Source organism: Macaca fascicularis, chromosome 12 (assembly GCF_037993035.2).
Source record: "Macaca fascicularis isolate 582-1 chromosome 12, T2T-MFA8v1.1".
In the NCBI taxonomy this organism is placed as follows: Eukaryota; Metazoa; Chordata; class Mammalia; order Primates; family Cercopithecidae; genus Macaca; species Macaca fascicularis.
The window spans coordinates 120149775-120221863 of record NC_088386.1 but is presented as its reverse complement, the minus strand read 5'-3'; the positions used below and the strand labels follow the sequence as shown (position 1 = coordinate 120221863).

Genomic DNA, 72089 nt, shown 5'->3' with positions numbered 1-72089 from the left:
GTGAGTGATCTGCTCATAGACACTGTGTGTGTGCTTGTGTGTGTAGTGATAGAAGAATGCGATGGACACATGCTCATCATTGACCAGTATGATTGGGAAGGGCATCAAATATCACTTTAGTCTTTATTCCAGACTAAATATTCTGGAAATATACTTATTCCTTAGAGAATGAGTCTCCAGCAATCTCATTCTTCCAGTGGTTACCATCGTTAACAGTGCGATGTCTATTCTTCCTATTCATATATTAAAATAAATGCACATGTACCCACAAATAAATATTTCATACATCAATGGGATCATCCATAATCCTGTTCCATAGCTTGGTTATTCTGCTACCAATGTATTTTAAGTATCACCATTTAAAAAATAAATTTTGAAAATGAAATAGATGAATATTTCCTGAAAATTTTACTGAAGAGCATCAGATTCAATTACATCTCTAAAGAAGCACCAGGGAGAAGTTTAAAAGATACTAATGATTAAGTCTGGAACACTTCTTAGAATCAATGATTACATTTCACAAACTCATTTTTTTAAGTGAAAATCATGCTGGCACAGAATTAGATAATCTCAATGTGAAAACTGCAGCAGCCACCAGTTGACAACTGATGAAACCCGGATGCCACTTTGGAGTGTGTTAGCTATTTAACAGGGTTCGAATCAGATCAGAAATTATGAGAGTCAGATTAAGAACCGAAATTCTAACAAGTTCCACCATACATGCTTAACATTTTGCTCTCTCTACCCTTGACATCTATTTTTTAAAACTGGCTGTGATTATTAAAGTATTACATTCTGAACTATAGTGTTAACAAGTGATTATGTAAGAGCCATCAAGGTCAACGGCTGAAGCCACAGCAGTAGTAGGAATTAATGAACTAAGACCTCTAGTTTCTAGGTTCCAGCCAAGCTTTCTTTTTGATAAAACACTTTCTATTTTGAAAGAATTACAGACTCACAAGAAATTGCAAAAATATTACCAGGAGACACTGCGTACCCATCTCCCAGCTTCCTCCAGTGGTAACTAACGTCTTATATAACAGTAATACATTATTAAGCCTAGGAAATTGACATTAGAACAGTACAATGAACTAGACTACAGATATTACTTGGATGTCACCAGATTTTGAATACACTCTTTTTTTTTTACATGTTGTGTGCATAGTTCTATGATTTTACCCCACGTATAGATCTGTGTAACACCAGAGCTAACAGCCACAGAGCTGCTCTGTTACCACGAAGGAGTTCCTTAGCACTACTCTTTTATGCTCACATCCTTCCCTCCCTCTCTAAGTCCTGGCAACCACTGATCTGTTCTCCATTTCTGTAATTTTGTCATCTCTGTATTTTTGGCCTTATGACATTCCCTGCTACCTCACAATCAATGTTTCTGGTGCAGATCTTCTCTGAAATGTCCATCTGGTCCCCTTCAGTCTTCCGTCTTTTGAGGCCTGGAGTTCCTTGATTCAATCAGCCATAAAGGTCACAGATGATCAGTGGTTGATACTGCAGTGAAGAAAGCAAGGTCCGTAGAATCTAACGCCAATGACAATGAGAACGTGACTCAGCCTAATTTCACCAATGTATTTCTGGGGCTATTGTAGCAAAGTACCACACGTTGGGTGGCTTAAACAACAGAAATGTATTGTCTGATGGTTTAGGGGCTGGAAGTCTGAGGTCAGGGTGTTGGCAGGGCCATGCTTTCCCTGAAAGTGCCACGGAAGGATCGGTCTTATTCTTCCCTCTTACCTTCTGGTAGTCTCCTGACTCATGGCAGCACAGCCCATCTTTGTATGATGTTCTCCCTGTGTGCATGCCTACACGTCATGCTCTGTCAATACGTCTCTCTCTCTCTGCCTGTGTCCACATTTTCTCTCTTATAGGGACACCAGTCGTATCGGATTAGGGCCCTCTCTAATAACTTTATTTTAACTTAATTACCTTTGCAAAGATCCTATCTCCAAATAAGTTCACATTTTAAGGTACTAAGGGCTAGAACTCCAGTACACTATATTTTTGCGGGGGGATACAGTTTAACCCGGTGAACAAGTTCCCTGAAAAGAAATTTAGAAAAAAGAGATTTTATTCCAGTGAAAAGTTGCAAACTGCAGAGATGTAGCTTCACTATAAACTGGAAGTGCATTCCAGATAATAAGAAAAGGGTTTATCTTCTGTAGAGAGTGTGCCCACCTAGGTTCCCTCTCAGGTCCTCTTTTGTGAATGAAGGATTCAAACTTGCTTAGTTTCGATTGCTTGATCTTTGTTGAGTTCTATTGGTTATATAGGTCACAGCCTATTAGGTGGTTTAGGTGGCATAAATAGGAACAATGAACGTCCCAAAGTTAAGCTGACCTGCAGGTTTTCCAGAAACTCAGGGCATGTGTGTGACCTTAAGTCAGCAAATGGCCTAAACTGAACTATTGGAAACTACTGTCTACATGGTGAAATCCAAGAAAGATGGCTGGGTGCGGTGGCTCAGGCCTGTAACCCCAGCACTTTGGGAGGCCAAGGTGGGTGGATCACCTGAGGTCAGGAGTTCGAGACCAGCCTGGCCAACATGGTGAAACCCCATCTCTACTAAAAACACAAAACATCAGCTGAACGTGGTGGCGGATGCTTGTAATTCCAGCTACAGGGGAGGCTGAGGCAGAAGAATTGCTTGAACCCGGGAGGCAGAGGTTGCAGTGAGCTGAGATCATGCCACTGCACTCCAGCCTGGGCAACGAGAGTGAAACTTTGTCTCAAAAACAAACAAAAACAAAAGCAAACAAACAAAAAACCCAAGAAAGATCCTTTCTGTGGCTCACGTGGGCTCCGTCTAAGTTCTTGTCTCCCTTTACAAGAGACTCACTTCTTTCCCAGTTAACTTCAGAAATGACCTCATCATCCCAGTGAGTTACCCCCTCTTCTGAAGTGTTCCAAGAAAATGAACGTTCTTTAACTCTACAGTAAACATAATCTCTAGGCAACGGGGTTTCAATGCCAAAAATAAAAATGGAAGGCTTGGTTTTCTTATGGAGTGACTCAGCTTTTTGTTTGTGTAAGCTAATTTGTTCTGAACTAGAAGAACTGCTGAACTATATAGTTTACATAGCCTGATAGATTGCAGACTAATAATGAGAGGTACAACACATCTTTCCGGCCGTTATTTAGAGGCAGTAGGCAATGAAGGTTGGAGAAGTTCTAAAATGCTTTTTTCTCAAAACCAGTTTTGAACAGAGGGGATTGCTTGGTTTTTCTCTGTCTTCTAGTGTTCTTTATCTTTGCGCTTATTCCTTGTGGTAGATTTACAAAGCAAAATATTAAATAATGCCAAAAAATAAAAATTAAAAGTCTCAGTTAAAGAATTTTTAAAATCATGCTTTGAAAAGGCATAAAGCAGAGGTAGCAAATATAACTTAATGATAATAATTGTATCTATAATTTATTAAGTACTGATTGTGAGCCAGGCACTCTTCTAAGCATTTTATTTGCGTACACTTATTTTAGCATATAATTAAGGAATCTTAAAAGGAGATAGTAATTAAGAATTAACAGCATTCTGAGTTTTTAGGAAACATGGATTTTGTGTGGCAAAGTAGGTGGTTGAAATGATCACACAGATGTAAAAAAGAATCAGGGAGGAATAATGGCATAGAGAAAATTTAAAGAGTAATGTATTATGATCTCTTTAAGACCATAGTATCATAAAACGTCAACTTATATAACTTATTCAGTTAAAAAAATAAACTTCAGGAAAAATTCATGAATATTGATCAATGATAAATGGCACTCCAAACTTTTTTACACACTATACTGTTTGAGTGATAATGTATAAAAATGTTTTTAAATCCTAATATATCTTTTTAAGATTTAAGGGTGGTCATATGACATTTGTGGTTAAATGAGTTGGCTTAAATGAAGCATTTGGAAAACAGAAGCATTATACAAATGCTGAACAGAATTAGATTCATAAGATGTTTAGAAAACTTTAGAGTAGTGACCATAACTCCTTCCACAGTAACAACTTTTTGAAGAAATCTAGAGTGTATTCATTTAGAGCTGTTTTCTACATTTAGGTTTTGAAGCTCAAGTGACGTGAAGGTTCAATGTGTTTTCTTTCCTACAGGTTATATGCACCTCTTGAAATTAAGAAACAGATGAACCTACTTCCTAGAAAACGTGGCAGGTTTTTTTATTGGAAGTTGTCCCGTATAATAAGGATGACACATTCTCTAAGATAAGAAAATGAAGGCAGAAGGGGGAAAAAGAGATGGTGAAAAGTGGAGAAAGGAAAGCTCTACTAGGTGTATACTGTATGTCTAGATGCTGTAGATTTATTATGGACAAAGATACGTGGTGTAGCATTTCCTTATAATTAAATAATGTTCAAACTTCTAGTCTTTGAGTAGCACTTGTTCAGTGTAGAGCTCTTCCAAATTCAATGATGAAAAATGTCTGTTGCCCACAATTTCCTCTTCTTTCTCATCTTTTATCCTAAATATACTTAGGAGCTATTTCAGAATAATAGATTCACTGTAGGATGGAATTTAACTATTTCATTACAATCTTTTATCTAAAAAATTTTAAAAAGCTATTTCAATAAGTATGAGTATTTCAAACTCGACCTATTTCATTGTAACAATTATAAGTAAATAGAAAAAAATTGAATTATGTCTTACGTGGACTGAAGAGTAAGACATGGGGAATTTTAATAATTTGAACAATTCTGAGTTGCTGGAAATATAAAAGAAAGTTTTAATAGAAAGACAATACATTTTTAAAGCTCTTTTAATGTATTGGGTCATGGAATAAGAAAGGTTTTGAAGTGGAAAACTTGTAAACTTTGATACATCCAGAAAAAAACAGTAACTCTTTTGAGAGATTAAGGCAATGTTTTTGAAGAATATCAGAGATTCATGGGCATGTCACTGAGTCTGAGATTCCTAATGGAGGCCATGTCACCCGTCAGGTTATCCTGTCCTGCCTTAGCCTGGGAAGCTGCCAAAGAGAGGAAACAAGAACAAGGACAGCCGTCTAACAGAACAAGGCAATGAAAGTGTTTTGCAACTTATGTTGACTTAAAAAACATTTCTTTTTGTTTGGAACTAATTACGAACTCACAAGAAGCTGCCAAAAGTGTACAGAGAAGTCTCATGTCCCCTGCATCCAACTTCCCTCAATGTTAGCATCTTACATACATAGCACATTATCAGAACGAGGAAATTGACATTGACAGAATACAATGAACTAGACAGCAGATCCCACTCAGATTTTACTAGTTTTTATATACACTTTTTTTTTTTTGGATTGACATTTACAAGTTGAGAATATTTAACCCAAGTTCCCAAAGTCCTAGTTAGCATTGTCTCTAATACTTTCCCTCGCTCTATTCCTCCTCCTTCCTTGGTTCACTCACCTGCTTACTCTTTTCCTGCCTGGTTTCCATCCATTCCACAATGGTACTCATGTAGTATCGGGTGACGTGCTATGTGCTGGAAATATTAGTGAAGACAGTGGTGGTGGGGCCCTCACGCACCACCCAGCCATCTCTCCCACCTTCTCTGCCATCCTCATCAGACCCTTAACAAGCCACCTGATGAATCTTTCAGCCTACCATCTCCCCCAATCCACTCCTTCCTTTCACAGCTCTAGGGTAATCTTCCTCAGGCACAGTTCTTGTCACCGCTTCTCTTGATAAAGAGCTTTTAGAAATCTCTTATTCACCAACAGAATTAACTAGTATAACATATGTTTAGTAACCACTCTAGAAAGTCCTATCCTTCCAATGTCCATAACTCATGCTCTGGCCAAAGTCTTCTATTTGTGGTTCTGGAACTCCCCTGCATGTTTTTACCTCTTGTTGCTCTATTCTCTGGAATCTCTCCCATCTCCCCTCCAACAGATACATTAAGCACAGTTCACGTACCACCTCCTCCATGAAATCTCTTCTGATGGCTCCAAGTAGATGCAATTTTCCTTCCTTTAATTGCTACCCCCCCCCCCCCACCACCGGTATTTCATTGGCAGTGTTTATCTTCTCCATCTCATTTGGCGTCAGATGGGTCTATTTCCGCTACTAGATCGTGCCTGCCTCTGTAGAGGGCGGAACTCTGTATCATTCTCTTGTAGTTTTTCATTAACGTTTGGAGAAGGAACATGGGTTTGGAGTCAAGAGAGAGATTTGTCGTCTCCCTACTCCTGCAGGTCTCTTAAGGCTCATGTGCCTAAGTCTTGGACATTCAGTAAAATACTGCATGTGGAGTGCCTCCCATAGGGCCTGGCACAGGAAGCATGTATGAAAAAAAGTCTCCAAGCATGGGTGGAAAATGGTCTTTCCAAGAAAAGAGAAAACAGGTTTTGTAAATATGGCTATCTTCCAAGGAATTAGAGATTCCTGGACTAGTGAACACTTCAGAATATCTAAAATAAATGTTGAGTTCAGAACCATCTGAAAGCTAGAGTCATTCTGAGAAAGGAGCTGCCATTAACTCTTGACAACATGTGCTGGGAATAACACGGTCTGGCTGGGAGCAGAAACTCCCAACTCCTCTCCTCAAACACACTTTCCAGGGAGCTGAAAGGGTAGAATCATCCACATCCTTTTATTCCCCTCCCCCTTCCCCATACACCTGGATATTTTACCTGCATGTTACCAGATGACAGTTATACTTTCCTCCTAATTCTCTTTGGAAATCGTTGGTAGAGACAATTCTTGATTGTTTAACTCACAGAAAGCTTGGCTTATGATTTGCGTATGTGTTACCTAATTTGCATATCATTTATAAGTCTTTCTTTTATTAGCCTGAATGATTGAGTTGAATCTATATACATTTTTATCTCTCTAACAGTATGCAAGGCCCACATTTTATCAGATTTCAATGGATTCTTAGGGATATAGGCATTCCCCTGTGATTTAAACTGTGAAGATTAAATCACTTTCTTATTTAAAGGGTTAGAAGATTCACCGACTTTGTAACTAGCATGCCCGGTCTACAATTCAGCTGGCAGGAGCTCTCTGCAAAATGACAATCATTCCAAGACCTAGAAGCCAAATATTATGTGGGCAGCCTCCAGTGATCTGGAAAAAGAGTTTAGAGGTTACTTTTGAGACTGATAAAGTTGTTCTGCCAGAAGGCCAAGGTCATGTAATTTGATCTTTTGCAAACTTATGGGACCTGCACCAAAATAAGCTTGCAAGGTGAGGAACATTCAAGGACCTCCATCTGTCTCTTATTGTTAATGACTAATAATGATAATAGTGAAACAATGATATGAATAAGGACTATCACAGAGCAAGGGCTTATCTTCTCCCAGACCTTAGACTAAGTAGTTTATACTCTTTCTCCTAGAAATTCTCAACAGTATATCTATCTTAGTCACATTTTTAAGATGAGAAGCCCAGGCTTAAAGATTTTAAATCACTTGCCCCAAACCACAAGGTTACTAAGGGACTGGATCAGGATTTAAAACTGAGTTTCTTTGACTAAAAGCTGTGTCTTAACCACTGTGATCTCATATATTACATTTTCTGAACTACTTTAAAAAGAAGACTTTAAGTTTATTAAATTACTTCATCCCCTTTTCTTTCTTTTCTTTTCTTTCTTTCTGAATTAAATGTTCACACCATCGTGGGCAAAATATGGGATTTACTAACCATCCACCCTCTTTATCTTATTTACTCTTAATAACCATACTTGTAGGGCATTATTAGCTTCACATTTAAAGATCTGGAAACTGATGTTCAGAGAGGCCAACTCACCTGCCCGAAGTCACACAGCCCATATGAAGCAGAGCGCAGATGTGAGCCTGTTCTGAACATGACGGCACAAAAGTGTCTTCCGGGAAGAACGTTTAAAGGAAGCTTATGAGCTCATTAAAATTCATACCTTACTCTTCACACTCCAGATTCTTTTTCATAGCACCTGTTGGCTTGTTGATTTTAATGTATCATCCCCATTAATTTCTTGGGGTGTGCTTTGGAGTTAGGGAGCAGTAGCAAGAGGCATGGTCAAGGATAGATTTTTCTCATTGATGCCTATTTTTTTTTTAAGTTTCCAAGGTTGTTGTTATTTATAAGAGATCTTATTATACCTTTTGCTTCATGACTGAAATCTCGTAACATTCTTAGAAATATGTGGGTTGGTAACTACAAATTTAAAATCTTTACAGCATGGAAATTTCTTAGGTAAAAAATCTTTTATTCTGAGAAGAGATCAGAAATAGATTTGTGGGATTTTGATGTGCCCTACGGGAAGGCAGGTGGTTATATAGCTCTAGTTGAAAATTAATGTTTGTCCTTTGAAGAGCCAGGTAGGAGTGAAGAATGTGTATTAATTCCCTGATACCTAATATGATGTCATGTAACACCCAACACTTGACAAATTATGGATTTTTTTGAGGCTTTTTCCCTCACTCAAGCAAATACTCCTAATACGTGCCTTGTCATAATGAGGCCTCAGCTACGCTGAATCCCTTGAAATGCCACGATATAGGCCATGTGCTGGGAGGTGGTCCTGCCTTTCAATACCAGCTTCTAAAGTGGTTAAACTCCACCAGAATTTCTCAAAGTGTGGATCAAGGACAATTTGCATCAGCAATACGTGGGATGGGCCTGGCACAGTGGCTCATGCCTGTGATCCCAGCACTTCGGAAGGCAGAGGCGGGCGGATCACTTAAGGTCAAGAGTTTGAGACCAGTCTGGCCAACATGACAAAACTGTCTCTACTAAAAATACAAAAAAACCAACAAACTCCCTGGGCGTAGTGGTGTACGCCTGTAATCCCAGCTACACAGGAGGCTGAGGCAGGAGAATCATTCGAACCAAGGAGGCAGAGGTTGAAGTGAGTTGAGATCGCGCCACTGTACTCCAGCCTAGGCGACAGAGTGAGACTTGGTGTCAAAAAAAAAAAAAAAAAAAAACCCAAAAAACAAAAACAAAATTACTTGGGACTTATATTGAAAATGCAGTTCCTTTCCACCTCAGAATCTCTGACTGGGATCCAGGAATTGGGTTCCTCAGGCAATACTTCTGCAGAGTGGAGTTTAAGACCCTATCTTCTGTACTAACTACTCCTGTCTATCCTTATCTTGTCTTTAATCCCACAGTAAGAAAGTCTTATTGAATTTAAGAACACAGACTCATAAAAGATGAGTACATTTTCTTTCATCATGTTCTGTTTCTCCAGTAACACTTAATGTATTAGGAGTCAGCTGCAGATTCTCTCTGCAAAGTTACCATTAGGGATGCCCAAGTTCACAGATGACTCAACCAGTAGAATTTAAAAATATATAATTTAGCAAATGCATTTGACCTTCATCCACAGTAAAACTTTCAAAGATTTTAAGAAAACAGCAAATTTGAAATATTGGGTTTTTGACTCCTTTAAAAACATTTCTACAAAGGCCATTTATTCTTCTTATGCTAATGATCGACAAAAGTGTACACTTTAGGCAGTCAGATGAGACAGGAAAAATGTGAGGATTCTTGGTGTATGTGTGTGTGTCCTGCCTCTGTGGCTTCCGTCAGGAATATTGCATTGGATACAACTGGGCAGGAACCCAGTCTGCATTCCTCTGTCCAGGATAGTTTTTTTTTTCTACACAAAAGTAGTATAGGAAATTGGTTTAGGGTACTTTGTAATTTCTGAGACTCTTTCCCCTGGAGATAAGAGACGTTGATCTGAGTGCCTTTCTGCTGGATGAATTGAGATGATGGGGGTAGAGAGAATTATTAAGCCGGAAAGTAATACAGAGCCTTTCCCAGCCTCCCTGGGGGTCAGTTCTATTTTTCTGCGTTTGCTGGTGGAAGTAGGGTGGAGTGTGATTGGAAAGCCAAGCTGTACTCTGCAGTTTAGTCTGCAGTTAATATGAAGACTAGCAGCTGACTTCTCCCCAACGTGGGAAGGCTGAGCTTCAGTTGTCAGAGCCGGCCGGGCCCCACAAAGCCCTGATTTACGGCTAAGCTGAAGAGCCACTATGCTCCTCCCTCATTAAAACCACGTGGTCTATTTCTGTCATGAAGGTGTATTTTACTGTCAAGTCACTTCCTCTCTTTCCCTCCTCAAAAACCAAAACCGAACCAAATCCAAAACAAAAACCCCTCAAGAACTCTAGAAATAGATATATCAGTATGTCATAATGCTGTAACTTCCTTGCTAAAAGGGCTGTTCAGGGAAGGCACTGTCAGTTCCTAATGAGTATGTTGTTAGCGAATGTATTTTTCTTTCTAAGAATAACTCAGAAGGGACTTTTATGACTTTTAACATGTGAGGTAAGAAAAGTCACGGATTTCTGCCCAGATCCCTTTCCGGGTGCGTGATGGCTGCAGTTGGTGATTCCTTCATGAAAGGGTGACTTTACATCAATGACTTGGTCAGTAACAGAATGCCAGAATGTCCCTTTCTGTCCCATAATACAGCCCAAACATACCTGCAGAGCTGATCCTCATTGACTATTTTATTTCATTAACCTGCCCCCACCCTGTTCAAAAACTTATTATTACTATTCCTTATTATTTCATCTTCTCAAATTTACAACATTCTATCATCTAGCCACATTCTACCATCTAGCCACATTCTATAGTCAATGATTATTTCCACTTTTTTCGTGGATACTTATCTTGACTAAATAATAATGATAACAGTGATAGTAGGTATAGTAACAATGCTACTTTGTATTGAATGCATTTTGTTCTACACACTATTCTTTTTTTTTTTTTGAGAGAGTCTTCCTCTGTCTCCCAAGCTGGAGTGCAGTGGCGCAATCTCAGCTCACTGCAACCTCTACTTTCGGGCACAAGCGATTATCCTGCCTCAGCCTCCCAATTAGCTTGGACTATAGGCATGCACCACAATGCCCAGCTAATTTCTTTTGTATTTTTAGTAGAGATGGGGGTTTCACCCTGTTGGCCAGGCTGGTCTCGAACTTCTGACCTCGGATAAGCTGCCTGCCTTGGCCTCCCAAAGTGCTGGAATTACAGGCATAAGCCAACGTGCTTGGCCCCTGTTCTACACACTGTTCCGAGAGCCGCTCTTACTTAATCCTCACAACAAGCTGATGAGTTACTCTGATTGGCTTATTTTTATTTTTTATTTTTTGAGATGGAGTCTTGCTCTGTCACCCAGGCTGGAATGTAGTGGCGTGATCTGAGCTCACAGCAACCTCTGCCTCCCGGGTTCAAGTGATTCTCTTGCCTCAGCCTCTTGAGTAGCTGGGATTACAGGCGCGCACCACCACGCCCAGCTAATTTTTGTATTTTTAGTGGAGATGGAGTTTCGCCATGTTGTTCATGCTGGTGTGAAACTCCTGACCTCGTGATCTGCCCGCTTCAGCCTCCCAAAGTGCTGGGATTACAGGCGTGAGCCACCATGCCCGGCCAGCTTATTCTTAATGTCTCCATCGAACACATGATCAGACAGGCTCAGAGTGGTTATGTAACGAGCTCAGGGTCACACGGAGGCCTGCTTGATCATTCTCGTGGGCCCCACACATCCTTGCCACTACTTCTGCAAACACGGGGTTCCTCTGGCCTAAGATGCACTCTTTTTATCTCTATTTTCCTGAATCTTATACAATCTTCTAGACCTACCTCAATTCCTATCTCCTTCAAGAAGCCTTTCCTCATAATTCCTGTTCTCATTAACCTCCTCCCTCTCTTCAGAATTCCACTAGAAACTCATTACTCTTTTCATTTCATATGTGTTTTGTCTTCTTCAACCGTTGCTTCCCAAAGGGTCGATCTTTTGCACCTCCCAAGGGTTCTAGCACTGTGCCGACAGCATAGTAGATGTTCAGTTAAGGCTTTCTTACTTGTAAACCCTTCCAAATCAAACATCTAACTGAATGCCAAAAAACTATTGAACAAACTGATGCTTTCGTGAACTCTGTGCCATGTACAAGGGATATTAACTCACTCCAAATAGGCCTTGCAACCCACTTGGATGAGCTGATAGTTTTTATGTGTTGATCTCCAGGCAAGTCACCAAAGGATTTGCACTTTATAACAGCAATCAGTTTAGGCTTTTAAAATAAGTTTTTGAGATGAACTTCGTTAGAAATCAAAAGTCATCCTATGTATACTATTTTAACGGTAATTGGCATCTTGTTTCTTATAGAGAATACTGAGGTCTCAGGTCAACACTGATTTTTGTGCAGGAGTAACTAACACCTCACTGGGTTTGCCACATGAAAGATATGTAACAGTTATAAATAAAATACTCCAATAGGAAAATGTGTCTTGCCTTTCTGTAAATTACCATCAATTCATGGAATCCTCATTTGATCCTTCTGGGACCAGCAAAAATTGGGAGCAGGAAAAGTGCCGCTTGGCAAAACTTTGAATTTTTCTTTTGTGAAATGCGAATATAGGACATCAACGATATGCACTAAACACTCTGCAAATTGTGTGGCTGCATTAAGCATGATAAAGCACTATGAGAGGATCACTGGGTAAGGATTTTACACAAGAATGGAAAGGGAGAGTGAATGAGTTGAGGAGCTTGCCATGTACAAATTAAATCACTTTGATAAAAGGGACAGAAGTATCGAGTTCTCAGGGTTTCAAGAAGCAGAGTAAAGAAAGATGAGCCTTTAGTACTCTTAGTCATCAATCAAGCATTATTGAGGCTAAGAAAGCATCTCACCCTACTCAAATTCTGTATAGAGCAGTTCTCAAACCTGGCTGTACCCTAGAATGGCCTAGAGAGATCTAAAAAGTTTTAAAACCACACCACCACCACCACCACCTGAAGTCATCTTCAGGTAGGCTGAACTGGAATGTCTGAGAGTGGAACTTGGAGATCTGGAGTTTTGAAACTTTTTCCTGTGATTCTGCTACGTGGTAAATGTTGAAAGCCTCTTTTGTATAATTATCAGAATTCGGATGCCTTAGGAGGTTGATGCTTAAGGCTTCTTTCCTGCTAACTTCTGACATGTGCTATCACAATATAGCTTTGAGGATTTAGGATTAAGCCCAACTCTACTGGAAAAGCTCACTTAGCTTTTGGGCGTGAAGGAGCCCTCTATAGCCAAAATCTTAAAAGGGGTTTCTTATTAATAGGTTCTTGGAATATTCAATTCAAAGTAATTTTTGAAGGCAGTGAGAGTGTAGTATACCTCAAAAGAGATCTCAAAAGGGAGTCTGGAGTTGACAACCAGTGCCAGTGGAATAAGGGATTGGCGTTAATGTTAACAAATGGTTTAAGTTAAAAAAGTCTTATTGGAAGAGGTCAGGTTCAGGCCTTGCATTTCTGTTTGTCTTTCTGTATTCTGTAAGCTTATTGAGAGCAGGGATAGTGTTTAGTTTGTCATAAAATCTCGACAATGACCGGCATAGAATAGGCAGTAGATAAATGTTTGGTGAAGAGATTCAGGCCCTGAGAAAAGATGGAGGCTAAAACCTGGATTTCAGACCTCTTTGATGTGACCAGTCAGATACAGCACACGTTTCTACCATGGGAATTTGACAATTCCCAAGACAACAGACACCTGTTATAATGCAACGTATACTTTCATAGACTAGGAGCTACTGTGGTTATGGGTTTATGTGTAGTAAATGTGAGTGTCCCTATGGTCAGACTATAGAAGTTTTTGTTCACTAGCGCAGTGACTAAATGTTTTGATTGTACATTTCTATTATGTATTAAAAAGATGAATAGAGAGAAAAAGAATTAGGCCAGGAAAACAAAATTTTAGCTTCTTTAATTTATTTAGATCATATGAAATCTTCCAAATTGTCCAGCCTAGGCAAAAGGTAGACTTTTTTTTTTAGATCATTTCTCAATTCTGTGTGCTCTTAACACCATAATTCTATTCCCAATTATGTTTTTAACTTTTTGGGCCATTACCTTAACATCTATACAATGTCAGAGGGTTAAGGTGATCACTATTGCTTCTCTTAGCTCTACAGCTCACCTACGGCTCTATAATCTGACTTGCAGCTTCTCTACCAGAGAAGTAATTTTACTATTCAGGAGTAGTTTTGGCCAAAGGAAGTCCCCTAATGTTCCTATTCTAAATGTTCTTGTTATCTTCCACTAGCCTGCTTGAAATTCAATGTAACTAGCAACTTCAAGCTATTTATGATATGGCTTTGGGCAATAATCCTAAAAAGCAAAAATCCTAAATGCTGTAATCCTGAATGTTGAAATCCCCAAAGATCAAAATCCCTAAAGCCTAAAACCCTGAAAATCACAATCCCAAAAGATCAAAATCCTGAAAACATGATTAAAAAAATTTTTTTTTAAATTTAAAGATCTTATTTATATGTTTAAAAGAGAATTTATTTGAAAAACATAGAAAAGCATGACAGGACACTTCAAAGGCCACTTTCCACAGTAAAACAGGCAATAATAACACATAGTTTTACAAGTAGATAACTCAGGAATATCAAGATGTACAACCCAAGTCTTTTGATGAGATTGATTGAAAATCTTGATGGGTTACCACCACATATGCAGTTGCTCAAAGAACTGATATCTTGGAGAATTTTTACCTTTCCAAAATGAAGATGTATAAAAAAGAAACCTCCTCATTTATTGAGGAAGTTTCAATATTTTTAAGTACATGCACAAGACTTACATACCAAGTTAAAGTTGGATAACGCACATTCATGGAGTCAAATCTGCAAAATAAAAGTGCATAAAAAGAATTAGAGCTCTCTAAAAATTTTTACACAATTTATTTGGAAATGATGTGAAGATGAAACACCTAGCATAGTAAATTGTAAAAAGTAATGCTGACAATTTAAAACAGTGGGGAAAAGAGCTAAAAACAAACAAACCCCAAAATAGACAAACAGGAAAACTAAAATAAAAGTTTGACATATGAAAAAGTGTATTAAAGGGATAGATTATGGGCAATTGCATGGAGATAGCACAGAAGAGCTGGTCAACTTTTACCATCACTAACCACATTTTGAAGTCTTGCATCACAATGAATAGCTGCTTTTTGTCTTTTAGGACGTGACTTTTCTCAAAATACATTCACATTCATTTTCTAGGTGGCACTGCTCTTTTTGAAGTTCTTCTATGATTCAATATACATTGACATGAACATTTCCTGTTAAATTTTTCCATCTTCTGTGCCATATTTCTATGTTGTTTTGGGTACACGGGACTCCATTCTGCATGCACTCATACACAGACCACAAATTTGGCAGAAACAATCCTGGTGATGGAACCCAACACTGTTGTGTAAGTGTCTTCTTATCCTACCATGCTCATGATTATTTTGGAACCAGACAGTATCTTTGCTGGCTTCTTCAAGAAAATTTGGCTTTAATTCATTAAAAGCTCCTGAAGCTGATGAAATAATCTATACACCAAACACCTGTGACAAGAGTTTAGCTATGTAATAAGCCTGTACATGTACCCCTGAACCTAAAATAAAAGTTAAAAAAAAAAGTTCCTGGAATTATGTCAGCTGGAAGGAATGCCAATGCAGACAAATGACACATTTTTAAACTGAAATTTTCGTCATTGCCATATTACGTGGCCAATCCACTCCTCTGGATTTTTCCACTGAATGCATTGGGCTGAATGGAAAAACCCAACTTTATTGGTAACACCTTGAAATTCACTTTCAGAAGCCTTGAGCACACCTAATTTTAAATCTATCATTGTAGTTGGGAAATTCAAGTAGATGTTATGGATTTTAGACTTTAGGGATTTAGATTTTAGGAATCTCAACATTCAGGATTATGGTGTTTGAAGCTGTGTCTTTTGGGATTATGATCGGCGCTGTTATGAAATGAATGGTTCTTAAAATTGGTAACTAAATTGCATGATAATGTGTAAAATTTTTGATATAGCTGATAGACTTTCAATGAACCAAACTTCTAAATTATTATTCATAATGTGATTAATTGATTTAGTCATCCAACCAATATTGGTGACCTCTGGAAGAGAGGTTCTAGTTACAAAGTAACTGAGGGTTTAGCAATGGTGAAGAGCAGAGACACTGAGTTTGTGTCCTTCCTACAGGAAGCTTTGCTGTGAAAGACCTGCGAGATCCTGAGAAGTTAAATAAAGAAGGGTGCGGAGAGAATGAACATATTCCAGCAGACTGTGAGTAGAGGGGGAAGAAGTGATGGATCCAAGTGCTGACAGGAAGGAGTGGGGGGTTCCTTCAAGGGCACATGGTGGCCTTGACAGTGCCTGATCATAGGACATAGTTTCAGTACTTCTGTGTGGCAATAGTTTGGACATGACTAAAAATAACACTAAGATAACACAGAGATCAAATTTGTTCTAGAAGGGTATGGGTAAAGTGTAAATTAGAGTACTTAAAAATTGTAAAACATCTTATTTGGTCATCAGCAAAAATGTCATTTCCAGCTGTGTTAGCCTGGAGTCTCCAGAGAAAAAGAAACAGAACATCTCTCTCAATCTCTCTCTCAATCTCTCTCTCAATCTCTCTCTCAATCTCTCTCTCTCTATATATATATCTCTCTCTCTCAGTCTCTCTCTCAATCTCTCTCTCCCTTTCTCTCTCTCTGTCTCTCTCCCTATTTGACTTCTTTCCAAACATGAATTCAAAAAACCATATCTGGGGAGCGAGAGAAAGAGAATTGTTCACTAAGCAGAAGCTAATAAATATGAAGAACTTTAAAGGTAGTTTCCTACTCACAATTGGGAGAAGAGGATTATTCGTGAGAGAGAAAGACAAAGAGAGAGAGAGAGAGTGTGTGTGTGTGTGCGCGCGCGTGTGTGCGCATGCGTGCACGCAGGTATATTGTACATAAAGATACAAAGAACTCTGTCTCTCTCTCTCTCTCTTTATATATATATATATAAAGAGATTTATTATAAGGAACTAACTCATGTGATTACGGAGGCTGAGAAATTTCAAGATTGCAGTTGGCAAGCTGGAGTCCCACCAGAGCTGCTAGTATATTTCCAATCCAAGTCTGAGGACCTGAGAACCAGGAGAGCTGATGCCATAAGTTCCCATCTGAATTCATGTCTGAAGACAGAAGAAGACGGATATTCCAGCTCAAATACAGGCAGAGAGAGAGAGAGAGAGAGAGAGAGAGAGAGAGAGAGAGAGAGAGAGAAAGTGAGAAAGTGAGGGAATTCTCTCTTACTCAGTCTTTGGTTCTATTCAGGCCTTCAACAGATTGGATCCGGCCCACCCACAATGGGAAGGCAATCTGCCTTACTGTGTCCACCTATTCAAATGTGAATCTCATCCAGAAACACCCTCACAGACACACCCAGAATAGTGTTTAACCAAACACCTGGGTACCCTGTGCCCTGTCAAGTTGATACACATTAATAACCATCATACTGGCTACATTGGTTGATGTTTTGCTTTATAGCCAGAAAATGGATTTATCAGACTTGCATGGAGTTTGGCTTTTTTCCAAACACGAATTCCAAAAAACAGTCCTTCCCTGGATTCCCTGTGAGGTAAAAGATCCGCCTTGGGTTCTGTTTGCGGCTAGAATTCATGATTGTAAATTGTTTCCGTTTTTAAGGGGGGATTATAGTCACCAAATTGGCCACCCCTAAATTGGTGAAAAATTAAGGGGGAAATCTTCTGGACGGAAGTTTAAGAATTCAAAATATTCCAATAATATATGTAAGATAAAAACCTTAGATTGCTAAGACTACCTCATTTAGCATCTGCCAGGAAATACTTATTGTTCTAGAGAATGTATAAAAATAAATACACTAGTAGCCTCCTTCTTACATTTTGGCATTACTAGGTTACTTTATTTAATACTTTTTTCCAAAGAAGGTACTTGATATGCTTTTTGAAAAATTTAATTAAGGAATATAGTTGGAAAAATGGACATAGTTGGAAACATGGAAACAAGGAATGTAGCAAAGATAGAAAAAAAAAAGAATTTCAGTTGTCCATCTGTTTTGAATTTTAGATTAGCCAAGATTTGCTGGATATATGAAGCAGGACAGATCACCCTGAGTCAACTTCATTCTTATTGGTTCATAATCCTTTGTTCATATTTACTGGGTTGGTAGAGCAATAGATGGTTTCTAACCTCAATGTTCACTGTAAGCAGAAGCTAATAAATGTGAATAACTTTAAAGGTAGTTTCCTACCCAAAACTGGGGGAGGAGGAGTATTCATCAGTGTGTGTGTGTGTGTGTGTGTGTGTGTGTGTGTGTGTGTGTAGGCAGGCATATCATACATGAAGATGCAAAGATATTGTATGTAATATGTAAAAATATCTTTTAGAGTAAAATTGTGACAAAAATTTAGATTTGAAGTCCATAGTTTTTCCTATCAAAGTCCTTAAACCCCCAAATTTCCTAATGAAATGTGGCTATGACTTAGCCAAAGTCTTGGATTTTTTTTTTTTAGTTTCAGGTTTTTTAGAGACAGAATCTTGCCGTCACCCAGGCTGGAGTGCAGTGGTGAGGTCATAGCTCAGTGCAACCTTGAACTCCTAGTAGGCTCAAGTGATCCTTCTGCTTTAGCCTCCCAAGTAGCTGGGACTACAGGTGCATGTCACCACACTTGGCTTATTTTTAAATTTTCTGTAGCCTCAGGGTCTCACTATGTCGCCCAGGCTGGTCTCAAACTCCTGACCTCAAGTGATCCTCCTGTCTCAGCCTCCCAAAGTGTTGAGATTATAGGCATGAGCCACCACGCCAGGCCCAAAGTCTAGGATATTAATTGGGCCACATTTTTTTTAAGGTGTCTATGATGAAGGCACAGTATTGGGACTAACGCCCACTGTAGTCACACTTCTTTCTGTGTCTCTTCCACCAGAGTTGGGAGAAGGCCAAGCTGTTTCTTCCACTCTTCGTTTCCTGTGGCTATATTTTTGCTCCTAGGATACAGGAAGGAGAAATCTTGCTTCTTCCTTAGCTACCTTCTTCAGTGTTTTATGGGGCTCTCAGATCTTCTGGGTTAGACCAAACCCAGATTCAAATCTACTGGGTAGATCTGAATAGCCCTGAGTGGGCATCTCTGGACACTGGAGGCAGCCTCTCTCATTACTCCCACTACTCTCTTCCTCCTTGTGGAGGCTGGCATGCTCTGCACTGAGGTTTCGTCCTCCCACTGTGTCTACAGGGAAGTTGCAAGTGTGGGCTTGATAGGAAGGCAAGAATAGGCCTCTCCAGTTTCCTTATTTTGAGGCCATAGGTGGCTTGAGACAAAGGCAACTGACGATTGTCTATTGTGTCTCTCACTAATACTCTGCATTCAGGTTTACGCCCCAGGGTCCACTAGGAAAGACATTTTGCTGGCTCCATTCCTCCCTGCTTACCTACTTACCATAGGATCTCATCGGAGGAGTAGCTGGGCTAGGACAGAGTGTGGGTATTCCTGGGACCTCTGCCCAAAGCTCCCCATAATACATCTGTAACAATTTCCAATGCGTGGGAGAATCTAAGTTTTAAAAACAGATGAATAACTTTTAGTTAAGCCCAACAGAATGGGATATTATCGGAAATATTGTGGGCAAGAATACATTAGTTTGACACATATTTACAAACCAAGCCAAAAGTTTTATTTTTCTTGCATGTAAACTTTATTATTCTACCTGAAAACCTACTGCAATACAGCTTGTTATTTTGTCTTGAAAATATTTGGAATTTTACTAGTCTTAAATAATGCAACACTGTTCAAATAGTTGTATTTTTAAGAAAAATATCAAATAAGCTAAAATTACTATTAATATTGAAAGGCATAATGGGAAAGGTTGGGAAGCCCGTTTTAAGTTTTTAAGGAAAGAAGTGAGATAGAGAAAGAGGAAATGGCTGAAATGAGATAGCACGGTGCTTCTTATTCAGCATTAGTGATTCATACATTTGGAAACTGGCATTTTTGATTCAGGAAAGGATTTCTTTCTTCTCTCTGCTTACATTCTATTCAAGATTTTTTACAAACTTATTTTTTAATTGACCAATAATAATTGCATATACTTATAGGATACAATGTGATGTTTTGATCTATTTATGCATTGTAGAGATTCAGTCAAACTAAGTAATTTATATCCATCACCTCAGCAACTTATCTTTTTTTGTGGTGAAAACATTAAAAATCTATTCTTTATGCAATTTTGATTATGTTCATTGGAGGCTAGTTCTAGAGAACACGCATTTGTTTAGCAAAGTTAGGAAGTCTATCGTGCACACAGACCAAATGAAGATGCTATTTTGCTGTGTCAGAAAAAATTTAGGTCTATGTCAAGGAACTGATAACTTCAGCAGATCAAATAAATTTGCATGACAATTAATTTCTTAGAAATATGGTACGTGAAGAATAAGTTTTCAATAATTTCCTTGTTAGACTGGAGACATTCTTTTAGCTATTTTAAGAAATTCAGATTCTCAGGGGAAAAGAAAGCAAGTTTAAAGACACCACCAACAATCACAGTATTTCTTTTCTTTTTTTTTTTTTCTTTGAGACAGAGTCTTGCTCTGTCGCCTAGGCAGAAGTGCAGTGGCACGATCTTGGCTCACTGCAACCTCCACCTCCTGGGTTCAAGTGATTCTCCTGCCTCAGCCTCCTGAGTAGCTGGGATTACAGGTGTCTGCCACCATGCCTGGCTAATTTTTGTATTTTTAGTAGTGATGGGGTTTTACCATGTTGGCCAGGCTGGTCTTGAACTCCTGACCTCAAGTGATCTGCCTGTCTCGGCCTCCCCAGATGCTAGGATTACAGGCGTGAGCCACTGCACCCTGCCCACAGTCTTTCTTTTAATATCTTTCTTACACTTCTCAATCCTGCTCTCGATCACCTACACTTTTGTCTCATTTTCTTTGTAGTATTTTTCTTCGGCAATGTTCAGATATCTTGGCTCTGAATTCAATGCCATTTCAGTAGCCCAGGCTGTTCAGGCCACCTGTTCAGTGGCCTGAATGTGACAAGAGGCAAATGCTTCTATTGATCCTTGGCAAGTCTGAGAATCACAAAAAAATATTACAAATAAGATTTGTCTGCTGTTTTCATTGAAGGTAACACAGTTGTGACCTGTCCAAGACCTACAAAAAAAGAGAAAAACAAACTAATAAATTGCTTTTGATATTGTTATTGACAAGAAATACAAAATACCTCTAAGCAGGTGATAGGTAGGCAATTTAATCTTCACTAGTATTTAATCATTGGTGCTTTCCCGTAAAACAGAACACCTTAAAAAGGTACTTGTCAGCACAGAAAAAAAAAGTGATGCATATAAAATGTACCATTTGTTTACTGTTGTCATTACTGGTTTTCTTCCAAGAAGTTTATGTTGTTTCAGCTAATCAAGTGAGATGACATTATTTTCTTTTGTGAATTTTTTTATTCATTAAAAAAAACTCTTTTATGTAGGGGGTCTGAATACTAGTCAAATGAGGTGTCCAGCAGTACACCAGCTTGGTTCTTAGAGCAGTAAACACCCTTGGAACACAAGGTCTTTCCAAAAGATTCATTTTATAAGTTGCGATTACTGAAGTTACTTTCAATATAATCTCAATAATCTATTTTAGTAATGGATGCAATGTATAATCGCACTGCAAAATCAAAATCTGCTGCTTATCATGCTAATGTGATATTTACAAGAGTCATCACCATGGTTTCCAGTCCAAAGTCCCTCAAAGCCTTAAGCCTTGGTCAATGAAAAGTGAGACTCATAACCATGCAACTCTTAATTTTTGAAAGATTTCCTTAAAAAATAAAAGAAAACCCCAAGGAGAAATATTTTTGGCAGTGGAAATGTAGCAAATGTATCACTTGCAGAGAGAGACTCAAACGATAACTGTGTTTGATTGCTATATATTTAGTAATATGATCATTGGTGAGTAATAGGGTGTTTTACATGTAAAAGTATATTTACTTAAAATGTTTGATATGTCCTCCATAGTTTATTTTATAACTCACACTAAACAAAGCAAAAACTTCCCACTACTTTCTACCCAGAAATTCTTTCCTTTGTGATAATATTATTATTCTATTCTCAAGATTTCTTGTGTTCAATAATAGTCTAGGCTGTCTAAAGTTGGCAGTCATTTGGGGATCCTATATAGAACAATCGGTTCTGGACAAAATACTGTCCCTGAAAGCAGAAGGGTTGAGCCACAGTGCCCAAGTAGAGCAGAGTAGAACTGTAACGAGAGATAATTTACTCCATAGCACAGGCCAGTTAACCAGAGCCCAATATCTAGCAGTGGGAGGATAGCAAACACGTGGTCTTCATTTCAGTCACCTGACAGTCATTTCGAAGGTGCCTATTAATTTGTTGATTATGCACTATTATCTTAAAATAATCAGTCTAGTTCATACATTGTCAGCAGGGACAACATCACCTTCAAAGGGACCACAATTTGTCCTTGGGGAATGAAAAATTTTTACTTTTTAAATGTATACAGCACAGATATACAATATATCTGTGGTATAAGAATTTCACGGGAGGGGCAGTGGGTAGGAAAATGTCTAAAAATGTCTCTTTAAATGGGCAATGATGAAAAAAAAAAACACAGCTCTAGTTTCATTGAAGGGGATTGATAGACAATATCTGTATTTGTACTTCTCAGGAAGATAACCATAATTGCAAAGTTATCAATAGTGCTTCAGTGTGGCAACTGCTTCTATTATTGGGTTTCTTTAATTCTCTCTTTGGTCCCTATTCTGCTAGGTTGGCCTCAACTGCTTAGCATCATGTGATAGACAGCAACAGGTCAAATTAGCTTGCTGTAAACTTACATAATCATGAATTGACTTCAGAGATACTTTAATCGCTCAATTTTTAAAGTCAAATATTTGTAACTTTATTTAAACTCATTTTAACAGATAATAAAATATGTAGTATTATAGAAATATATTTAATAAAATTCTCATATTCTCCCTATGCCATCTGGATGTTAGTTAACTAACAGGTATTTCTTACGCAACGATTATATGCAATGTACAGAGGTTCAGCAGTTTCCCCCTTGCCCTCATGGAGAGGTGAAATGAGCTTAAAAGTGCTAAATACAAAATTAGTAATTTAATTACAATTCTTTTTTTTTTTTTTTTGAGATGGAGTCTTGCTCTGTCGCCCAGGCTGGAGTGCAGTAGCGCGATCTCGGCTCACTGCAAGCTCCGCCTCTGGGGTTCACGCCATTCTCCTGCCTCAGCCTCCCCCGAGTAGCTGGGACTACAGGCACCCAGCACCACGCCCAGCTAAATTTTTTGTATTTTTAGTAGAGGCGGCATTTCACTGTGTTAGCCAGGATGGTCTCGATCTCCTGACTTCGTGATCCGACCACCTCGGCCTCCCAAAGAAAATTAGTAATTTAATTACAATTCTTATAATGCTTATAATGATACAAGAGTGGAAACTCAAATACATTATATGGAAGAGCATTGTTAAAGCAAACTGAATATGGCCTGAGAAGGACTCGATACTTCTATATCTGAGTCCTTGTGGACAAACTGCCACCTAACTTAATAGGCAGACAAGATTGAAAACCTAACTTAGGAATATGTGTCTGTAACAATAGCTGAGTCTTGGCCAGTCCTAGTGGCCGTACTTCAACCATTCATACACTGCTGAGTGTTCAAACTGTGTTCAAATAAGGCATATGCCAAGCTGTAATCAATCCAGCCATTCTGTACCTCACTTCCAATTTCTGTATGTCATTTCCCTTTTATTTATTTATTTATTTTAGTCTATATATCTTCTTCCACCACGTCACTACTTTGGAGTCTCCTTGAATCTGCTGTGATTCTGGGGGCTGCCTGATTGGCGAATCATTCATTGCTCAAATAAACTCCTTTAAATTTAATTCGGCTGAAGTTTTTCTTTTATCAGCATGTATCATTGGGAACCGGCATTGTTGGAGGATAAGGAGAACCTACTTTATGGAGAAAAAATCCTGCTGAGATCTAAAGGCTGCAAAGGCATGGGGAGGAAGATGGGAGGACAGAGGAGGAAACATGAGTGGGGACTCTGAGCAGGAACGAGCTTGACTCTGTGGAGGATCTAAAAGGACTGGTGTGATTGGAGAGAGAGGAACTGGGGGTGATGTAGGTGGGAACAAGGCTGGATGATGGCAGGCCAGATGACACAGGATTTTTGTGGGCTGTCCTAAGGATTGGGGAAATATTCAAACAGAAATAGAAGGTGATTTTAGGGCTTGAAGTAACAGTGAATTAATGTGACGAGCATGTTGAGATGCCTTCTGAGCTGCATTGTGGAATTTCATTTGGAGGAGAGTGAGTATGGGTGTGGGAAGCAGTAAGTAGGCTTTTGCATGAACCCAGTAGGGTGGTTGCAGTAGAGATGAAATAATAATTAGAAACTGGTGATCGACTAGACAGAGGAGTGAGGAAGAAATAAGTACAAAATAAGAGGCTTGGGTTCCTACTTGTGCAGCCACCTGGGTGGATGGTGCGGCCATTGTCTTGGGGTGGCGTACACTGGAGGAAAACCAGATTTAGGAAGGCCAAGACCAGGGGTGTGGTGGGGAGCAGGGAAGGGAGAGAGCTTAGGAACGCAGTTCTGAATACATTAAGCCCAAGGTGCCTGTGAGATATTACAGCGGAAGAGCTGGGTTGGCAGTCAGATACATCATTTGCCTAGACTTCGAAGAGAGAAGAGACCTGAGGCGGGGACAAAATTTGAGAGGTCTAATTGGATGATTGCAGCCCCAGGCATGGATGAGATAGTCTTGGAAATGGTTATCAAAGAAGAAGACAATTGGGCCTAGTAGTGAGCCTTGTATTACTCCAACATTAAAAGTCCAGCATAACAGACTGAGGGTGGGCAGAGAGGTTGCTGGAGAGCTAAGACAGTTCTGTGTCACCAGGAAAGAGAATATTACAAGATGGTGGGAATGGATTGAGTGGAAGCTTACTGGGATTCCAAATGACATGAGAATGGCAAAACCATTCTCATGTCGTCGGATTTGCTGACCCGGTCTTTCTCAGTGAGAATGATTCAGGCGGAGTCAGTGGAAATGTGGTTAAGGACACTGAGATGTAGAAGTTGAGGAAAGAGAAACAGCTTTCATAGACACCTCAACCATGAGGGATAGAGTGAGAAAGGACAACTATTGGAGAAGGAAGTCGAGTTAAGGAGGAAGACCCCGCTGCAGAGGATGTGCCGGTAGAGGATGTGCCGGTAGAGGATGTGCCTGCACGTGGGACACCAGAGTCTTCGTGGTTGGAGAGACACATTCCTATTATACAGAAGGGGAGAATGAGGATGAGGATGAGGGAAAATGAAGTAGGTGTATAGACTTGGCCACAGAAATTTGAGAAAGTTTCTAGGTTGGAAATATCATTCTTATAAATATGCAGCCGAAATGCAAAACTCTCTCAAATTCCTGTTACATAGTCCTAAACTTGCTTATATCTTATCTTTGGACAATGCAGAGACATCTAACCAGTATCCCTCACCCACTCTCACCTCTCACTGCACCTGACTCAACAAGTTCTCTCCCTCTGCACCTGACTCAACAAGTTCTCTCCCTCTCACTCTTATAAAAAGGAAGAAGTCATTTGGGCTCCTAATGAAAAGAAAAAGAGGCAGTATCACGCTTGTATCTTCCATAGACGAGGTCCTAAAATAAATTCTTGGTGGGGAAGGTTAAGGCCTTATCCAAAGCTCATAATGGTTTTCCTCCTTTTGGCTCAGGGACTACAAGTCAGTGCCAAGAAAAATCTCATGCCCCTTCTTGTTTTTGCAGAGCACACAACATAAAAGTAACCCCAGCAGTAACAAGACTGACACCTAGTTCTCTCGTTTTCTTTCTTCTTCATAGATGCCAAGGATTAGATCACTTCATAATGGAAAATTACAATTCCCTTAGGGATTAATTCAATTGAAATGTCAAAGAGCTGGGTGGGGAGGGTTTTTTCAGCACCTCAGCTCAAAAGAGAAGAAACGTTATTTAAATAGGTTCATATTTCATGTCTGGAGGGCAGGAAGTTTTAAGGTTTAAAGGGGTTACTGGTGCTTCCTGGAAATTCCAGGCTTGAATAGATTTTCCAGGTGTCTTCTCTCTCTCCAAAAAAGATCCTTGCACTTTTCCCACCAAGTTGAATTATATAATGTTCGGATGTGTGTCACACCTTTAGGGACATACCCTGGTCAGGTGTATTCACTATGGCTGTGACGTGGACTCATGTAAGTCCTGCACCTTTGCTGTGACTACCATTTCTCTCTCACTCCAGAAAGATTGTCATAGTTCAAGAGCAAGTGATGTGTATTAACATAATAGAAGTCTTGATGTCAGCTCAAAATAGCACACATTATGTATTACAAATTGTATATGTTATTCACAAACTATAGGATTATGTTAAAATGGTGAGTGCACAATACTTAGTAGGAAGCCTGGCACACAGTAAGTGCTCACCAAATGGTGATCCTGAAGAAGGAAAGTCAAATGGCTTGAAGAGCCATCAAGGTGAACCAACAACACGATAGAACCTTTCACATCCTGCTTCAGAATCAGTGTCTAACACTCAGTTTTAATGACTGCACATATTTATTTGTTTATTTATTTTTTGAGACAGAGTATCGCTTTGTCGCCCAGGCTGGAGTGCAGTGGCGCGATCTTGGCTCACTGCAAGCTCCACCTCCTGAGTTCACACCATTCTCCTGCCTCAGCCTCCGGAGAGTAGCTGGGACTACAGGCACCCGCCACCACGCCCAGCTAATTTTTTGTATTTTTAGTAGAGACGGCGTTTCACCGTGTTAGCCGGGATGGTCTCAATCACATGACCTTGTGATCTGCCCGCCTCGGCCTCCCAAAGTGCTGGGATTACAGGCGTGAGCCACCGCGCCCGCCCGACTGCACATATTTTTAGATGGAGGTAATTTTGCGTCCAGGCACCATTTATTCCTGCACTGACAATAAAAGTATAATGTGAGTGCTATACATTTGAATGATACATATAATTTAAATTTTTCTGGTAGTCACAAAAAACAGATGACACACACAAAGCAGGTGAAGTTAAGTTTAATAATATATTTTCATTGGACCCAATCTATTAAAATTGTCTTCATTTTAACATGTAATTAATATAAAAGGCTTATTAACAAGATATTTATATATTTTTTCATGCTAAGTATCCAAAATCTGGTGTATATTTTACTAACAGCACATCTCAATTTGGAAGAGCCATATTCCAAGTGCTTCATTGCCCCTTGGGGCACGTGGTTGCCTTATCCAATATGCTGGCTTACGACTTCATGTGTATAATCTAATTTAATTCTCTGCTCACTCAAGGGTAGTTATACTTTGCCCATTTTACAGATACAGAAAGTGATCATAAAGTTAATTCTACTGATCTAAGACTCACCATATAGTAAGTGGTAGCATTAGAACCCAAACCCAGAGAGTCTCACTGGAAGTCCTGTTCTTTGAACACCATGCCGTGTGCTTTCAAGTCGTTTAGAGACATGCATTCTTATACTTTCAAAAAGACCTTGAAAATATGAGAAGGCCATTACAAATCCTTCTTTTTCTTTCTTTCTTTGCCTCTTACTAGCCTCTGGTTGTTGGAATTCTCAGCCTTCCTTGGCTGACAGCTACAGCACTCTGTGCTTCGCCTCTGTCCTCACGGGTCCTCGTTCCCTCTGTGTGAGCCTCTCTGTGTCTACCTATAAAGACGTCTGCCATACTGGATTTAAGGCTCGCTCTACTCCTCATCTTAAATAATTATGTCTGCAAAGACCTCGTTGCTAAATAAATTCACATTCTGGGGTTTCAGGTAGATGTGAATTTGGGGGGGATGCTATTCAACCAAGTACAAGTGTCTCCTTGTATCAGATGCTCTTCTGGGCACTAGGCGTGTACAGGTAATGGAGATGTGCATAGTCCCTGCCCTCCAGGAGGAGTCATGTGTGGAGACAGGAGACAGACATTGATCAAATAACTACACAGACACTTTCCTGGGTAATAGAGGTCTAAACAGAATTGAGAAGGAGGGGAGCAGGTTAGCCTCGTCCTTTAGGAAGCAAACTCCTTCATCGCTGGGACCAAATCTTACTCATTGTTGACTCCCTGGTGCCTGGTACATTGTTGATGTTCGGAGACTGAGTACTAAGGGAAAAAATGCCAATGAACTCATTATAGAAACAAAGTTAAAAGAACTTGGCTCAAGCCTGTAATCCCAGCACTTTGGGAGGCCGAGACGGGAGGATCACCAGGTCAGGAGATCGAGACCCTCCTGGCTAACACAGTGAAACCCCGTCTCTACTAAAAAATACAAAAAACTAGCCAGGCGAGGTGGCGGTGGGCGCCTGTAGTCCCAGCTACTCGGGAGGCTGAGGCAGGAGAATGGCGTAAACCCAGGAGGCGGAGCTTGCAGTGAGCTGAGATCTGGCCACTGCACTCCAGCCTGGGCGACAGAGCGAGACTCCGTCTCAAAAAAAAAAAAAAAGAACTTGGCAAGAAGGTCAAAGACTTATTTTGAGATTATTCATGTTGACTGAAGGCGAAGACGACTTATTTCTAACTAGAGAAAATGTCAAGCCCTCAGTCAATTTTTGTGGATAAATAAGTCTTGTCTACCTCACTTCCATTTCAGCACATCTTTCTTGTTCCATTTCTGATTGGTCTTGCATTCAATTAGTTTTTTGATGCTCATTGAGAATACAGTTATTTGGCTCATTATATTAGATAATAATAAAATTAGAATAATAGACTTCTTCCTCTCTTATGAGTTTATTGTATATTCTTGGGTATTCATAATTGCAGTATATTTCAGTATATTATTTTGGATGTTTAAACTCACCCATTGGACCAGTTAGGTGCTATTAGGTGGTGAAGGCAATTCAGTAATTGAGAATCTTAATTTTTGTCTAGGGGCCAAGAGGAACAAAGTGAAGCTTGAGTTGCAATGGTAAAGAAGCAGTAGTTACTCATCAGAGAGAGAAAAATATTTTGTTACTTTTGTGATTGCATGGCTTCCTTGATTCTGTCCATGTTCAGATATGATTACAGAGTGGTCTTATTTGGGCTTGGTTTTATCATAGTCATGGTATGACCTCATGTGATGTTGAAATTCTGTGAAATTGTTTATGTTTATAAGGAACACTGTGGGTTGTTACCAGCTGTCAGTTTTCAGAGCCTTTGTTTATCTTCAGTAGACGCCTCCACCCTGTCAGGGAGTCACTTTCATTAGGTTCTTGTTTATCTTTCCAGTATTTCTTTTTTTTTTCTTCCAAATACAGTCATGTATGTTCTTATTTCTCCCATCATAAACAAAAGGTAGCATACTACATACAGTGTTCTACAACTTGCTTGTTTTTCTTTAGAATATACACTAGAGATCTTTCTGTATCAGTACACAAAATTCTCTCCCATACTTTTTGTGGGTGCATAGTACTCCACTGTCTGGATGCATCATAGTTATTACAGAATTTTGGCACCTTAACAGCATATACCTTCTGATTCAGAACAGGAAAGCCCCAGAATTGATGTTTAGTTGGAGAGAGTTCTTGGCTTTGCCCAGGAAAGAATTCAAGGGAAAGCTGGTGGTGTTTGCAACTTTTATTGAAGTAGCAGTGTATAGCAGGAGCAGAGGTATTGTTCGCTGCAGTGCAGGGCTACCCCACAGGCAGTGTGCCCAGAGGAACAGCTCAGAGGCAGTTCTGCAGTCATATTTATAACCATTTTTAATTATATGCAAATTAAAGGGTAAATTGTTCAGAAATTTCTAGAAAAAGGTACCTTGTAGTAACTTCTGGGTTATCAGGTCGTTGCCATGGAAAGTGGTGGTAACCTCCAGATGTTGCCATGACGACGGTAAACTGACAGGGCACACTTGGTGCACATGTCTTAGGAAGAGGTGCTTTCGCCTCTTCCCTGTTTTAGTTAGTCCTCAATCTGGTCTGGTGTCTGAGGCCTGCCTCTGGAGTTGAGGCCTGCCTCTTACCTCACTTGTACCTCTAAAATAACAGTGCGGACAGATGCTCATGGGTAAAACACTGAGATTACATTTGACAAGCGTTTGCAATGTAGACCGGAGTCAAGACAGATGTGACACTCTGCAGTGTAGACCAGAGTCAAGACAGATGTGACACTCTAGCAAGCTGGCTTCTATTCTTGGTTCCACCAGCAATTTCCTTGACAAGTCACTTAAGGTTTCTGAGCCTCAGTTTTACATCTGTAAAAATACGGGGTTGAAAAATATTGGAAGCCTAGTCAAATTTCATCCTTTTGATCTTATTCTCATAGCAGGTAGATGTTTAGCCACCGACTTTCCAGAAGAAACAAACACCTGATCTGTAATGTTTGCTGACTTTCACGGTGTAAATACTGTCAGCATGACCAAAATCTCAAGCTACTAACAATTTAATAGTTTTCAAAATTTCCAAAAATTTAACAACTGACTTTTGGAGCTGAAAAAATGTCCTAAAATGAGGCTCACTGAGATTCAGACATTGTAACGTCCTCAGAGAGAAGGTATATCCTACACACTTATCACACTTAGAAAAAATAAAAGACAACTAAAGGACATTATCCTCTGTATCTACTATCTTAAACATTCCCTGAAGTTTTCATTAATTTGTAGCACAGGAGTCCTTAGGAACAAAGAGTAATTCACTTTAGTAACTGTAATAAATTACCCAATCTTTATCTACCAAGAAATTTACTCCATTGGGTCAAAGTTTGCTGTATTAGTATACTATTTAATCCTGATTCTTTACTATTGCTGTACATTTTAATCAGCTTTTGACAATTATGCCAGCCAGGCCCCACCCCAGACTAATAAAGCAGAATTTCAGAAGAGTGGGTCTCAGACACTGGTTTGTTTTAAAAGTGTTCCAGGTGATTCTAATGTGCCCCCAGGGTTAAGGACAACCGGCCTCTGGAGACTTGGTATATAGGTCCTCTGATACTTGCCTTTCTTTCTCTTTTTAAGTGAAGGACACTCTGCAGATACGTGTTCCCATACAGATAACTGATTCAGCTAAACTAACTCATGTGCAAGAAAAAAATCTTCAAGATCATAAAAACATGGCTAATGCGATTGATCTCTCTGAAAAATAAATTCAACAGAACTCCAAATCTGACCTCGCATTTTATTCCTCAAATGTAAAATCTACTGCAAGATTAAAATGAGAGGAAATCCAAATGCCTAATTCCTCTCTGTGAGATTTAAGTTTGTTTTGTTTTAAAGAAAGGTCATTTTGTTCCTCCTCTTTTTTTTTTTTTTTTTTTGCTGGCCTTGGGAAGCAGCCGACCATCCCAGCATACAAGAAATTAATTACCCTGGAGGGCCAGGTGCAACCAGTTAGTTGGTTGCTATGGGGACAGAAGCTATACATCTTGGACTTTTCAGGATAGTTTCTTATTGCATGAAATCTTATTCTTTTCATAAGGGCCATTCACAAAAATATAAATGTAAGTGTGATTTGATTACTCTTACATATGCATTAGTACATAAACAGGAAAAAATACATTGCCAAATAATAAGCCCTCATATTTGTAAAGAAAACTTAAGACTAGATACAACTTGAGTGAATTAGTTTTTTTTTTTCTGTTTTTTTTTTTTCTTTTGAGAGGGAGTCTCGCTCTGCAGCCTAGGCTGGAGTGCAGTGGCGCAATGTGGGCTCACTGCAAGCTCCGCCTCCCAGGTTCACGCCATTCTACTGCTTCAGCCTCCTGAGTAGCTAGAACTACAGGTGCCCACCATCACACCTGGCTGATTTTTTTGTATTTTTAGTAGAGATGGAGTTTCACCGTGTTAGCCAGGATGGTCTCGATCTCCTGACTTCGTGATCCACCCACCTCCCAAAGTGCTGGGATTACAGGTGTGAGCCACCGCGCCCGGTCCAAGTGAATTAGTTTTTTAAAGATCTAAGACATTTTGAAATTCTGTCAGAAAAACTAGAAAAATAAACTTTTCTGGAGTCTTGTGACACTTAGAGCACAGGGCTGCTGTGCCCGATACCAGTTAAAGTTAAGCCCAACATGTGAGATGCAGCAGCTTTCATCCAAGATTTCATCATAAACTCTGTTCAAGTAGACTGATTTTCAATTCTCCTGAAGAGACCCAATGTAGGGCTGCCTCTCTAAAACATAATTAAAAATGGTAGTGTTTTTTTCTTAAGAAGACATGTTAAAACTCATTATTCAAATAGCGTTTGAGGGATTTCATACAGTTGAACAACATTGGTACTGTTTTTAGGTTTTGACAAATGTACCATGGTTATTAGTGTTAAGATGTTAGCATCAGGAGAAAGTATGTGAGGAGTAGATGGGAAATGTCTGTATTGCCTTTGCAATTTTTCTGTAAACATAAAATTATTAGGTTGGTGCAAAAGTAATTGAGGTTTTTGCCATTGAAAGTAATGGCAAGAACCACAATTACTTTTGCACCAACCTAATATTCCAAAGTCGAGTCTACTAGTGAGTAAGGTGTGGTCATTAACTTGTAATAGATTAATTTATTATAGTGGATACTGGTAATTGTTATATTGATTATGTTAAATTGGCAATGGAAATAATTTGGTGAAATTTTGGGAATCTGACTTTACCTTGGGATTTCGTGCTGAATTTTAAGCATATTCAAATGAATAATCTAAACCTACGGTTTTGCCCTCTATTTGCATCATCTATAACTCTACAAATGTCATAACTTTCATTTTGAAAAAACCACTGTAGAGATTTAAATGACAGCATTAGCTATCTGTGATGCACTAAATGTCTTTGAATGTCTGATACACTGATGTTGTACATAATTTACTAGAGGCCAAATATTTTCATATTCTTTTTTTTTTTTTTTTTTTTTTTTTGAGATGGAGTTTCGCTCTGTTGCCCAGGCTGGAGTGCAGTGGCGCCATCTCGGCCCACTGCAAGCTCTGCCTCCGGGGTTCGCGACACTTTCCTGCCTCAGCCTCCTGAGTAGCTGGGACTACAGGCACCACGCCCAGCTAATTTTTTGTATTTTTAGTAGAGACGGGGGTTTCACCGTGTTAGCCAGGATGATCTCGATCTCATGACCTCATGATCCACCCGCCTCAGCCTCCCAAAGTGCTGGGATTATAGGCGTGAGCCACTGCGCCCAGCCTTTCATATTCTTTTATTAAGTCAATCCAATTTGATATTTGAATGACATGTTTGCAATAAACTCTTATTTGCCCTCATTTGAAAAAAAACAATTTTGCTTTGTTTTTCTTCAACTTGTCAGGGCAAAAAACGCTTAAAAAGATATGCGCTTTAATGAATTGAAATATGTTAGTTCTAACTACCTCTTTGCCAAATATTGTAGAGAAACCTAGGAAGTGTCAGTGCTTTCTCTTCTTTGGATGTGTGTTAAGATTTATTTTATAATTCATATTTGATATCAAATGACATTTATTGTGTCTAGAAAAGCCCTTGGCACATAGTAAATGCTAATATATATTTATTATATGAAGAAATAAATAGTTACATTTAATGTTTTCATATTTAGCTTCTTTCAAATGAAATTTACTTGAAGATATAGACCTAGTTTATTTACAGGAAAGTTTATTCCTCAGTGTATATTTATCAAAGTCCCACAAAGGGCAATCCAAGTAAGTATATGTCATATCACCATTATACAACTTCCAAATTATAGAACCAATTTAACTTATGTCTAGTTCAGAGTTTGTGACCCTATGAGTTTTGTACTTTTTAAATTCTTTTGCTTTTGACCTGGACTTCAGCACTAACTCCATAGAGACTGAGTTAAATATAGCTTCCAATTTTCAATATATAAGAGAGATGAAAGGTTAAGATTCTTAATATATAAAGTAACTTAAAAATCAATAAAAAGGCACTTCTGGTCAAGATGGAGTGACAGAGACTGGATTTACCTTCCAGCCTGAAACAACCAAAATGCCAGAAAAAAATAAATGAAACAAAGTTTTTAAAGACTTTAGACATCAAGCAAGAAAGGACAGTGGTTCTTGAAGAACAGGAAACAAGTGAGGTGAGACCCATGATAACCCCAGCTTATCGCCTAGATGGAGAGTTCAGGAATCAACACAGGGAGGGGAAACTGGAGGAGCTCAAACTTCTTACCTGGGTCCACCTGAGTTGAGGAATTACAGACAAGGGCCTGGGTAGGTCTTGGCCTGAAATTCCAGGGCAGAGTACCAGAAAAGAGGGAGCAGCACAGGGAGAACACATTAACGATGTGTTCTTCAGTTCTTAGCTGAGTACAGAGCAGGGCCTGTATGAGAGGAAATTACCTGAAAACAGGAAAAAAGCTGCCTGACAGGATATAGAGGAAACACTGCCTGTTTTCATATAGCTGGGAATAGTTCATGTTCCAGCGACCCAAAGGGGAAATCTTAAGAATTCATGGAGATTTACATAGAGGACTCAGAAGGCTTTTGCTTCAGTAAAATTACGAAATTACTAAATTAAAATTACTAAAAATAGCCCTCAGCAGTTGAGAAAAATTAGACCAAGACTACTGGTTGGAACTTTCTGACAAACCTTAAAAGCAAGATCTGAAATGATTAAAAACTGTTTCCTAGTAATTTAACTATGCTTCAGACCAAAGCTCAAGGATATTTAAAGGAATACAAAAATATCCAGCACTCAGGAAGTTAAAAATCAAAAAGACAGCTATTTAATTAAGGCATGCTAAGAAAAGGCAAGAAAATACGACCTGTAATGATAAAAGAAATCAATTGACACCAGTCTAGAAATGACACACATGATAGAATATAGTAGACAAGGACATTTAAAGTTATTATGACTGTATTTCATATGTTCAAGAAATAAGAGAAAAGGTTGCTCCTGAAAGATATAAAGACATAGGATATGAAAAACATGAAAATCAAACTTCTAGAAATGGAAACTATAATATCTGGGGTAAAAAGCCTACTAGATGGGATTCATAGCAGATTAGATATTGCCCAAGAAAAGAGTGCTATGAACTGAATTGTGTCCTTCTACCTCAATTCGTATATTAAAACCCTCACCCCAAATGTAATGGTATTTAGAGATGAGGACTTTGGAAGATAATTAGAGTTAAATGAAGTCATGAGGATTGGGCCTTCATGATGTGATTAGTACCCTTATGAGAAGAGGAAGAGAGGGTGATTACTTGCTCTTTGCCATGTGTGGATACAGTGAGAAGATAGCTGTTTGCAAGCCAGGAAGAGGGCCTCCATCAGGAACTCAGCAGACTTCCCAGCCTCCAAAACTGTGAGAAATACATGTCTGTGGTTTAAGCCACCTAGTTTGTGGTATTTTGTATAGCAACCTGGGCTGACTAAAATAATTAGTAAATTTGAAAACATAGCAAAGAAACTATCCAAATAAAACCAGAGATAAGAAAAAAAATGTAATGAAAGAGAGTCTAAGTGAACTATGGGACATATTTAAGTTGTGTGTGTATGTGTGTATATACTAATTATATACATATATATAAAATATATACTAATATACTAAATCTATCTATCTATCTATCTATCTATCTATCTATCTATCTATCTATCTATCTAAAATTAGAGTCCATGTGGGAGACAGAGGAGCACAGAAAAAATATTTGAAAAGTAATGACTGAAAACTTTTGACATTTGATATTTGATATAAACTGTAAATACATGTATTTGAGAAGCTCAGCAAACCCCAGCAAAATAACTTGAAGAAAAAATGTAAAGTATCTCATAACCATATTGCTGAACACTAGTGATAAAGATAAATCTTAACAGCAGCCAGAGGAAAAAAGACACATAACAGAAACAGAAACAAGGTTAAGGATGATGGCAAATTCTCACCAGAAACAATTCAAACCAGAAGACAGTGCACTTTGTTTAATGTATTAAAAGAAAAAAGTATGTCAACTTAGAATTCTATACCCAGTGAAATTATTTTCCAAAAATCAAGGCAAAACAAAAACATCTTAAGACACAAAAACTGAAAGAAGTATTCACCAGCAGACCAACAGTAAAAGAAATGTTTAAGCAATCCTTCAGGCAGAATAAAAGTGATACCAAATGAAAATCTGATCTGAGTTTTAAAAATGTAGACAAAGAACACTAAAAATAGTAACAAAAGAACACTAAACCAAATATTTATGAAAATGAAGATGAAAATCATTTTAAAATTATTGAAGATTTTTAAAAAGATAATTGTTGGCTGGGCACAGTGGCTCATGCTTATAATCCCAGCACTTTGGGAGGCTGAGGCGGGTGGATCAGAAGATCAAGAAATCGAGACCATCCTGACCAACATGGTGAAACCCCATCTCTACTAAAAATACAAAAATTAGCTGGGCATGGTGGCGCCCGCCTGTAATCCCAGCTACTAGGGAGGCTGAGGCAGGAGAATTGCTTGAACCTGGGAGGCAGAAGTTGCAGTGAGCTAAGACGGTGCCATTGCACTCCAGTCTGGCAACAAAGCGAGACTCCATCTCAGATAAATAAATAAATAAATAACTGTTTAGAGAAAAAATAATAAAATAATAACAATGTATGTGAAGCTGTTATATACATAGGAGCAAAATGTAGGACAAAGATAGCACAAAGGCCAGGAGGGGAGAAATATTCTAAAGTTCTTATGCAATATGTGAAGTAAAGGATGTATACTATAAATCTTAAAACAATTACTATAAAAACACAAGAAAGTTACAGCTAATAAGCCAACAAAGGGGATTAAATAGAATTGTTAGAAATAATGAGTGCAATAGAAGAGAGGAAAAAGAGAAAAAATGAGAGAATGAAAAAATAGAAAACAAAACAAGATGGTAGATTCAAACCTCAACTATATCAATCATAATATTAAATGTAGATAGTATAGCACCCCAATGAAGAGGCAGAGATTGTCAGATAGGATGAAAAAGTAAGGCCCAACTTAATCCAACAAGAAGACTTAATGATTCTAAATATATACGCACCCAACATTGGAGCACCCAGATTCATAAAACAAGTTCTTAGAGATTTATGAAGAGATTTAGTCAACCACACAATAATACTGCAGGACTTCGAGACCACACTGACAGTGTTGGACAGATCATTGAGGCAGAAAACTAACAAAGATATTCTGATCTTACAGTCGACATGACCAATTGAGCCTAATAGACATCAACAGAGCACTCCATTCCACAACAAAATATACATCTTCCTCATTTGCACACAGCACATACTCTAAGACTGACCACATGTTTGTTTACAAAGCAAGTCTAAACAAATTCAAAAAAACAGAAATCGTATCAGCCACACTCTCAGACCACGGCACAAGAAAAATAGAAATCAATAACAAGAAGATCCATCAATACCATACAATAACACGGAAGTTAAACAACTTGCTCCTGAATGACTTTTCAGAATACAATTAAGGCAGAATTTTAAAACATTCTTTGAATCTAATGAAAAGAGACACACAACATACCAGAATCTTTGGGACACAACTTAAATGGTGTTGAGAGGAAAGTTTATAGTGCTAAACACTCACATCAAGAAGTTAGAAAGATCTCAAATTAACAACCTAACATCGCACCTAGAGGAACTAGAAAACCAAGAGCAAACCAATCCCAAAACTAGCAGCAGGAAAAAAAAAAATCAGAGCTGAACTGAATAAAACTGAGATATAAAAATAGATACAAAAGCTCAACAAAACCAAAAGTTAGTTGTTCAAAAGAGTAAACAAGATTGATAGACCACTAGCAATATTAATGAAGAAAAAAAGAGAGAAGATCTAAATAAACACTATCAGAAATGGCCAAGACAACTTTACATCTGACCCCACAAAAATACAAAAGATCCTCAGAGATTATTATAAACACCTCTATGCACACAAACTAGAGCACCTAAAAGAAATGGACAAATTTCTGTAAACACACAGTCTCCCAAGATTGAACCAGCAAGAAATTAAAATCCTGAACAGATCAATAATAAATTTTGAAGCTGAATCAGTAATTAAAGGCCTACCAAACAAAAAAGCCCTGAGCCAGACGGATTCAAAACTGAATTCTGCCAGACATACAAGGAGCTAGTACCAATCCTACTAAAACTATTCAAAAAAAAATTGAGGGGGAAGAATTCTTCCCTAACTTATTCTATGAAGCCAGCATCATTCTAATACCAAAGCCTGGTAGAGACATAATGAAAAAAGAAACCTTCAGGCCAATATCTCTGATGAACACAGATGCAAAAATATTTAACAAAATACTAGCAAACCAAATCCAGCAGCATAGCAAAAAGTTAATTCACCACAATCAAGTAGGCTTTATCCCTGGGATGCAAGGTTGGTTTGACATACACAAACCAGTAAGAGTGATTTACCATATAAAGAGAATTAAAAACAAAGATCACATAATCATCTCAAAAGATGCAAAAAGGCTTTCAATAAACTTCAACATCCATTTATGTTAAAAGCCCTCAACAAATTAGGCATCAAAGGAACATACCTCAAAATAATAAAAGCCATCTATGACAAACCCACAGCCAGCATCATACTCAGAGACTAATATGAGATGTAAAATAATATTGGGGGAATGGGCAAAAGCTGGAAGCATTCCCTTTGAGAACCAGAACAAGACAAGGATGCCCTTTCTCACCACTCTTATTCAACTTGAAAGTCCTAGCCAGAACAGAAAAAAGAAAGAAATGAAAGGCATCCAAGTAGGAAGAGAGGAAGTCAAACTATCTTGGCAGATGATATGATTCTATACCTAGAAAACACTACAGACTCCACCAGAAAGCTTATAAAACTGATAAACAACTTCAGTAAAATTTCTGGATACACAATCAATATATAAAAATCAGTAGGATTTCTTATTTATTTATTTATTTATTTATTTATTTATTTATTTATTTATTTTGAGATGGAGTTTCGCTCTTGTTGCCCAGGCTGGAGTGCAATGCTGCAATCTTGGCTCACCACAACCTCTGCCTCCTATGTTTAAGAGATTCTCCTGCCTCATCCTCCCAAGTAGCTGGGATTACAGGCATGCACCACCATGCCTGGCTATTTTTTTTTTTTGTCTTTTTAGTAGAGACGGGGTTTCTCCACATTGGTCAGGCTGGTCTCTAACTCCCGACCTCAGGTGATCTGCCCCCTTCGGACTCCCAAAGTGCTGGGATTACAGGCATGAGTCACTGTGCCCAGCCCAATCAGTAGGATTTCTACACACCAATGACATTCAAGCTCAGAGCAAAATCAAGAATGCTATCTCATTCACAGTAGCCACAAAAATATAAAATATCTAGGAATACAGCTTACCAAGGAGGTGACAGAGCTCTACAATGAGAATTATAAAACATACTGAAAGAAATCAGGGATGACATGAATAAATTGAAAACATTCCATGTTCATGCATTGAAAAAATCAATATTGTTAAAATGGCCACACTATCCAAAGCAATTTAAAGATTCAATGCTATTCCCATTAAACTACCAATGACATTTTTTCATAGAATTAGAAAAAAACTATTCTAAAATTTTAATGGAACCAAAAAAGCCCAAATATCCAAGGCAATCCTAAGCAAAAAGAAAAAATCTGGAGGCACCACACTACCTGATTTCAAACTATACTACAAGGCTACAATCCAAAACATCATGGTACTAGTATGAAAACAGATCAATAGAACAGGACAGAGAAAACAGAAAGTCACACACCTCCAATCAGCTGATCTTTGACAAAGTCAACAATAACAAGCAATTGGGAAAGGATTCAATAAATGGTGCTAGGATAACTGGCTAGTTGTATACAGAAGATTGAAACTGGACCACTTCTCTACACCATATACAAAAATTAACTCAAGATGGATTAAAGACTTAAATGTAAGATGTAAAACACTAAAAACCCTAGAAGAAAACCTAGGAAATACCATTCTGTACATTGACCTTGGTAAATAATTTGTGACTAAGTCCCCAAAAGCAATTGCAACAAAAGCAAAAATTGACAAGTGGGACATAATTAAACTAAAGAGCTTCTGCATAGAAAAATGAACTATCAAGAGAGCAGACAGACAACCTACAGAATGGGAGTAAATATTTGCAAACTATACATTCATCAAAGATGTAATAACCACAATCTAAAAGAACCTTAAATCAGCAAGCAAAAACCAAATGACTCCACAAAATGGGCAAAGAAAATAAACAGACATTTCTCAAAGAAGAGATACATGCTGCCAAAAAATATATGAAAAATGCTCATCATCCCTACTTATTAGAGAAATGCAGGTAAAAACCACAATGGGATGCTATCTCACATCAGTTGAAAGGTTATTATTAAAAATTCAAAAAACAACAAATGCTGGTGAAGCTGCAAAGAAAAGGGAACACATATACACTACTGGTGGGAACGTAAATGAGTTTAGCCATTGTGGAAAGCAGTGTGGAGATTTCTCAAAGAACTTGCAACTAACACTTGACCTAGCAATCTCACTATTGGTATATACCCAAAGGAAAATTAATACCAAAAAGACACATGCACTTGCATGTTCATTGAACACAGAATCAACCAAGATGCCCATCAATAGTGGACTGAATCAAGAAAATGTGGTACATAAACACCATGGAATACTACACAGCCATAAAAAAGAATAAAATCATGTCTTTTGCAGCAACTTGGATGCAGCTGGAGGCCATTATCCTAAGCAAACCAATGCAGGAACAGAAAGCCAAATACTGCAATGTTCTCACTTACAAGTGAGAGGTAAACATTGAATACACATGGTCACAAAGATGGGAATAATAGGCATTGAAGGAATTGGCACAATAGGCATTGGACACAATAGAAACAATAGGCACTGAAGAAGTCACTGCTTGTGGCTGGAGGGCGGGAAGAAGGCATGAATTTGAAAACTACCAACCAGGTACTATGCTTACTACACTGGTGATGGGATCATCTGTACACCGAGCCTTAGTGGCATGCAATTTACCTATATAACAAATCTGCACATGTACCCTCAAACCTAAAATAAAAGTAGAAAAGAAAAGTAAGGCCAAGCTATATGCTGCGTATATGAAACATACTTTAAATATAAGGACACAAATAGATTAAAAGTAAAGAATGGAAAAAGATATATGGTGTTATATATAATTAAACTAAATAATCTAAATACTTAAAAGTAGCAGATTGTTTAAATAAATTATAGAATATTAATAAAATGGAATATTCTGCAGTTATTAACAATGTTGATGGAGAAGTATATTGAATTTGAAAATAATTATGATCAATTAAGTCAACTGTATGATATGAGAAATAATTGAGGAAAGTATTCCTCAAAATATTGCAGGATTGTCTCTGGATAATATAATTTTGAGTGATTTTATTGACTATGCATTGTGTTACTCATTATTAATACTGAATTTTGAAAATTAGCTGCCAGACTGACAATTTGGCTCTGGCTTTCCCCTGACTATACTCCAAGTTATATATTTAGAAGGTGGATTATGCTTTTAGTGGTGCCCATTGCTCTTTGGAAACCTTTTAGTTTTTTAAAAAATAAACTTTGGGAGGATCAAAATATTTCTCTTTTACCCATCTGGCATCTTCCTGTCCCCACACTTGGAAGATGATTATATCTCCTAATTCAATGTAGACCAATACTTCTCAATCTATTTGTGGTGAAATACTTAAAAGAAGTCCCATCTATCTTCGGCTGATTATTTTGGTCTATTTATAATTGAATGAAACATTCCTACTTAGAGTGGATGCTTAGATATCATAGCAATATTAAATTGTGATAAAAGTTTCTTGATGCCTAATCTTAGTTTCTTTACTAAGACTTGTAATAAAAGGTTTGCCAACCACAACTTAAGTATAAACAACCATCATGGCACAGTGGATTGTTCCCCTAGTGGTTATAACTGATCTCAGTAATTTACTGATCAATGACCCCTAAATTCAATGTAAACTGAATTAATAGAGATTAGTAAGTGACACCAAGCTTAAAAACAAATCATAAAGAAGAAACTTGAAGTGGGATAGACTTGAATCTATAGGAATTATGAGCATATTGTGAAGACTTAGATGCTTGGAAATGCCACATCTTAAGGCATTATTCCCTTTCACAATGGCTTGACATTTCTATAATTTTCACTTTTGGCGTGTGTATCTTTTGTGTTAATGTGAGTAACATAGCCAATTTAATTTACTTTAAATGTATGCTATAGAAAAGATGTTGCATTCTTGGGTTCAATTTTTATTTCCATCTGGAAGTCATTTTTGTTTTGAAGCAGTAGAATATATTCATTCCATTTTAAGAAGAAAGTCAGTGGGAAAAAGTTTGCTATATAAAACCTTGCTTCACAGTTAACTTCCATATCTGTTCCACATATTGAGGTGCTTTTTTTTTGTATTCTTCTTCCAAGCTCTTACTATAGATTTGCAAAATGTTGAGGGTAGAAGAAAAGAAATACACATTCTTTCTGCTGAAGCAATTTAATGTTTCAATTTTCAATTACTTTCATAGGATTTCCATAAAATAGTTCAATAAGAAATATTGTTGCCAATTTTGTTGTCCAATCTTACTAAGTAATATCAACATAGTTGGGCTAAATCTTATTTTTTTCCAGGACACATAACTAATTCTCATTGCTGTTTCTATTGGCAGATGTTTCCCTTCTTAATCTGACTCTACATTTTATCTTCAAAGAATAAACATTCTTCTCTCTGCTAAGAACACCATGAGACAGAAAAGTATTTTTTTAAAAATTTCCTTTCCTTATAGTCAAAGCTAGAACCTCTCAGACTGCCAAAATGGTTTGCCTCTTTCCCAAGTCAAATTTGTCAAAAAGTAAGACTTGTAGTTTTTCCTAAAAGTTTGGATAGTGAATTTAGGATTTACAAATCAATCAAATATTAAGTGCCAGGAATACTCATATGTAGCTAAAGATGTGCCATACTCTTACAGCTGAAAGTGAGGTCAAAGGAAAGACATTAAAGCTACATAATGGGAAACAAGATACTTCTGAACTTTTGCAAAGCTTCTCCCTCCCCAGTTTCATTAAGGAAAAAGATATCTATAAAATCAAAGTTAAAAGATATTTCCAATTCTGAGGTTCAGACTGACAATGTTAGCATGCTTTGCTATGGCAGACTATTGCAAAGATGTAAGTTACCTAATTAAGATCAAGGATGTAAATGCATCTCTACAGTATCCTGGCAATGGTTTAGACCATCAAGCCTTTTGCAGTTTTTTGGTGCCTGATTAATCTGATGCCTAAGCCTTTTGCAATTTGTTCTTTATTGAAAATTACACATCTTCCTCTTATTACAAAAATTGTTATAAATTCTGTTAAATTATTTTTCTCATCTTTTTTCCTGTCTTCTAGTCTAACCAATCTAGTGTAAAGCACTCTGCTAAGTATTCCTTTTGCATGCTTTCTGTTGATTAGTATTTTTCTCCAGCAAGATTCCTTCCAAAGGCTAATCATAGAATTGCTGACTAAAGGTATTTTTATAAATAATTTGTAGCGGTATTGGACTATGGTTTGGCTGTGGAGTGCAATCATATAATTTGGAGTTTCCACTAACATTGTCTTCCTTGTATGTTCACTCAAGGGTGTATCCTGATGTTTGAAAAATAGAAAATTACCAGAGCTGGGGAGGAGGAGAAGCTGGAGAAAGAGGAGGAAGTGGAAAAAGTGGTGGGAGCCTTTCTCCCTGGCTGTATCCAGTGAGTTATGGGATCGAGACAAAGCTACTACATTTTCCATCCTCATCTGCCTTCAAGTAACTTTTAGCAACTGAGGACTGACAATATTATATTTAATTAGCTTTCTCTTCTTCATACCCAGAGGCAGTTTACTTCAGGCCCTCGTTATTTTTCTCCTGAATTCCTGTAATAGCCAGCAAACTGCTCTGCTTGCCCTATGGCCTTGCTGGTCCTGCAATTCATCTCCTACCAGCTACCAGAACGATTTTACTCATAGTGAATTTGATCATGCCTATCTTCCTGTTTAAGAATTCTTCAGAGAAGGGCCTCAGGATAAAGAACAACTTATTTTTTATGCCATGGTAGCCCAAAATGTGAACATGGTGAAGCTATGACCATATATTACAAATCCTAAGCACAGAAGCAACTCATTACTTCTGATCACAAGGCAGTGGCTAGAATATAATCACACGGTTCATTTATTTGCAAAGGAGGCTGGGAAATGTAGTCTATCACTGTGCCCAAATAAGAGGAGAATGTATTTAGGAGGATAGCTAGCCTTCTCTGCCACAGTAGATTGTTTTAAAAAACCCCTTAGCAATCACAATAAATATTCATGAATACGGAATTTTTCTCACTAGCAGAAAAAAGAGAATTGACATTTATTGAATGTCTACCATGTGCTTAGCATAGTTTTTCTAGGAGAAATACTTGGTCTTATTCATCTTGCTACCTCCTGAACTTAGCAGATTGTCTAGCACACAGTAAACACTCCAAAAAAAACTTTGCTAAACTGAACTTTATAAAAACGTGGAATTTTTTAAATATATGAATAACAGCAGGCTTTCATAATCTTGTTCATTTTTCCTTTTTCCTTTTTTCCTGCATCTCCCCCTGATACTGCATTATTTTTTCTTTTGTTTTTCTTAGTGTAAGCCTTAATTGTTAATGCTTTTCCACTGTCACTAATTAAAACAAGCAGCTGACTTGAAGGTGAGGGTTGCTTACTATTCTTCAACAACTGCCTCAAACTGACTTCTAGTTGATTATTTCCTTACCAGAAAGGTGATTCAGACAAGTTCATGATTTTTAAACATTTGATTGTTGATGACTAAGCATGGTTTTTCTGGGTTACTTCCTAAGGAGAGCATTTAGCAGGAAAGTGGGAATTGATGCCCAAGTCATCACCCCTCTGGGCAAAGGAATTCCTTTCAAATTCCAAAGGAGCATGTGCTGGCTCACTCCTTATTGTAAAAACAAATCACTGTTGAGAGTTGAAATGTGGCTCAAAGGCCTGGTTGATCCTGATCCCTTTTCTGTAGGAAGTGGGTGCGGGGAGGTGGGAGGAACGGCCTCATATCCCAGGAGGTTTAGTAACAGAAGTTGTATCTGTTGGGAACAAAGTGTCAAAGAAGAGAGGCTGCTGGTCTGGGAGGGAAAGGGCCTCCTCTGAGCCAACCACGTGGGTCAAGTCAGGCCCGATGATCAATGAAGAGACAGCTGCCAGAGCTAAATCAACTTCGCATCCACAGTGGGGTGGGATTCTTCTGATACACACAATCACGGTCACTTGGCAGCTATAGAGCTAGCCCCAGTTTACCTAAAATATTGCCAAGATCTCACTCATTGTTGCCCTCCCGAGCTTTTCTTGGGTCTGTGAAATGCTGATGCCATTTATAATCTTACCTGTGTTGTCTAGGTCTGGTCAGGAGAGGGCAGATTCCCAGGTTTCCCAGGCAGGGTGGTTCCAAAGGCTCCAGCAGCCACTCTCTCACTATCCATGGATAGGGGGGCTTTTCTCCTCCTCCTCATGCTGTTGAGGTTGTAACTGGTGTCTCCATGGACTGCTGAGGACTCTTGAGTCCAGTGAGTGGGCAGGGCCAGCCAGGGTTTCCTTTGATTACAAAGCTGGGATTTTCAAACCAGGGACACAGACATCAATTACCAGCCACTCTGGCCGAAGGTGCTGGTCTCTACCTCCCGCTCTTTTGATAGAAGCTGCCAAATTTCACAGGACCGAAAAGATTCTTAGGAGACTTGTCTTTCTCAATTAGATTTTATCTATGGCAAATGCCATTTCCATAATAAGTTCTGGAACTGTCTCCAACTCCAAACTTCAATATTGAATGTCTATTTCCTTATCCTTTTCTAAGAATGACTTAGCATTGTCTCTAATGACTCATCAACAAGATGCCAACATTCTCTCTCATTTTTTCTTATCTCTGAGGCAAGAATCTTATAGAAGAGCAAATCTGTGTAAAGCTGGATTTAACTTTTTCTGTACCTACACCCCACCTTGGGGAATCTGGGAGCAGGGATTGAAGGGGTATTGCTTTCTCTGGTTGAGAATCATTAAGGAAAAACTGAGACAGGGAAGTAGGAAGTACTGAACTCTGAACTCTATTCAGGAAACCAAATGACAATTTTGGAGATGTCAACTTCTGCAACAATTTTGGGCAGTTTACTGTTAAGAACTCAGGAAGAACTAGTGAGTCAAGTCATTATTTCAAGTTTCCAGTTGTAATTTTCTTAACTGCTTTATTTATACATGTTCCTCATGACTCCAGAGTCAGTTAATTCTGTCTCTGAGTTATGTAGTAAATGTTCATCCAGCAGACAGATTGCAGGTGACTCCCACTGGCTATGGAATCAAAGTGTTCCTGTCATCACTATTTTGGTTCCTGGAGTGACCCTAACTACCTTGTAAAGCTGGACAAACTGTCTAGATTTGAAGTAATTGGTGATGAAATTGGTCAAAGAATATTTAGGATGATATCACATCCGGAAAATCTCTTGCAAAAGAAAGTACTTTTAGAGGAAACACAAAAAGGAATTTTAAAAATACTATTTGGATAATACGCACTATGGGATTTTTTTTTTTTTTTTTTTAGCTAACAGGAAATGCATCTGAAAGTCTTTCCCCTAACTGTCTGGGAAGGCCTGTGGGATGAATGAATGAGTCCTGCTGTTCTTCGGAATTACCTTACCACAGATGCTGGCACCATCACCCCAGCAGCACCCCAGGATATCTGCCTAGATGAGTGGTTGTCACTTTTCTTCCCCAAGTCTGCCCTGGACCGAAGCTCTTCCTCAAATTTGTAAACTATGGAGTCACAGCATCACTGGTACTTATCATTCCTGCTGGCTTTTGCCCCTGAGGGTGGGTCTCTGTCTTTAGTTTAACAAAGATCATTCCAGAGCAAGACTAGGAAGAAAAAGTGAGGCCTTCATGTGGCATGAAAGAGGCTTCCTTTCTCTGTCTTTCAGGAAACAAACACACAAAGAACAAAACCAATTCAATAACTTCTAAAATTTTCAAATTACAAAGATTTGAAAGAGGTTATCCAAGATGGTTGTGTTGCAGGACTTTTCCTTAGTTCCGCTAAAGATGGGGTCCTTGTCTCATGACCACAAAGTTTAGGCTCGCAGATGGTTTGAAGGGCGAGTAAAGCAGAGTTTTATTGGGTCAAAAGGGAAAAAAGGGGGAACAGGGATTTTCCCCAAGGCCAGAGTTCCTGATAGAGTGCTCATTGTCTCGAAGTTTGGATCCCAGGTTCCACACAGGAAGAGGAGGCGTCAGGCTCCTCCCCACTGCAAATGGCGCGAACATCTGTGACTCCACCCCAGTGCGCATTCCCAGTGCACAGGCCGCCTGGAGTTTTTCCAGGGATTCCCCTCCCACCTGGCTGTCTCAGTAGTTGTCTGTTACAGTGGAATAATTGCAGTCAGAAAAAGGAAAAATGGATAACAAGAGATTAAGGTCGAATTGGTGTCTTCGGATCTAACTAGTGGTGGGAATTGAGGCAAGCCAGTTGTCCTCTCTGAGCCTCTGCTTCCTCACCTGTAAAATCAGGGACTAGTAGTGCCTATCCCACAATATTATGGTGGAGATTAAATGACAGAATGTGCCCATCACAGGGCCTCATATATGAAATGTTACATCCAATTAACATAGTTCTGTGTCCCTTCCTTTTAGATTCTGAAATTTACTTTGCATGACTATTACTAAAATGATGGAAGTCCTTTTTCTCCTTTCCCCAACATTCATCTTGAGTTGTAGATAAAGAGAAGTAAACATCTGACTAAGGTAATGACATCTAGTTTAAAATGAAGGGATACACTTCTTTAGTATGTTCTCTTTTAACTGTGAGATGTGATCTCCCGAAAAAACTACATTTTATGAGCTATAAATCTGACTCATAATTACTGAAGTTTCTTAAACTAGCTTCCAAAATATGATGTATTTTCCTGCTATATATCTAAGCATCACTGACTTACATAATCTTTTTCCTCCACATTTTTGACAATCTTTTCTTTCTCCACATGATTGAAATCTTTGCCCTAGCAGATGCCAAATTGTCACAACTCTAATAAATTTCTCACAAATCTATCTCACTTCTATCCAGGATTCGGCTCAATCTAACAGAGCAAATTCGTCAGCAGTCTTCAAGGCAGTCATTATTAGAGAAGATCTGCACACCCCCTCCTCCTCCCAACCAGTGTGCATAAGTTGCTAAAATGCGTATCCAAAGAGGGCTTAAAATCTTCCCACAGCAATACTCTGTCCGGAGTTCCAATGAGATTCCTTGGCCTTCATAAGTAACCAATACGGAAAAAGATAAAATGAACATAGAATTTTGCTCCTAAAATAGATGGCTCAGAGTGCCTACTTTTTGACTGAGAAAACAACCTCAATTCTCTACCCATCCCTGAATCTGTGCCCTTTGCAGTGTGATTTTGCTGCTTCTTCCATCAAGAGTATAGTCTGTTTTCCTGTTCCTTCAATCTGGGTTGGCCTTTTGATTTACTTTAGTCAATAGAATGTGGCCTTGCCTCGGAACCAGGCCTTATGAGGGCTTATAACACCTCTGCTCTCTATTCTCTCCATCATGAGAACAAGCCTGGCCTAGCTGGCTGGAGGATGAGAGACCATGTGGAGCAAAGCCAGTCATCTCAGCCAAGACCCTTCCACATGAACTAAAAGCGAGTGCACGACTCATAAGTGCAGACTTATGAGTCCCTCCTAGCCAAAAGAAGAAGAACTGCTTATTTAAGCCTAGCCAAGATCGGCAGAACTGTCCAGCCAAGTCCAGAGTCATGAGCTTAAAAAAAAAAAAGTTTATTGTTTTATACCACAGAGGTTTTGTGGTTGCTTGTTATGCATCCTAATTGTACACAGACAACTGATAATATTAACTAACAAAGAAATGGTGGGAGCTCCTGGGATATTCAGGGAGATTTGTAGAGCTACTACCTTGGGATGAGAAAGGAGGAATTCTGTCTTTGTCTGCACTAGAACCTAGACCTTCATGTACTCATAGAATGCCTGGAGCAAGACCCATGGCCAAGGCTTAATGAGGTTATGAGTTAGACTTTATCTGAAGGGTCTTACTCCCTTCTATTTGAAGACACATAAGCCTGTGAGGTCAAGAGTCTCCAGCTGAGGCACAGATAAGCAGGGAGCTGAGAAGATGATGCCAGAGGTCAGGCAAAGTTCTGTTGTGGGACTTTTCCTTAGTTCAGTTAAAGACGGGGTTCTTGTCACAGAGCTACGAAAATTTAGGCTTGCAGACAATTTGAAGGGTGAGTAAGGCAGAGTGTTATTGGGTAAAAAGGGAAACAGGGACCTTCTGCAAAGCCAGAGTCCCTGCTGGTGTGATTCCCACCTCGTAGTCTGAATCTCAGTTTGCACACTGGAAGAGGAGGGGCCAGGCCCTGTGGCTCCATCCCACTGTTCGTTCCTGCCAGTGCGTAGGCCTGTTGGAGTTTTACCAGGGAGCCCTTCCGACCTTTCTGCCTTGGTTCCATGATAAACATGATGCCCCTTGTTGGAGCATGAACTTTCTTGAAGGACTTGAGAGACAAAAGTAACATAGGCTTTTTATCAAAATAATAATAAAAAAAACTGTTATAGAACTGAATGTAGAGTTAAAATATATTTTTATGATAAAGTACAATCACCCATTTCTCTTTTCTTATTATGGACTAAATTTTGTGTCCCCTTCCCCACATTCACATGTGGAAGCCCTCATGGCCAATGTGATGGTATTTGGAGGTGGGGCTTTGGGGAGGCGCCTAGGTTTAGACAAAGTCATGCGGGGGAAGCCCATTTGATGGGATTAGTGTCCTTATAAGAAGAGGAAGAGGCAGGGTGCCGTGGCTCACGCCTGTAATCCCAGTACTTTGGGAGGCTGAGGCGGGTGGATCACTTGACTAGACTGGCCAAGATGGTGAAACCCCGTCTCTACTAAAAATACAAAAATTAGCCAGGCATGGTGGTGTGTGCTTGTAATCCCAGCCACTTGGGAGGCTGAGGCAGGAGAATCACTTGAACTTGGGAGGTGGAGGTTGCAGTGAGCCAAGATCACGCCACTGCACTTCAACCTGGGCAATAGAACAAGACTCTGTCTAAAATAAAATAAAATAAAATAAAATAAAATAAAATAAGGAAGAGAACGAGTCTGGAGCTTTCTATCTCTCCAGCATGGGAGGAACCAGCAAGAAGTCAGCTAACTGCCACCTGGAAGAGGTCCCTTACCAGGACCTGACTGGGCACCTTGAAATTCAACTTCCAGCTCCTTAACAGTGATAAATAAATGTCTGCACCAACCCAGGTGATGGTATTTTGCTATGGCAGTCCAAGCTGACTGAGGCATTCTTCTCTCAGCCAGCATTTGCTCTCCTCTGCCATCAGATTAATATTATTTGAACAGTTTTAAAATCACTGGTCTGGATAGTGGTTTCCAAATTTTTCTTTTGTGCTTACTACTCTCCCATTATCAAAAGGCTTATTACACCCTTTGCCATGTCATAAAACCACTTCAAACCCTTTTAACATTCTATGGTTGATGATTATCAAACTTTACAGATCAGGGGGTCTTTAGAATTAAATTTTGAATGACGTGTTATACACGCTTTCCTAATCTTTCTGTATTCCTTATGGACTAGTTGACTCCCCATGAGAAAAGAGCAGGTGACTACTCATCCACTGAGAAAATAGATATTTCACATTTGAGACTGGAGGGATGCCAGGCCCAGGTGAGTATCTGACCCTGTGTTCCATTCATTTGTTTCTCATCCTGACCACTAGTAGAGAGCCCTATTATTCTGTTGTTCCGGGAATCCGATTTGGATTTTCAGTCCCTCAGCTGTTGGGGACTCCAACTGTCCTTATAAGTGTATCCTCACTTGTTACGAGTTGAATTGTGTCACTTCAAAATGCAAGTATTGAAGCCCTAGCCTCCAGTGCCTCCGAATGTGACTCCTGTGTATTTGGAATGGGTCTTTAAAGAGGTTATTGAGTTAAGATGAGCCCATTAGGGTAGGCCCTAATCTGATATGGCTGGTGTCCCTATAAGAAGAGGCAATTTGGACACCAAGGACTACCAGGGATGCGTGCACAAAGAGGAAGGACCACATGAGGAAAGAGAGAGACGTCTGCAAGCCAGGGAGACCAGCCTTAGAAGAAACCAGACCTTCCCATACCTTGATCTTGGACTTCAGTCTCCAGAACTGAGAAAATAAATGTTTGGTGTTTAAATCACCCCATCTGTGAGATTTCATTATGGTGGCATGAGCCTACTAATACGTTACACTAGGAAACCGGCTTTAGTTCTTCAGCTGTCTATAACTTTGGCTTTCTTAAATGCTAAGAAACAGAAAATTGCCTCTTACATTTCTCGTTAAAAACTACTGCTTGGCTCTCCATCTTTGACCTGTAGTCTCAAGAATGAGCCTTCATTGTCTGCAACGGTTTGTGATACCTTATTTATTAATGCATGTTGCTATTGTGTAGAGGATCATCTTGTTCTCATAGCTACTACTGATCAGGGAGAGTCACGGTCTGACTAAGTATACACAAGTACACTTAGCAGGTTAGCCCTGGGTGCTTAGGAAACAATGACTAGTGGCCCAATTTCTCTCTCTCTCTTTCTCTTTCTCTTTCTCTCTCTCTCTCTCTGAGTGTGTGTGTGTGTGTGTGTGTCTGTGGGTGTGTGTGTCCTCACAAAGTTCCAGCAGCATTGCCTTGGGGATAGGAGAACAATCTCAATACTCTGAGATGCTAGCATGTCATGAAGGGAGGACAGAGCCACTAGTCAGAAGCCTAGATAGAGGCTGTGCAATGAGGAAGTAAGCAGGGGCTTGTTAAAGATATAGATGAAACTGGGTTCACACCTGTATTTCCAGCACTTTGGGGAAATGGGCGGATCACTCAAGTTCAGAAATTTGAGACCAACCTGGCCAACATGGTGAAACTCCATCTTTACCAAAAATACAAAAAGTAGCCAGCTGTGGTGGCACACACCTGTAGTCCCAGCTACTTGGGAGGCTGAGGCTGGAGAATCGCATGAACCTGGGATGTGGAGGTTGCAGTTAGCCGAGATCGCACCACTGCACTCCAGCCTGCGCAACAGAAAGAGACTCCATCTAAAAAAAAAGAAAAAAGAGAGAGAGATAGATGGGGAAAAAGTCATTGGCCAAAGTTGCAGCCTTACCTTCACTGGAAATCCATGAGCTGGAAGAGTTTACTTGGAGAGTGGGAGGAAAAGGGATTGGAAAGACAAGAGAATAACGAACCACGCAAGGATTACTCTCAGGTTGGTCAGTGACTGCAGCATTTTATTTTAGGGGTCCTGGCCTCACAATAAATTGTTTTTAGTATAAGTATGCCCCATGACATATTTGGGACATGCTTATACTAAAATTATTTGTTGTTCATCTGAAATTCAGATTTAAACTGAGCATCCTAAGTTTTACATGGCAATCTTACCCAAGAGCCAGTTCTCCATATAGCCAGAGAAATCTTCATGAAATCATGCAACTTTGATGAGCCAAGCCTTTCATTCTCCCTCAAATTCAAGGTCCAAATATTTGCCATGGTCTACAAGGCTGGTCATGTTCATCTCCCTAACCTATCTCTTACCACTGTCTGCCGTTCCTATTACAGTCTTTGTTCAAAAGTCACCTATTGGATAAGGCCTTTCCTAGTGACCTTCTGTAAAATAGCCAGCCTCACCTGATAAGATCTATGCCTTTATTCATAGCACAAATGACTCATGAAATATGATGTGCCCATTTGTTACTGGATATCTTCCTTATCAGAATGTAAGCTCTGCAGGCTGAGTCTGTATTTCGCTTTTTTTGCTTCTGTATTCTCAGCATTTGGAGCTCTACCTGAGAGATGATACATACTTAACAAAGAGTTGTGGAAAGAATAATTGAACCAGGATATCATAATCAATATGCAGCAAAACTTAGCACATTGGTGCCAACTATCACTTAGTAAGCTGGAATCTGCCTATGATTTTTAAGTGAATCAATTAAAAATAATTCTAAAGATTATTAATGTTTCTAGCCTCCTTGGAGAATCAACAAAAACAAGAGTTAAGAAACTTTAGCTGGAAAAACAGAACTACTATTCAACCTGGCAATCCCATTAGTGGGGATATGCCCAAAGAAATATAAATTGTTCTATCATAAAGACACATGCATATGTATGCTCATTGTAGCACTATTCACATAGCAAAGATGTGGAATCAACCTAAATGCCCATCAATGACAGATTGAATTAAAAAAATGTGGTGTATACACACCATGGAATACTATGAAGCCATAAAAAAAAGAATGAGATCATGTCCTTTGCAGAAACATGGATGGAGCTGGAAGCCATTATCCTTAGCAAACTAACACATGAACAGAAAACGAAACACTACATGTTCTCACTTACAAGTGGGAGCTAAATGATGAGAACACATGGACACTAAGAGGGGAACAACACACACTGGGGCCTACCTGAGGGTAGAGGGTGGGAGGAGGGACAGGATCAGGGAAAATAATGGGTACTACACTTAGTACTTGGGTGATGAAATAATCTGTACAACAAACCCCCGTGACATGCAGTTTAAATGTATAACAAACCTACACATGTACTCATGAACTTAAAAGTTTAATAAAAAAAGAAACTAGCTGGAGAAATGAGTAAGAAAGACTGAACAGAGCATTACATTGTTGATGTTCAACCACTCTGTTGAATGCATATAAAATTTCTTATTTAAATGTGTTTGCATTTAAAAAAAACCCTTGCTTGTTTCTTCATTATGTTAATTTGTTCCAACTCTACATTTTATAATAGAGCTTTCTTACATTTCCATAAATAGGGATAAATATAAGAAATATTTCTTATATTTCCATATGGATAGCTCAAAGTGTACTTTTTTTTTCCTTCATCCAGCCCAATTTTTCTGAGCTTATGTGTCTTTTAATGCACTCCTTTCTTCTTCGTCTCCTGGGTGGGAAGGCATTTCATTTTAACTTTTATCAGTTAGAAGAAATTCACAAAAATAGCTGTAAGAGTCCAATGGAAAATGGAAACATAAGAAATATTAAAATCTATAATTCGCAAAGTAACCACAAGTCTCATCGTTAAATGAAAAGGGGAAATTCAAAGGTCCAGTCAAAGCAAAATTTAACAGTCTTTTGGGTAATACATTCCGAAGAGCCTGTGGAACCGAAATCAAGATGAACCTTCGAAATGCAGGAAGTCTGGTCCTATCCATTTTGCATTCTTGTCTTGGAGCAATCGACTGTAACCTTCAAAGTATAATGAATGAATTGTGTTGCATCACAGAGAGGGTGGGAGTGGAGGGAGGAGGGAAGATTTAGGGGAAATGTCAGACTTGAGTGGGAGCTAAAAGCCTGTGATTGCATTCATTTGCTTCATACAGCTGAGGACGGCAAGCAAATGGAGCTGGGATACACTGAAAGAGATGGAGAATTACATATTTTTTCTCAATTAAATGCTTCTTGTGTTTTCCTTCCTGGCCTTCAATGGTATTTATTTTTCCCTACCTGTATTAAAGCAGCATGACATTCTCCATGGGGGGAAAGTGCAGAGTTTCTTTTGGTTGTATGGAAATATTTACTGGCAGCAGACAAGAATATGTTTCTCCAAAGGGAAAGCTGCATTTGTTAAAGATTTGCTTGGATTCTGCCTTCCTTGCTGGGAATAGTTATTTACTCTTAATTAGCCCTAAATACAGTTGAGTGGAGGAAGGACCTTATTTTAAATGACTGACAGTGATTAAAAGGGCAGTTGATGGGCACGAATCAGAGATCATCATCAATAATAAAATCTGACGATAGGAACAACATGTATTTTATGTTCCCATAAACATAGATTTAGTGAAAGTAAGCCCACATAATAGTACTCATGGCAGAGGCTGAATTGCTCTGAATTTAATTTAGAACAACATAAAAGATCCAGTATCAGCTGCAGGGCACCAGCCTGGGTTTCAGCTTGGGGGAGGCATCTGTTATGAGAACTAAAAGCCATTTCTGCGTTTTGTACTGCATGCTTTCCATTTAGGAAGAACCTCATACATATCTGGGATTCTCTCAAGGTGAGCTCACCTTTCCAGAGTGTCAGCACAGTCAACTTTCTCAGCTACCCCATAGCTCTCTCTTGACCACCTTATCTGTCACACAGATACACACACTCACAACCTTGCGGCTAATTTAATCTCTTTTTATTATTTCCTGTCTGTCAACTTAATCTAAGTGAATTATCCTGGACATTTGTTACCCTTGGGCCACTATCCACTGTGGAGATCAAGAAAGGGAAAGATTTACTTCCAGTAGAGATGGGAGGGACACATTGATGACTCCCATCTCTCCACCCCTTCCTGACTTCCCTGGATCACACAGGGGTGGGGTGGTGGAGGAATACTAACTCTCATTGCTGCACTCACCTGGGCTTGCTTTCCACCACCTTGGGCCTAGGCCTGCATTGTAGTGTTTTACTTACATAACTTTTTGAAATCAACACACACACACCCCCATTGTCCCCAGGGCACATCCCCAGTGCACCTAGAGGTTTCACTGATCACATTTACCTGTCAGAATTGTTCCTACTCCGCCCATGACCTCTTGCCCCGGGATAAAGCGTGTAGGAAGTCCCTCTCCATTTCAGTTCCGAAGGGATGCCCACGTTTCCTGTCCCAGGATGAGTGACAGTTCTTTTAGTGGAAACAACCACCACCACCCCCGCCCCCACCCCCAGCTTTATTATGAATGCAAACCTTACCCTTGCAGTTTCTGGCAATCTTGATCTAGAGACAGCAAACGAATCTGCTATTATATAAATCCGCCATTATTTAAATTAGATCTCTAGTCAGGAAAGCTGATCTCATCCCTTACACTCTGCCTGCCTGGAAGAAGGCAGCAGTGTCCTGCATGCTTTTCCATGCTTTGCCAGCCAGAGCTCCCCCAAAAGCAGCTTTCCTGGGATACCTCCCGGGGCACAAAATTTCTGATCCCACCGGGCTGAGGGTTAGCATTTTGCTAAGCTGAATTTTCATACTCAAACAAGGTGGGAACGGAATGCAGCTCATTCGTTTTACTTTAGGAAGAATTAAAAGGTAAGATTTCTTTCTGAGACATTTTGCAAACACTGGCAATTTCCATCGATGACTCTCAGTGGTTTCAGTGGTTGACTTGCAGACCTTAGAGGAAAAACAAGGTGACCAGCTGGGTCACACAGCTGTATTCAAGTTAACCAGAAGAACCCAAAACGTTACAGCTCCGAAGTGGAAGTTTTTATCACAAGAATTGTTAGAGACCTGCTCTTTGCTATTTGCCGGAATAAATCCCTACCCCCAGGCAGCATGTGTGAAGGTTTAAGTCTCCCCCAGGCAGCATGTGTGAAGGTTTAAGTCAAACCTGCCACCCAGTGCAAAAATAACCCCAGGCCACACTTCCCCAAGAAAATACAGTGATGACAAATAAAATACAATTGCTATTTTGTAGAACAGCTTCCATAAGTCTCTCTTGGTTCTGGGGAAATGAGCAAGATGTTCTTTGTGAAGTTCATACTGATTAGACCAAATGCAGCCAAAGGAAATCTTACGTCTCTTCCATCTTTCTATGCCCAATCTCTGGTGGATAAGGCAGGGTTGCAAGTAACCTAAAATATACAATCACTATAATTTCAGGAAGTGAAATATCTGAAATGACCCCTTGGAGAAATTACAAATAGAAATATGTGACTTAATTAAATAAGAAGCCAATTCTGTGGAGGAAAGGATTGTTTGGCAGTCACTAATGGAAGAAATTTACAGCACTCACTACCTGGTCTCAGCTCACAGGGTGGTTGGCAGAGTGAGGCCCCAAGGGGCCACATGAGGCTGGTGTAGAGATAGGGTTGGCTGCTTGTTCTGGCAAAGTAAATTGGTCTAACTCTAGAGCTCTCCAAATTGTCAGACTTGAAATCCAAGATGTTCGGTTCCCTAATGTTCATGATAATGATGTAAAGGAACGTCGCTCTGTATTAGGAAAATCAGAGTGCTAAATGGCTAGGTCAAGGTATGTGACTTAGGGTATTACCCATTCTTTCTGATGGAAGAGCCCCCTGAAATCTGTTTTTTTGTTTGTTTGTTTATTTATTCAACAAATGTTACTCGTGAGCTTACTATCCTCCAGGCACTATTCTATGCATTGGAGCTAAGTCAATGAACTAAAGAAGAAAAGGCTCCTTTTGCCCCCAGGGAGCTTGTATTTTAGTCCAAAGAGACATATAGTACTGAAGTAGATGTCCAGCAGATTTTGTGTCAATCACTGTGATGGAGGATAAATAAAGCAGGACAAGGAATACAGAGTGATGGGGGCCCAGTGAACAGAGACATTAATAAAGCAAGGAAAACAGTTGTAGGGAAGAGGGTCTAGAAATGCCCATAAAAATGTCCACTATGTCTGTAGGATATCTCTCATTTCCATGCTGTTGCAACAAAGGGAGGAGCTTAGAAACTCCCTGATGATAACAATAAGAAAGTTATTGAGCCCTGAATATGTACCAAGCACTATGCTATGCCATGTATTTTGTCAATCAATCCATTTATTGACACCATAGTCAGAGAGGCCCAGAGAAGTTAGGTGATTTGCTGGAGGTCACACAGACAAGATGTAAGTGCTGGATTTGGGACTTGAACCTAGACTTTCCAATGAACTCCAAACTTGATAAGAAACAATAACAGTTTTCATTTATTGGGAAACTGCTACATCCAGGTATTGCATCTTGTGCTTTGCATATATTGAATAGATGTTGGGGTTCATAAGGGAAACCAATGTCACACATATGCCTACTACACTGGAGGTTTCTTTGTGGCTGATAACACACCCTCTCTACCTCTGGCATGCACCAAAGGTTAGAAAACAAGAGCACCCCTTCCATTAAAATACTCTTAGCCTTACTACACAGTCTGCTCAATGAACCATCAGTGTCCTTCTGATCTACCTCTCCGGCCTCATCCTTCACCAGCCTCTCCTTGGTCACACTGCTCCAGCAGCACTGGCCTCCTTGTGGTTCCTTGAATATGCCAAGCACACATCAGCCTCAGGGTCCTTGGACTTGTTATTCCCTTTGCCTGGAACACTTGTCTTGAGATACCCACATAACTGCTCCTTCACATCATCCAGTTCTCTGCTCAAACGTCATCTTGAAAGGATGCATTTCCTGACCAACAGATGGAAACCAGTGCACACCCTGTGCTTGTCCTGCCACTTTCCACCTCCCTTTCTCTGCTTTATTTTTCTGCACAGCTCTTATCACCTCTTGACACGTTTCACATTTGATTTTTGTTGTCTGCCCTTTCCTTGTTTGAAGCTCTGTTTTGTTTACCCGTTTCCCCAGCAACTAGAGAATAAGGCCTAGCATACAAAAGGCATTCAGTAAGCAATTTTTGATAAACTATTAAATCAAGGGAAATGTACCTAATTAACAAGATCTGTGTATCTTGAAAAACGTTGTCAGGTTAACAGAGAAAAAGATGTAATACTCTTTTACATTCACCATGCTTTTCTAGGCAAGGTGAATATTTTTTCACTAATAGTACATAATTCCATTGAGACAAACGTAATAGGGAGCCATTTCTCTGGGCTCCTATCATCAGAGAGGCATTGCAAGGTGGAAGCCAGTGGTGTTCAGAGACAAGGAGCTTTCACCCCAACACAGTCCTGGGTGTTTTATTTAGATGACATTGAGGGAAGGCTGATCAAAGGGTATGAAAAACTTTACATGTTCACAAACATGTTCCTGTTGCTTTCTACAAGTTAGGAGGCTACCTTAGTCATCCAGGAAAAAGATGTTGGTGTCTCAGGTTAAGGTGATGATGAAAAAATAAACAGAATGTATTTGAAGCATATTTTGTAGATAGAACCCAGGTTTACTGATGAATTGGAGGGAAGGAACAGAGGGAAATGGAAAATGCAAAGTCAATTTTCAGAATTTTGGCTTGATCATGGTAGTTTCTGAAATGTATAAGACTAGAGGATGATAGGGGAAATCTACAGTTACCTTTTTTACGTTTGATAAGTTTGAAAAACCTATCAGTTGTAAGTGGAGACATCAAAGCTTAGGGTAAATCTTTGAAACTGGAATAAATTTTGGACTCATTAGGACAAATATAATATTTAGGCCCTATAAATGGCTGCAGTCCCAAAATGGAGCTTTGATATGCAGCCTTCCAAAGCTAGGTCATAAAATGACTTAGCGTGAGTTGGTCTCAATCCTCTCTTTCTCTTTCTCTCTCTCTCTCTCTCTTTCTCTCTCTCTTTCTCAGGGCTCGTGCTTGAAACCCTGTCATCACATCTTGAGGAAGCCCAGGTGTATTAGTCTGTTCTCATGCTGCTGCAAAGAACTGCCCGAGGCTGGGTAATTTATAAAGGAAAGAGGTTTAGTTGACTCACAGTTCCACATGGCTGGGGAGGCCTCACAAAACTTACAATCAGGGTAATCTTCACATGGCAGCAGGGAAGAGAAGTGCCGAACAAAGGGGGAAAGCCCCCATAAAACCATCAGATCTTGTGAGAACTCACTCACTATCATAAGAAGAGCAGCATGAGGGGAACCGTCCCCATGATTCAGTTACCTCCCATCAGTTCCCTCCCACAAGTGAGGATTATGGAAACTACAATTCAAGATGAGATTTGGGTGGGGACACATGGAGAGGCTTTCTGTGGATATTCTGACGGACGTTTTGGCTTACATTGACTACTCCAGTTCCCAGTCTTTGAATCTTCCAGAGGAGGCCCCAGACATGGCAAGGAGATAGGACATCCTTCTGTCCTGTTTGAATTCCTGACGCACAGAATTAGTGGGCATAAGAAATGGTAGTTTTACGCCACTGAATTTTAGTTTAATTTTTTACACACATAGTTGCTGGCACTTCTGTTTTGGGGCATGTTCCTTCATTTTCTTGAGCTAACATGTAAAAAATCTGACTACAGTGAAGCTGCCATACTGGACATTTCACATGGAGACCACACAGAGCTATAGAAAGATGCTGGAAGAGCCTCTGCTGTCGGAGTCCGATGTGTTTTGACCTTCTCAGACCCTACTGCCAGACATGGGAATGGGTGAGCCTTCAGATGATTCTTGTCTACAGCCTCAAGCCACCCAGATGGTTCTACTGAATCCTGTCCAATGAGAGGATTTGTGAGCTGTTACTGTTTTAAGCCACAAAGTTAACGTGCTTTGATATGCAGCATTAGATAATTGCAACAGTGAACTTATCAAGGAAATGTAGCAATTAGCATGAGCTGCAGTAGGGGAAGAGTGAGTGAGAGGTGGGCAAATGAAAACAATGTGTAGTCATCTCTTTCAAGAGATTGAATTGGAAATGGAAATCAATAACTGTGGTGGCAGTACGAGAAAGATGAGGACATAATTTTTTTCTAACATGAGAGATACTGAAGCACGTTTGCAGGATGTTGCAAATAATTCTGCAGAGAAGTAGATATTGATTTACAAGAGCAAAAAGAATAGATCAAACGAACAAAGTCTTCAAGAAGCTTTAAGACTTCTTGAGAAGCAGTAGTCATGAGATTGACCTCCCCTTACACTAGGTGAGAAGGAAAGGAAGATGGGTGTGTGTGGAGGTTTGTAGATTTGTTGGTGATAAGGTGATGGTTTCCATCTGTGCTAGTCTGCTTGGGCTGCTGTAACAAAATACTATAGACTTTGTAGCAGAAATAAGAGATATTAATTTTCTCCCAGTGTGGAGACAGGAAGTCCAAACCAAGGTACCAGTGGCATTGATGTCTGGCAAGGGCTATCTCCTTGGGTTGTAGATGACTGCCTTCTTGCTTTGTCTTCACATGATAGAGTGAACACTCTGGGGTCTCTTCCTCTTCTTATAAGAGTACCAGCCCCATTGACTTAGGGCCCCACACTAGTGACCCCATGTAACCTTAACTACTTTCTAAGGGCCCCATCTCCAGCTATAGTCACCCTGGAGGTGGGGGTGAGGGTATTCAACATATCAATTTTGGAGGAATACAGTTCAGTCCAGCACCATTCAATAATTTCTACCTTCTTAATGAAGAATAGGGCAACATTGTTGCTGTTATTTAAGGGGGCTGGAGGGTTGATGTGAGGAGAGATGGGATGGTTGAAATTATTATCTTAAAATGTAGCAATGTGGCATAAATCCTGGACTATGTTGAGTGTGTTGAGTTCACAGTAGAGGTTGGCCAGCGCAGCCATCCAGTTGGCAGTGTTAAAAGAAGCAAAAACTGGGCAAAACCAGGTTCAGAGTCTTCCCTGGAAGGTACATCAGAGATGTACATTGGAGACAGGGGCATGTTATCTAAGGGTTTTTAGAAGATAGTAGTTGTAATAATGGACTGTGTAATAGATGCTAAGAAAGGAAGTCAAAATAATAAGAAAGTTATGGGGTCCTTGGATTGGTGGTCTTGATGAGGCTCAAAATACATTGCAGTGGAAGTTCTAGAAGGTCTAGAAAAATCTGACCTTCACAGTTTGATAAGATTTAGGCAAAATGGGTTGGAAGGATGGCAAGCGTTAGCTAAAGAGTGCTGGATACTGTGTAAGACAGCTACTAGGGATGACAAAGTCCAAGGACTGTTGCTAGTGAAGAAAACCTGAGTACTTAGAAATACACTCCTTGGGATCAATGACCAAAGATGACCCAAAAGTTCAGAAAGGAATAGAGACTCTTCAGTCTATTTTAAGAGCAGATTGTATTATCTTAGATATGAAACTTTTCCTATAAGAAAAATGGAACTGAAAAATCCTTTGAAAAGTTCCTCCTGAGAATTTTCATTTCCAAGTACTATAAAAAATTATTGCAGTGTCTCTTATATTAAGGTTAATACTGATGTTAAATGTGAAATGTATGAAAACCTGTTGGAAGTCTCGGAAATGGAACTAATACACCTGTAGCTAGTTTACATAATGAGTCTCCTTTTGTTTTGTGGTATTTGGCCTCAGATAAATTGCTGATCTTAGCCCCTGCTCTGTTGCCTTCTACTTGCTGAGTCTTTGCCCATATAGCTTGATGAATCTTGTGGAGACAAACATAATGCTTGCCACTGCTGTAACTGACCTGGGGCTGGGAGTGCTCGTTTCAGCACTGAACACATTTTCTCATTTTTTCTGTTGTTCTTTTTGTCTCTAGTTTTGGAGGTGTTGGAGGTTATGATTACAAACCTTGAAACATTCCCTGCATTGGGAGATGAATTGAAACATGGTTGTTCTGTTGAGATACCCTCTGGAAGAACCATACACACATACCCGTTTATAAGTAAATGTGACTGGTGAACTGTGTGCCCTAGAATGTTTCTAGAAGAATCAGCAAAATGAATATAACCAACACACCAGGCAGTGTTTCATAAAGATTATTTATGTCTAAACCAAAGGTAAAAGGAGATTATAGAGCTCATTTTTTTTCTTTTATTCCCTTTCTCCTCTCTCCATCCTATCATCCCAGCACTCATATCAACAAACCACAAAGAATTTACTTCTCCCAGCCTTCAAAATTAATAAATTACCCCACCTCTAGAATCTAGACATAGCCACTGTCCAACAGAACTTTGTTATGATAGGAATGGTCCATATCTGTGCTGTCTAATATGGTGGCCTCTAGCCACATGTGGCTATTGAGAACTTGAATTTTTATTTTGTCTAATTGTGAATAATTTAAATTTAAATAGCCAGATGTGATAATGACTACCTTATTGGTCAGTGCAACTAATCAGTTCAATTTACTGAGTACCTGCCTTACGTAAAAGAATGTAAGAGAGAAATGGGAAAGACACAGAGCTTTTCTTCTGAAGAAATGTCCTTGGTGCTGGTCCATCAGGCAGCATTTCTAAAGCAGACAGGCTCCCTGGAACAGAACAAGAAGGATAGCTTACCTCCTAGTCATCCTAGAGGTGAAAAGTCTGACTCTCATAGTTTGATGTAGGATTTAGGCAAAATGGGTGTGTAACACAACATAACTAAGCTATAGCAACTTTGCTTGATATACAAGGCACAATTATCAGAAATATCACTGAAAATGTTCAACAACTGTCTTAATCAAGTTTTTATGGTATAAAAACACAACTCCAATATCTGTGGTTTACAATAACATACATATATTATTCTTACCCATAAGTCTGCAGATTAGCTGGGTAGCTCTGCTTCTGCCTACAGGTTGGGCTTAAATCGGTTGCATGTATCTGTCACCCTGGGAAGCTCTCCTGGAATACGGCACAAGAGGGCAAGCCAGACAAAACAAGTACACTGAAAGTTCTGTTCATGGTATTTGCACTAACATTTCATTGGCCAAAGCAAGTAACATGGCCAACCTGAAAGTCAGTGAGGCAAGAAGCTTTTCCCAACCTACCTTACTAGGAGGCATCATACAGTCACATGGCAAAGAGTACGGATGTGTTACTGGGAGAGAGTGTAGTGTTTGGAACAGTCATACAATCTACCACAAATACTCAGAGCTCCATGGGCTTGGTTAGGGTAATATTTTCTCAGAGAGTGAATTCATCCTTTTCTTCGTTGGTTGATTCTCCTACTTGTTGCAACTTCCTCGAGTGGAATCAATTCTCCTTGGTAAAAGCAAAAAGCAGACAGAGCACTGAAGGTAACAAGTTGGCTCAGTAACCCGAGGCAAGTCAGAAGCCACGATACCAGGAGAACACGCCTGGGGAATCCTGGGATCTCCTTCCATGCGACAGTGTCCACTACAGAGAATAGGTGAGTTACTGAGGATTTGCCAAAACTCTCAGTTTACTGGCACTGACTACGACTGTATAAGAAGACACAACAAGTTTGTAGTATACAGGGTGTTTGTAAGTTTGCAGGTTCAATATAATCTTTAAATTCAAAATCCAAGTCCACCCCCTTGTGATCTCTTTCTCTGTCAGTTCCCCGACACTTCCCCAGATCATCTCCCAAGGCAGAACTAGTAGACGATACATTGCTCTTCTTCTAATGACTGCTTTCTTCATTTGCACGTGGGTTTTAAAATCATTTACCCATTCATCCATTTATCCCTTCAACAAATATTGATTGAACATTGACTCAGCTGGGAAATGTTTTAAGCTCTACGCATACTGCTGTGAACAAAAGAGAAAGATGTGTCTTTCTGATGAGAAATGAAACTAACAGGCAATGGAACAAGTAAATACATAATACAATGTTTTAAAAAGATAAAGTGCTTGAGAATGACTGGGGTGCTGTCTATCTTACACATGGTGGTTAGGGAAGTTAACTCTGAAGATACGACCTTGGAGAAAAGACCTGAATAAGTGAGGAATGAAGAAAATAATAGCAAAGTGTTCCAGGCAAAGGGAACATTGACGACCCAGGGATATGCGGGGCATGTTTAAGAAGGAGCTTGAAGAACAATGTGGCTGGAACAGAAGGAGGTGGGGAGAGAGAGTAGGAAGTACTTAGACCAGATAGGGATTGGGGGTTTTGTAGGCTGGGAAGTCACGGGAATATTCTGAGCAGGGGAGCAACATGAACGTAACTTGAGTGAGAAGGCATGCCGTTCTGGAGCACACTGGCATGGTGTCTGCCTACTTCCACGGCAAACCCACTTCTGTTCTGTCAAGCTGTCCTCCAACTGTGCACTTGCTTCATCTTGACTCATCATTTCTTATGATTCCAAGAATTTAAGCAGTCTGTACTCTCCCCTTCTCCATCTCACATGTCTTCCAGGATCCTCTTTGTATTCACTGTCCCTTGTTATTTCTGTTAGCTCAACCTAATACATTTCCCACATCTGACCTATTAAGATGGAAATCTGATCAATCCATTAGGCTTATGTCACTCACTGCAAACATGCTAATTGTACGCTTGCTGTGTGCGAGGTTTTGAACAAGGAAATAAGAAGGCTCAAATGTGAATTGAAATGGATCTGGCAGTTCAGAAACTTCAGTGTAATATGGGGTTTCCCAATTGTTTTAAGTATAAAGACCTCCATTACCATTAAAAATTCTCCATCTCTTGCCTAATAATACTATATGATCTTTAATATTCATTCATTGAAGAACTACATAATGACAAGAAGTTCTTATGCATTTTTTTTTAATAAAATGGAGTTTCACTTTTGTCACCAAGGCTGGAGTGCAATGGCGTAATCTCGGCTCACAACAACCTCTACTTCACAGATTCAAGTGATTCTCCTGCCTCAGTCTCCCAAGTAGCCGGGATTACAGGCTCCTGCCACCATGCTCAGCTAATTTTTGTGTTTTTAGTAGAGATGGGGTTTCACCATGTTGGCCAGGCTGGTCTCAAACTCCTGACCTCAGGTGATCCACCGGCCTAGGCCTCCCAAAGTGCTGGGATTATAGGAGTGAGCCACCATGCCTGGCCAAGAAGTTCTGATACATTTTCTAACACTCTTTATGCATTTCTTTTGTATTAACCCAATGGCTTCTCACGTAATAGTAAACACGTTTCTGATACAAGTTACCTATTCAGTACAATGTGAACTGTGAGTGTGGATTTTCAATACTTTGTGATAACTTCATCTCACATTACACCAGTGGAACTGAAAAGTACCAAACCAGGAACAGAACCCAGCTGGCCCCCAGCCCCTTTACTCTGACAATAGGGGCAAAGCTCAATGTGCAGAAATGTTGAACTTTGAGGATGCCCCAAAATAAATGAACGGCCTCACATGAGTCAGCATGAGAGTGGCCCATGAGCAACTGTGCTCCTGAATCAATCCCAGAAAGCAGGCGCAGGCCTGGCTACATAATTTGCAGGCCCCAGTGCAAAATGCAAATGCCGTCCCCTTTCTTCAAATACTTATTAAGGATTTCAAGACAGTGACAATTGAACATGAAAACAAGTTAAAAGAGTCTACGCATGGGGCCCGGGGTGACCGGTGAAACCAGCCCTGCATGGGAGCCTACTATAAACTAACACGTCTGCGCACACTAATGCAACACAAGCCATTTCCATTCAGCAGCAGCAAATAAAATGGCGGCACCTACCACGTGCCAGGCATTTCTCTAAGTGCTTTGTGTATAATATCACATTTAACTTGTGAAACAAGTACTCTCCTTATTCCCATTTTGCAAATAAGGAAACTAAGGCACAGATAGATTTAGCAAATTGCCAAGATTATATATCTAGTGAGACAGAGAACCAGGATTGGAACCCACAGAGTCTGGCTGCAGAATGTAGACCTGTAACTCCTAATGTGATCCTGTTTCCCTAATGTTGCTTGGCTTGTTTTGAGGATTAAATGAGAAAATATAGGCGAAAGTGTTTGTTACTTTCATGTTAGACATATTGAGCAGCTACTTTGTATCAGGTATTGTTCTGAACCTATTTTAGCTCATTTAATTTTCCAAACAGTCATATGGATATGTATAATTATTAATGTTGAGGTGATCACGGAATAGAGAGACACTAAGTAAATTGCCCCAAAACACACAGCAAGCGAGATATTGAGCCAGGGTTTGAAATATGAAAGTAAGTAGAAAATAAGTAATAAAAAATGAGAACATTCATTGTTATGCAGTTATAGGTATTATATAGTGATTATATAATCATAAGAAATGTTGTGTTTTCTTGCAGGAGGGTTCCGAAAGCATTATCTTTAAAAAATTTCCTTTAGGGTGGAAAGAGAATGAAAGAGTATAGTTAGAATCAGAAGACACAATAACAGTATGCTCTTGCTTATGTGGTATTCACATTTTATGGAAAAACAAGGAGCCCTTATGTTTTCTGGGTAATTCATGTCTTACTTTTTTTTATGATGTTGAAATTGATTCTGTAGTAGAATGTAAATAAGGAGGCTTTCCTTTTTCTCAATTTTCCTCCATTTTCTTACTAATTAAACTTGTCAAGAGGGTAATGATTAATCTTTCTCAACCACCAACTACCCTGCCCCCATCCGTGTTGAGCAGAATTTCCACCCACCCACCGTTTGAAATGCTTGCTCTCTGGTGCCGTAAAGAAACAGCACTTGAACATAAGTTTAATTTATTTAGTAAGCTATTTTTACTTCCTGCAGAAAGGGTACACTCGCCAGCAGTTTTGCCACGAGAGTACACCTAACAAAGAAGACAGGGTCATTTATAACCTGATGCGTCTACCTCACTGCTGTGTCCGGTTTCCATTGGCTGGAAGGGGACCTCATATTCTGTATTTGTCCTGATTGGCTGGCAACTTAGAACTTTTTAAAAAAGGCAAAGGTAGAGGAGAACAAAGGAAGGAGGGAGTAACTTGTGGAATGCTGAGGAAGGTAAAAACACTTTTAAATAAGGAAGAGGAACAGGCTATAACCTAATGCTTTCTTGGACCAGTATAAGCATGCCAGGGCAAATATTTAGGCTAAATTGTGAGAGCTAAGAACCCAAAGTACGTTGATTTCTTTATTATGGCCAGCAGATATTTAAGAATATTAGCGTAGGTCTTTGAATAAATTTTGCTTTTAAGAGAAGTTACTGTTTATTCCTAATTAGACGGGGAGGAAGTTCTTTGAAGAGGAACCTCTATTTTACATTTTACAACACTGTGCAAAGATTACCTTTCAAAGGAAAAGCCTGGGCCAAAATTGTGCGTGTACAGAGACAGCGAGTTCATGGGTAAAAAGATTGTCTCCTCGTGAAAACTCAGAGTACAACTCTTTTCTGTCTCAAAGTGCACAAAGTGTGCACTATTTAATTTACCAAGACACAGACCAGAAATCAAACCCCCAGTGGATGTTTTCACTTTTATTGCCTATTAGTGAGCTTCGGTGAGCTGTTGAACATTAGCCATTACAGATAATGAAATCACCTTTTTCTCATACCGGGAGTTGATCTCAAGCTACTCTTTATGTTATTCCCAGCTTCCTGTGAACCCCATCACAGTGATTGTGTGTATTCAGGAAAGAGTGATTGAAAACTTGTCAGTGCCTTGTGAGAGAAGCAGAGGAATCAAAGCTTCAGGTTTTTGGAAATCTGTGATGGAAAAAAGACGTGTACCCTCGGACACCTGATAAACACCATGGGAAGTACAAGGATGGGGTCTAGGAGAGAAATCCCTTTCACTAGAGGTTTCAAAATGGAGAGAAGGGGCTGTGAGCTGATCCATGCATCCGCTAAGAGACCTAATGTCTTACGTGGCTTCTGCACTTTTAAAAATTTTCCCAGATCTTTTTCATTCAATGTAAAGCCCATCTAAGCATTTTCATACCAGAGTCCATCCACGCTCAGGAATCACTTGTAATCGTGAGGTATTTTATCGAACTTTCCCATGATTCAGCTTACAGGAAGAGAAGGAGAAATCAAAGGTCACAGAGAGACTTATATTTTTAATTGCCAAGTCTCAGGCACTGTACCATTTAAACGCTCCTGGTGACTACGGTAGCTTACCTCCAAGCTGGCTGCCATCAATTCCTTTCTTCCATGTGGCCCATGCAATTCTTCCATTGAGAGGTTGAGTCTATTTCTCCCCTTCCCTTGAATCTGGGCTGGTTTGACCAACGGAAATGTGGCAGAAGTGGTGTTCTGGGAATTTCAAGCCTAGTTCAAAAGAAATCTTGCATCTCTTGCCTAATTCTCCTGGAACACTCTGGGAGCTGTGAGCTACCTACTGTGTAAGAACTCCAGCTACCCTGAGATTGTCATGCTGGAAAAGCCATCTCTAGACACCACAATGACCGTTCAGCTGAGCCCAGTGTCCCAGGCATCCCAAACAAGCCTCTGGACATGGGATTTTATCTCGGTACTTCCAGACCAGCCCATCTGTCAGTTGAATATGTCAGAGTGAACTTAGACACGATGTGGAGCAGGCCACACACCCCTGTAAGACTCAACTGAATGTTCCATTGATAGAAAGTATGAAATACAATAAAATGGAGGTTGTTTCAACTCTCTATGTTTTAAGGTAATTTATTACAGAACAGTAAAGACTGGATCGGTGACCAGTCAGATCTCTAAGAAAATGTTGGCTTCACTGTATGTTTATAAAACAGAACAGACTTTATGTAATGTCGTGTAACGGATCCCCATATTTCACAGATAAGAAAACTGAGGTTTAAAGAGCCAGGCAGTCATCCAGGATTCCCTCTTTCTCTTTCATGACTTTCTTCTTTAATTAACCTTGGCTGTTCTTAGAATAAATTAGAAAAGTTATTAACGTTATTCTTGAATCCATCAATAATGTAAACAAATCTGAAATGGCTGGGAAGAGCAAATATGAAGAAATGGAAAGGGTCTACCTAATTTGCCTCGTAGCCCCAGTCTAGGGCCCAACACAATTTTAGGTACTCAATGAATTATCATTAAATAAACAAACAAAACAGTGAATGAGTAAATAAGTGAAACATCTTCTCTAAGTAAATTGAGAGTTTTGCAACTAAGTAGTTCAGTGTGTGATTCACTTTATCTACTCTATTTTTCACAGTTAATTGATCTGACCCCTGGCCTTTTGACAGGTGACCCCTGGAGTGGCAACTTGTAAACAAGTATTTGTCTCAGAATCCATGACTCTGTGGCATGGCTTTCTGAAGACACAGAAGGCCTGTGCCTGCCAGAACTCCATCTCTTACAAAGAAAATGGCTGTTCCTGGAAGCCACCCTTCTCCATATTATGTACCATATTTGCTTTTCGGTGCTGCCTCTTCCCTGGAGGTCCTGCTGGCCACATGACAATTCAGACAAGCAATGGCTCACTTTTTTCCTGTGAGTAAATTCATTCTTCATGATTGTTTTGTACCACTTTGGAGTACAGTTATTTGGACAGAAGAGCTGAAAGTGACCAATGAGGGAAGCATATGGTATTTGTTTTTGTCATATTTGTGTGTATTCAACACGGAGGCCTGAAAATGACAAGAGTCCTGCTTATGGGGAACTTAACATTCCTAGTAAAGAACAAACTACTTTTATATTCTCTGTCTCTCCAAGTCAGTTGGTCCTTTGGAGATTGAACAGCACATATTTAAAAAAAAAACCACACAACATCACTCACTGGTCATTACGCTAGGAGAGCCCTTCTCCCAAGTCAACATCAAAGCTCATGTTTATTGATATCACAAATCATAATACAGTGAAACTTCAGAATGGCAGTGCCCATAGCCTAGGGCAGGAAGTTGAATTTAGGAACTGGGAGGCAAATAGTTCTTTCGGTAGACTTTGTTGATTGGGGTATCCTGCAGAAAGACACCCTTGACCTTTTGACCTTTGACCCCCTGGGAGCACTGAGTCTGCAGCTGCTGCATCTCCTGGGCTCTCCCCCAAGAAGCAGAGCTCTGAAGGTCCCTTGTGAACAGACAATGTGCTCTTATCCAAGAGGGATGGGACTGCCTCTTCTCAGGGAAACAGTCCAGGGCCCCTGTCTTTCAGGGAAATTACTGAATCATAGCCAAACTACAAAAATCAACTGCTAGAATAGCCTCAGAAAAATCTTTTTTTAAAAAAATAAGTAAATGTAATTCAAGAGACGTTGGAATTTTTAGAGCCCAGCTCCCATTTCTGCCAGGACATCCATTGCCAATAGAAGACCTGGGAGGCACCAGTGCTGTGATTCTGAGGTAAGGCAGCTCACTAGCTGGGCCTTTCAGGGGCCAGTTGCACACCACGCCCCCAGTGCCAACCAGTGAAAACCATTCTTCATCCTTTAGGCAAGTAAATATTCACCAAAAGCAGGACTAGATGCCAGACATTGTGCTATGCTCTGGGGAATAGAGTTTGCATAAAGAAGACACATGGTTCCTGCCCTCATAGTACTTACAGTCTTTTGGAAGAGAGAAATATTAATCACACAATCCCATAAACAACATATAGTTGTAACTGTGGTAAGTGTTAAAAAGACACTAAGTGATCAACCGTAAAAAGGGGATTTGACCAGTCAGTGAGGTCAAGTGAGTCAGCTTGGAGTAAGAGGAATTTGAGCTGAGCTTTCAGATAAGCTGAATAGTGTTTAACTAAATGATAAGTGGAGGGGTTAGTATTCCAGCCAGACAAACAGCATATGCAAAGGCCCTGCAACAGACAGAACATGGGAGGGATGAAAGTTTAAGGGATAGAAGATGACCAGAAAGACTGATGTGGAATAGTGGATATGGAGATGACCATGTAGAACCCTCTAAATCACACTAATCAGTCCTGTCTTTATGAATTCAAGTTAGGGGAAGTAGCATACATGACATAGTCAGATTGGGGTTTGAAAAACCAGGTGACTTGCTTACTGGACTCATTGGAGCAGCTGGTGTCAGCTGACCATGAAGAAGTTGAGCCCCATGCTTTGACCACAGGCATCAATTTCCAGCCACAAAGAACCTTGTAGGACTCAAGTACCTACTGTGTCTCCCTTGTCTTCCATTACTTCCTGACCCTTCTCTTTCTTCTCCACTCCCAAACCCTTTTGTCTAAACCAGTATGCTGATCAGCCAGCTCCTTCTAATCCTATCTCTTCCCCAAAGGTTCCCTCTGGCTTCTTCCTTGTAAGTGTTGCCTGGGTGTCCTTTGAGGACACAGCTTCCAATGTGACTGCCTTAGGCTGATGTCCTTTTATCTCTTCCAGCCCCACATATCACAAGTGCAAGAAGGGAGGATGGAACTCTTTCTTACCTGCAAATGCTACTACTTCCAACTGCTTGTTCCCAGTTCCTTCTTGTTCAATCCCCTCTTCCTTTGAAATGCAAATAATCTTGCTTAAGCACTTTTTCCCTTCACCAGGGAGTCAACTACCAAGCTCTTAAAGTCAAGAGCAGGTGTCAGATTGTGTCAGCAGCAGACATCCTTTCAATCCCACCCTGTATCATTTCTTAGTGCTTGTTCAAATAGCCCCACTGGGGCCATTCTTTGACCACATTGTAACTGCTAAGCCATTGGCGCCAACTCTTTCTTTCTCCCTAGGTCTCTGCCAGTCTTCACTGTGCTCTTTATCCAGATTGGATTTCATGATCCATCCCTGTGGGCAGGACATTGAATTAGATGCTTCCAGGGAGGCATCAAGTCATAGTATGAGGCAAAAAGAGTGAGACAGATAACATTGTAGGACTCTTCAAGAACAGATTACATGACTTTTAAAGTCCCACATACCCTCCAAGGAAGAACTGAAAATGAGAAGAGAAGATTGTGTGGGGTGGCTTTTTGGAAGAAGCAGTTGCTATGCTGAGTACCCCCACTCTAGACAGGGGTGCAGGAATGTTACCTTCATCACCTTAAGCCTAGTGAGGGGCGCTTCTAGAATGCCATGAAGAGAACTTGAAGTGTATTTCTTGCCATTGGAAAATATAGAAGATAGTAACTGTATTACTTACAGGAAAACTAAAGGAAGCAAGGAAGAGGGCTGCGTTTGGAAAAGAATAGCACTCCCCTTCAAT

At 39.6% G+C, this 72089-nt stretch overlaps 1 long non-coding RNA gene across 2 annotated transcripts; it reads right to left on the bottom strand.

The window, feature by feature from the left end:
- Positions 1-19459: 19459 nt before the first annotated feature.
- Positions 19460-55631, bottom strand: LOC135966625 (uncharacterized). 2 transcript variants are annotated; one of them, XR_010580108.2, is made up of 5 exons: positions 55547-55631; positions 55356-55455; positions 51770-51891; positions 45151-45372; positions 19460-20939 (listed from the first exon to the last, which is right to left on the bottom strand). It is a non-coding gene; the product is annotated as an uncharacterized lncRNA (long non-coding RNA). The 2 variants fall into 2 exon arrangements; XR_012421524.1 differs by lacking the exon at positions 45151-45372.
- Between the last annotated feature and the right edge of the window lie 16458 nt (positions 55632-72089).